The sequence below is a fragment of the Canis lupus genome, chromosome X, assembly GCF_003254725.2.
Source record: "Canis lupus dingo isolate Sandy chromosome X, ASM325472v2, whole genome shotgun sequence".
NCBI lineage: Eukaryota > Metazoa > Chordata > Mammalia > Carnivora > Canidae > Canis > Canis lupus.
In genome coordinates, this window is record NC_064281.1 from 41,427,530 (window position 1) to 41,499,618 (window position 72,089).

Genomic DNA, 72,089 nt, shown 5'->3' on the forward strand with positions numbered 1-72,089 from the left:
TTCTTTTATTACTTTGTAGGAGTTCTTTCTACATTCTTACTATGGGTGTTTTATATATATATTACAAATATTTTCTCTGTGTCTTGATTTTTCATTTTCTTAATGGCATCTTTTGATGAGCAGAAGTTTTAATTTTGGTAAAGTCCCATTTATCAAAATTTTCTTTTACATTTGTTTTTTGTCCTATGTCAAGAATTCCTTGCTTGACCCAGTGTTGCAAAGATATTCCCTTGTTTTCTTATAGGGCACTTTTAGTTTTAGGGTTTTTTTCCTTTTTTTGATTAAAATATTTCTAACGTAAAATGTCATCTTAGTTTCAGGTGTGCACCATCTTGATTCAACAATTCTATATATTAGCTCTCAGTACAATAAATGTAGTCACCATACGTTATTACAGTATCATGGACTATATTTCCTATTCTGTACTTTTCATCTCATGATTTATTTATTTTAAAACTGTAAATTTGTATCTCTTAATCCTCTTTATCTGTTTCACCTATCCCCTCTCACCTCCCCTCTGGTAGGGAACAAACACCAGTTTGTTCTCTGTATTTAAGAGCTTGTCTTTTCATTTCTTCGTTCATTTGTTTTGTTTTTTAGATTCCACATGTAAGTGAAATCATATGGTATTTGTCTTCTCTGACTTATTTTACATAGCATAATACCCTCTAGGTCCATCCATGTTGTCACAAATGGCAAGATCTCATTATTTATTATGGCTAAATAATATTTCATTTTATATATCCCACATCTTCTTTATCCATTTATCTATCAATGGACACTTGGATTGCTTCCATATCTTGGCTATTGTAAATAATGCTGCAATAAACATAGGGGTACATGTATCTTCAAATTAGTGTTTTCATTTTCTTTGGGTAAATACTCAATAGCGGAATTGCTGAATCATATGATATTTTATTTTTAAATTTTTGAGGAACCTCCACACTGTTTTCCACAGTGGCTACACCAATTTCCATTCCCACTAACAGTGTACAAGAGTTCCTATTTCTCCACATCCTCACCAACACTTATTATTTCTTTTTGATTCTAGCTATTCTGACAAGTATAAGGTGATATCTCACTGGTTTTGATTTGCATTTCCCTGTTTATCAGTGATGTTGAGCATCTTTTCATGTATATCTTTTTTGGAAAAATTTGTATTCGGGTGTTCTGCCTATTGTTAAATAAGATTATTTGGGGGTGTTCTTTTGGTGTTTAAGTTCTTCATATGTTTTGGATATTAACCCCTTATCAGATATATCATTTGCAAATATCTTCTCCCATTCACTAGGCTGCCTTTTTGTTTTGTTGATGGTTTTCTTTGCTGTGCAAAAGTGTATTTTGGTGTATTCCCAATAGTTTATCTTTGCTTTTGTTTCCCTTGCCTGAGGAGACATAACTACAAAAATGTTGCTAAGACTGATATCAAAGAGATTACTGCCTATGTTTTCTTCTAGGAGTTTTATGGTTTCAGGTCTCACATTTAAGTCTTTACTCCATTTTGAATTGATTTTTGTGTATGGTATAAGAAGGTGATCCAGTTTCATGTTTTGCATATAGTTGTTCACTCTTCCCAACACCATTTATTAAAGAGATTTTCAGGATGCATGGGTGACTCAGTGGTTGAGCCTCTGCCTTTGGCTCAGGTCGTGATCCCGGGGTCCTGGGATCGAGTTCCACATCAGGCTTCCCTCAGTGTCTGCTTTTCCCTCTGCCTGTGTCTCTGCCTCTCTCTCTTTCTGTGTCTCTCATGAATAAATAAATAAAACCTTTAAAAAAGGAGAGAGTTTCCTTTCTCCATTGTATATTTTTTGTCTCTTTTGTTGTAAATTAATTGACCATATGGGTCATTTTATTTCTGGGCTCTCTCTTCTGTTCTGTTGAGCTATGCATCTGTTTTTATCCTAATAACATACTGTTTTGATTATCATAGCTTTGTAATATAGTTTGAAATCTAGGTTATGATACCTCCAGCTTTGTTCTTTCTGAAGATTGCTTTGGCTACTTAGGGTCTTTTGTGATTCCTAAATGTTTTAGGTTTGTTCTGTTTCTATGAAAAATGCCATTGGAATTTTGATAGGGATTGCAGGGAGTCTGTGGTTTGGTTTTGGTAATATGGACATTTTAACAATATTAATTCTTCCTATCCATGAGCCAGAATATCTCTCTATTTTCTTGTCTTTCTTAGTTTTCTTCATCAATGCTTTATAATTTTCAATATATAGTTCTTTTATCTCCTTGGGTAATTTATTCCTAGGCATTTTATTCTTTTTTCTTTTTCTTTTTTTTAACCTAGGTATTTTTCTTAGTGCAATTATAAATGGAATTGTTTTCTTAATTTCTTTTTCTGGTACTTCATTATTAGTGTATAGAAATACAACAGGTTTTTATATATTGATTTTTATGTCCTACAACTTTATTGAATTCATTTTTTAGTTCTAACATGTTTTTTAGTGGAGTCTTTAGGGTTTTCTATATGTAATATGATGTCATCTGCACATAGTGACAGTTTTTCTTCCTTTTTGATTCAGATGCCTTTTATTTCTTTTTCTTGCCTAATTGCTCTGGCTAGGACTTTCAGTACTCTGTTGAATAAAAGTGGCAAGAGTGGACATCTTTGTCTTGTTTTTGATCTTAGAAAAGCTTTCAGTTTTCCACCATTGATTATGTTGTTAGCGGTGGGCTTGTCATATGTGGTTTTTACTGTGTTGAGATATCTTTTCTCTATACCTGCTTTATTGAGTTTTTATCATAAATGGATGTTGAACTTCATTAAATGTTTTTTCTACATCTATTGAGATGATCATACAATTTTTATCCTTTATTTTGTTAATGTAGTGTGTCACATTGATTGATTTGCAGATGTTGAACCATCCTTGTATCACTGGAATAAATCCCACTTGTTCATTTTGTATGGTTCTTTTAACGTATTGTTGAATTCATTTTGGTAATATTTTGTTGAGGATTTTTGCATCTGTATTCATCAGGGATATTGACCTGTAATTTTCTTTTCTTGTGGTATCCTTCTCTAATTTTGGTATCAGGATAATTTTGACCTCATTAGATGAATTTCGAAGTGTTTCCTACTCTTCTGTTTTTTGGAAGATTTTGAGAAGGATTTGTATTCTTCGAATGTTTGGTAGAATTCATTGGTGAAGCTGTTTGGTCCTGGACTTTTCTTTGTTGGGAGGTTTTTGATTACTGATTCAGTCTCCTTATTAGTATTTGGTCTGTTTAGATTTTCTATTTCTTCATGATTCAGGCTTGGTAGGTTGTGTGTTTCTAGGAATTTATCCATTTCTTCTAGGTTGTCCAATTTGTTCACACATAATTGTTTATAGAATTCTAATTGGTTATTTTTATAGTTCTTCTCAGTTGAACTATCCTATTATTCTTTCACTGTGAACATATTTTTCTTTATGTTCTTGAGCATACTTATAGATAACTGGTTTAAAATCCTTTACTGCTGATTCCAGCATTTGAATCAGTTCAGGGTCATTCTGATTGCTTTTCCTCTTGAGCCTCTTTTATTTCTCTTGATACCTTTCTCTCTCTTTCTATGTTGATTATTTTCAGTTGTATCTTGGTTATTGTGAATAATATATTGTAGACCTTTTGAATTCTGTTTTAGTTCCCCTGAGGATCGCTGAGTTTTTGTTTCATTTGGTTTAGCAAGCACTTAATTTGGCTGGACTCAAACTGGAAACTGTCTCCTCTGTGATGTGATAAATCAAATTTTAGTTAATCTGTGTAGTCAACCAGAGATTAGGAAGAGTTAACACACAGAATTTATGTACCTTTTTCTGTCTAAATTCTCCCTTGACTTTCTGATGGTCATGATGACTGCAAAACTCCCTGATTCTTCAAGTAGTAAGAGTGAAGTTTTTCTATTGGAATTTCAGTTAGCCTGCATAGCAGTGACTAGGTCTATTTACAAGTAAAAGGCTGTAAATTTGGTAATCACATCCAGTTCCATCTCTTCTTCTAATTATCAGTTCTCTTCCAGTAAATAGCTGATTTTTGTTGCTATTCAGCATCTCCAGATAGTTTTTTAAAAATACTTTGTTCAGAGTATAGTTATTATCTATATGAAAGTTGGCCTGATAAAATTAATCCAGTCATACTGGAACTTAATTATTGTTAATTTTTTATGTGGTGTAAAGTATTGGTCAAGGTTTGTTTGTTTTTTTTCCTCCAAAACTTCTGTCCATTGTTCCAGCATAATTTTTTGAAAAGACTTTCCTTTCCCCATTGAATTACTTTGGTGCCTTTGTCAAAAACAGTTGTCTATATGTGTGTGGTTCTGTTTCTGGACTCTACCCTGCTCCATTGATATATCTGTCCGTACTTAGGTCAATACAACACTGTCTGAAGTATTGTAGCTTTATAGTAAGACTTAACATTACATGTAAATCCTCCATACTATTCCTTGCTTTGGGTATTCTAGGTCCTTTGCATAGCCATGTAAACCTTAACATTTCCTTGCCTGTTTTTACCAAAAAGTTGACAAATAATTGAAGAAATAGAAGACAAATGAGTATGGTGATAGAAAATTTCAGCAACACTCAGCTGCTTTGATTTATATATTATAGAATACTACAGCCATCCACAGTTGAATATAGTTCTTTTCTAGGGACACATGAAACATTCTCCTAGATAGACCATATGTTAAAATCATACAGAGCATATTTTCTGACCACTATAGGATTAAATTAGAAATAAGCAATAAAAAAGCATCAAGAGAAAATGCCATATTTTTAAAGAATTAATTAAAGCAACAGTAGAGGGAGCTATGTAAAGTTAAAAGAAAAAAAGTATGCATGCTTCCTTCTAGAAGTTATAGAACACAGACAGATGGAGTCTTAGCTGCTGCCTTGGTCCTCCGCACCCCCGCCACTGCTGCCTACCACCAGCCAGCATGTTCTCTGCTCACTTCAACCAGGGCCCTGCCTATAGGTTGTCTGTTGAGGCCAAGAACAAGCTGGCCCCAGAAGTATGACCACCAGTGTGAGCAGGAGATTCGAGAGTGCATCGAGGAGGTGACAGGGCACTGCATCAGCAACAACTTGATGGACAGCCTCAAAGATGGCATCATTCTTTGCAAATGCATCAGTAAGCTCCAAGCCAGGCCCCATGAAGAAGGTCAGTGAGTCCACCCAAAATGGGCATCAGCTGGAAAACATCGGCAACTTCAAGGCATCACCAAGTATAGGGTGAAGCCCCATGACATTTTTGAGGCCAGTGACCTGTTTGAGAACACCAGCCACACCCAAGTGCAGTTCATCCTGACAGCCCTGGCTAGCATGGCCAAGATGAAAGGGAATAAGGTAAACATAGGGGTCAAGTATGCAGAGGAGCAGGAACTAAAATTTGAACTAGGGAAGCTAAGAGAAGGACAGAGCATCATTGGGCTACAGATGGGCACCAACAAGTTTGCTAGCCAGCAGGGAACGATGGCCTATGGCTCCCAGCACTACCTTTGTGACCCCAGGCTGGGCCAACACCAGCCTCTGGAGTAGGCCGCCATCACCAGCAAGGGAGCCAGCCAGGCCAGCCTGACTGTACTTGGGACCAAGTGACAATCTTCAAGTCAGGGTTAGGCATGGAGCATTGTGACATATTCAACACCAGTCTGCAGATGGGCAGCAACAAGGGGGCCTCGCAGCAGGGCATGACAGCGTATAGGCTGCTGTGCCAGGTCTATGACCCCTATGGCTGCCTGACACCTGAATACTTAGACCTGGGTGAGCCTGCCCACAACCACCACCCACCAACTACTACAATTCTGCCTGGGGCCCTGGGCCCTGGGCCCCCTATTCTGTCTTTCCTCCAGGGAGGCTGGCTGCTGCTCTCAGCAGGGCTGAGCAGGCCCCACCAACCCCCTCCCCCTGCATGGCATCCTCCAGCCCCCTGGCACCTGCCTACAGGGTTATCACTGGGAGGCCCCCTGGCACCTCCCTACAGGCTTAATACTAAGGGGCCCTCCTCCTTAGAATGCTTCAGAGTCCAACATCCAGCCAGGTATTCCCAGCAGCACCCAAAGGACTCACTGAGCAAAACTACCCCTAGCTGTCCCCTGACTCCCTCACAGGTGGGTACCCAGGACAGGAAGTTCCCCCTAAGCAAAACCCTCAGAACCCAGGCTCAGCCTGCCCCCACCCCATTCCTGCAGTGAAAGCAAACTGCATGCTCAGACACCCTACAGACACACATGGTTTGGTTTGCAATGACTGGCATTTGTGGATGTGACAGTGGCATTTCTAACACTAGCACTTTTTTTTCTCTTTCACTAGAGCACAATAAATGGCTGTAAAGTAAAAATAAAAATAAATGAAAGTTCTAGAATACAAACTTCCTATTTAAATGAACAACAAGGAGCACCTGGATTGCTCAATCAGTTAAGCATCTGCCTTTTGTTAGGGTCATGAACCCAGGGTCCTGGGATCGAGCCCTGCATCTGGCTCCCTGCCCGGGCAGAATACAGGCAGATGGAACCTGCTTCTCCTCCCTCCCTCTGCCTGCTGCTCCGCTGCTTCTGCACTCTTTCTCTGTCAAATAAATAAGATATTAAGAAAAAAAACTTAAAAAAATAAATAAAAATAAAATGAACAACAAAATAGGATCAAGGTCAAATCTTGTACAAAATTATTATTTTTAAAAAGAAAGACTGACTCAATGTATACAATGAATGGCAAAAATGTACGATGAGATATTTGTAGCTACACATTGCCTATACTAGGTATTTCATAGGCATACGGTATAAGCATGTTCTGGCAGAAAATCATTAAAACTAATTTCTTACTGATCCTCTCCCTATCCCCAGTGCTGACCATGTCACCCTGAACAGGATTGTATTGTTACAGCTCTCAGTGTCATTCGAGGATGTGACTGTGGACTTCAGCAGAGAGGAGTGGCAGCAACTGGACTCTACTCAGAGACGCCTGTACCAGGATGTGATGCTGGAGAACTACAGCCACCTGCTCTCAGTGGGTAAGCATAGCCCTCCTAAGAATCTACAAGGAGCACATTACAGGTAAAATTGTATCCTGCATGTAAAATAATGTTGGAAGTCCTAACCTCCAGTACCTCAGGATGTGATCTTTTTTGAATTAGGGTCTTTACAGAAGTAATCAAGCTTAAACGAGGTCTTTAGGGTGGGTCCTAACCCAGTATGACTGGTGTACTTAAAATAAGAGAAATCTAGACACAGAGACGGACATACACAGAGGAAAGACAATGTGAAGACACATAAGGAGAAGAAGATACCATGTCACTGGAGTGATGCATCTATAAGCCAAGAGATGCCTGGGGCCACCAGGAGGTCAGAGAGAAGCATGGGACAGTTCCTTCCTATTTTGAAGGTTCTGCTTCAAAAAGAGCATGGCCCACTGACACCTTGATTTTGGACTTCTGGCTTCCAGAACTGTGAGACAGTAAATTTCTGTTATTTCGAGCCATCTTGCTTGTGCTACTTTGTTATAGCAACCCTAGGAAACTAATACAGATTTTTGCACTTGGGAAGTGGGAAGCTGCCATAACAAATACTGAGAAAGAAATGGAGGTGGCTTTGGGATTGGATAATAGGTAGAGGCTAGAAAGGTTTTAGGTGCTTGATTGAAAAAGCCTAGAATGCCTTGAAAAAAAAATCACTGCTAGAAATAATGAACATTAAAGGGGCTTTTGGTGAGGTCTCAGATGGAGTGAAGAGCATGTTACTGGAAGCTGGAGGAAAGGAGATCCTTATTACAAAATGGGAGAGAACTTGACTGAATTGTGTCCTGTTGGGTGGAAAGTAGAAATTATAAGTGATAAGCTTGGATATTTATTTTTTAAAAGATTTTATTTTTTTATTCATGAGAGACAGAGAGACGTAGAGACATAGGGAAAAGCAGGCTCCCTTCGGGGAGCCCGATGCAGGACTCAATCCCAGGACCCCGCAATCAGGACCTAAGCCAAAGGCAGACACTCAACCACTGAGCCATCCGGGCATCACTAAACTTGGATATTTAGCTGCAGAAATTTCTCAGCAAAATGTTAAAGGCATGGCCTGTGCTTTCCTGTGCTGCTGACAGTAAAATGTAGGAGGAAAGAGGAACATTGGAGAGGAATTATTAGTAAAAAGAGAGAGAGAGAGAACCAGAACTTGAAGATTTGGAAAATGCTCAGCCTATCCATATTGCAAAAAATGAGATGGACTCTGAAAAGAACCCCAAAGATGTGGGCAACTAATTGCTAAAGAGATCAGATGTATGATTTGTGGATACCATCAACCATGTCATTAGAAATGCTGCCAGCTTAGACTGAAGAAGACAGGAAAAAATGAGGGGGCTGGAAGACATCTGGGATTCTACAGGTAGAAGATAGGCTGGGAAAAGTGTTTGGCTGTGCACACACATCAGCCTTCAAGAAGAGGGATGGGGATCCCTGGGTGGTGCAGCAGTTTAGCGCCTGCCTTTGGCCCAGGGCGTGATCCTGGAGGCCCAGGATCGAATCCCACGTCGGGCTCCCGGTGCATGGAGCCTGCTTCTCCCTCTGCCTATGTCTCTGCCTCTCTCTCTCTCTCTCTCTCTCTCTCTCTCTCTGTGTGTGTGTGTGACTATCATAAATAAATAGAAATTTTAAAAAAATTAAAAAAAAAATAAGAGGGATGAATGATTGACTCCAGGGAGGGTTCTGATCTTGATCTAGATCATGGATTACACTATACCTCACCCTTTGTACCCTGATGGGACTCGAGTCTAGTTCTAGGTCTAGAAGCAAATAAGGGTAGTAGGGGTAGGTCGTGAGAGAAATCACCAGTACCTTGCAAGGCAGGTACCTCAGAGAAGGCCACTGAGGGGTCCTTGGGCAAGGTAGGGGTTAATCTTCTCAGATGGGGGTAGGAGGGCTGCTTCTACTCATGAAGAAGGCTCATCAGAATTTAGAAATTCAGTGTCCTCATATGTGTCCATTCCAATTTTCTGGATCCCATTTCTTTTCAGTCAATTCCCTTACCTTAATAGCAGACACCTTGTAAGGTTGGGAATTCAACTTACGTTGTAATGTAGCCACCCACAGAATGAGACTCTAGATTTGCTTTTCAGCAGTATCAGTTCTGTAGCTACAGAAGCTAGGGGTTTCTTTCAGGACAGATGTAGAAATTTTCAGGTTGTTTATGCAGTGCTTGAGCTGGGAAATCATATCCTCTCACCACCCCAACCCCTTTGTCCAGCATGATTAAGAACAACCTGGCAAAAAAAGAACAACCTGGCAATCTTATTATGCTTGTAAGTTTGACAAAAATTTCTAAGGTGTCAAATACAAGGTCACCCAGAACCATGCCTCTCACAAGCATTTGATTAGGAGTATCAATGTGGTGATATTTTACACATCTCTTTTGCCACATCACTCCATGGACTATCTGGGCCCTCATTACTTATGGGAAATAGAGTCATTAGTGCCTTCAAATCTAATCAGAGTAGAGAGCCAATTCTAGAAACCCCATAACCCATTCAAAAAACTCAGTATTCTATTCCTCTAGTACTATTCTTCAAAATCTGTATTATGGTTCTCCAGAGAAATGGAACCCAGATATGGGTATATACATATACAGAGTGTATACACACATACACACACATATACATACACACATATGTAGAGAAAGACAGAGAGAGAGACAGAGAGGATGAATACAAATACAGAGTCCGAGGAAGAGATTTATTTTAAGGAACTGGCTCGCCTGATTGCAGGGACCAACAAGTCTGAGATTTATAGCGCAGGCCTGCAGGCTGGAAATTCAAGTGAGTTGATGTTGTAATCCTGAATGTGAAATCTGCAGGGCAGGCCAGTAGACTGCAAACTGAGACAAGGTGTCTGTGTTGCTGTCTTAAGGTAGAATTCCTTCTTTCACTAACCATTTCTTTTTTTTATTTTTTAATTTTTTTTTCTGTCTTCTCTTTTATTTTTTTATTTTTTTAATTTACTTTTTATTGGTGTTCAATTTACCAACATACAGAATAACCCCCAGTGCCCGTCACCCATTCACTCCCACCCCCCGCCCTCCTCCCCTTCTACCACCCCTAGTTCATTTCCCAGAGTTAGTCTTTATGTTCTGTCTCCCTTTCTGATATTTCCCACACATTTCTTCTCCCTTCCCTTATATTCCCTTTCACTATTATTTATATTCCCCAAATGAATGAGAACATATAATGTTTGTCCTTCTCCCATTGACTTATTTCACTCAGCATAATACCCCCCAGTTCCATCCACGTTGAAGCAAATGGTGGGTATTTGTCATTTCTAATAGCTGAGTAATATTCCATTGCATACATAAACCACATCTTCTTTATCCACTCATCTTTCGATGGACACCGAGGCTCCTTCCACAGCTTGGCTATTGTGGCCATTGCTGCTATAAACATCGGGGTGCAGGTGTCTCTGCGTTTCATTGCATCTGTATCTTTGGGGTAAATCCCCAACATCATTAACCATTTCTTTGTTCCCTTTGCCCACAGCAAACACCTCAAAAGACTGTGGTTCTTTACCTACTTCATTCTTTTTTTTTTAAGATTTTATTTTTTTATTTGAGAAAGAGAACACATGTGTGCATGCAAGAGGGCAGGAGGGGCAGAGGGAGATGAAGAAGCAGACTCCCCTCTGAACAGGGAGCCCGACACGGGGCTCGATCCCAGGACCCCGGGATCATGACCTGAGCCGAAAACAGATGCTTAACTGGCAAAGCTACCCAGGCACCCCCCAAAACTTCATTCTTAAAGGATCTGGGCCACTAGTAGTCCTGCTTGAATTGGATTGTTATAGATCCTATTGACTTTAATCACAGGGCACAAGTAGGGATTTCATGTATTCCAGACTTCCTTATTTCCATTGTGGGGTAGCAGTCTGATTTCCCCTGAGTCATCAGGATCACTCACCCCAGTAGTCAGCACAGTAACTCCTCTCTTTGCCTTTTTTTTCCCCATTAACAACATCCCCCACCAGAGGGTTACATTTATTGCAATTAACAAACTTACATTGATACATCATCATTTACTCAGTGTTGAACATTCTATGGATTTGGCTTTTGATTCAGAGACATGAGGAGCCCAAAGCATCCGGGTGGCAGACTTAACTTCCAGTTCAGTGGAATCACTACTGTATCTCCTGGCGGAAACATTCCTCCCTTTGGAACTAAGAGAACAGCAGAGTGTAAGGTCACAGGAACAGGAAGCAAATATTTTGCTAGTGGACCAGTAGAGGAGGTAGTGAATGGTGCCACTCCTGGCCCTGGGTCAATAGGGTGGGGGTCACCACTGGTAGGCTTTTGGAGGACAGAACATCAAGCCAATAAGAATTAGGAGAAGGGAGGGAAAAATAAAACAAGACAAAATCAGAGAGGAAGACAAACCATAAGAGATTCTTAATCACAGGAAACAAACTGAGGGTTGCTGGAGGGGAGGTGAGTAGGGGGGATGGGATAACTGGGTGATGGGCATTAAGGAAGGCACTTGATGTAAGGAGCACTGGGTGTTATATAAGACTGATGAATCACAGGGACACTTAGGTGGCTCAGTGGTTGAGCATCTGCCTTCGGCTCAGGGTGTGATCCTGCGGTCCTGGGATCGAGTCCTGCATCAGGCTTCCTTGCAGGGAGCCTTCTTCTTCTGCCTGTGTCTCTGCCTCTCCCTTTGTGTGTCTCCTATGAATAAGTAAATAAAGTCTGAAAAAAAAGACTGATAATTCACTGACCTCTACCTCTGAAACTAATAATACATTATATGTTAATTAATTTAATTTAATTTTTTTTTAAAGAATTACTCTCAAGCCTTAAAATTTTATGGAATTTACCTTGCTAGGTTTTGGACTTTCTTGGGATCTATGATCCTTTTTTTTTTTTTTGAAGGAAAATGTAGAGGTTTTTTTTTTTTTCATATAGCATAACAGCCAGTGCTCATCCCATCAAGTGCCCCCCTCAGTGCCCGTCACCCAATCACCCCCACCCCTCACCCACCTCCCTTTTCACCACCCCTTTTTCGTTTCCCAGAGTTAGGAGTCTCTCATGTCTCCTCTCTGATATTTCCCACTCATTTTTTCTCCTTTCCCCTTTATTCCCTTTCACTATTTTTTATATTCCCCAAATGAATGAGACCATATAATGTTTGTCTTTCTCTGACTTATTTCACTCAGCATAATACCCTCCAGTTCCATCCACGTCAAAGCAAATGGTGGGTATTCGTCGTGTCTGATGGCTGAGTGATATTCCATTGTATACATAGACTACATCTTCTTTATCCATTCATCTTTCGATGGACACCGAGGCTTCTTCCACAGTTTGGCTATTGTGGACATTGCTGCTATAAACATCTGGGTGCAGGTGTCCCGGCGTTTCACTGCATCTGTATCTTTGGGGTAAATCCCCAGCAGTGCAATTGCTGGGTCGTAGGGCAGATATGATCCCTTTTTTCATTCAATTTCTCCCTTTTGAAGTGGGAATGTCTAGTTTATGCCTCTTACCATTGTGTTTTGGAAGCAAATAACTTGTCTGCTTTCACAGGTTTGTGCAGAAAAAAGCTGCCCCAAGATGACTAACACTCACATCACACCCATAATGAATTTGGGTAATTTAGATGATAAGATTTGAGACTTTGAGTTGGTGTTTAGATAGATTTTGAACTTCAGACTTGATGCTAGAATGATGAAGACTTTGGGGGATATTGGGATGGGGTTAGTATAGTTTGCACGTGAGAAGGACATGAATTTGGTGGGGAGGATCAGAGGGCAGATTTTTTTCTAAGATTTTATTTATTTATTCATGAGAGACATAGAGAGGCAGAGACAGAGGCAGCAGGAGAAGCAGGTTCCCTGCAGGGAGCCTGTTGCAGGACTCAATCCCAGGATCCCGGGATCACCACCTGAGCTGAAGGCAGACCCTCAACCATTGAGCCACCCAGGTGGCTTAGAGGGCAGATTTTTATGGGTTGAGTTGTGTCCCCCTGGAAAAAATATATGGAAATCTGAACCCCCAGTACCCCCAGAATATGACCTTATTTGGATATAATGTCTTTATAGAGGTAATCAAGTTAAAATGAGTCTCTTGGGGTGGGCCCTAATCTAATATGACTGCTGTCCTTATAAAAAAAAGAAATTTGGGCATAGAAATAAACACATATAGAGGGAAGAGTATGTGGAGACACACAGGGATATGATGGCCATGTGACTGGAGTGATGCGTTTAGAAGCTAAAGAACATTAAAAATTTCCAGCAAACAAGCTAGAAGATTCAAGGGAGAGTCTCCCTTATATCCGCCAGAGAAATCATAGCCCTACTAACACTTTGATTTCAGACTTGAAAGGCTCCAGCTGGAGACTGACTTTCTGCTGTTTTGAGCCGCCCAGTTTTTGGCATTTTGTTACAGCCACCCTAGGAAACTAACACAGAGCCTCCATGAGAGTATTTCCATTCTGAGCTGCTGAGTAATCTGAGCCATCTGAAGGGTGTGCTGGTGGTGTCCTTTGATTAGCCTGAGATCCTTCAGTCCATTAACTTCTGTGATGACTACTCATTTTCCCAATGAAATGTGGTTACTTCTTCAAAAAAAAAAAAAAAAAAAAAACAAGTGGAAAGCAGTTAGCCAGTCCCAATTCTATCATGTCCTATTAACAGGGTATGAAGTTCCCAAACCAGAAGTCATCTTCAAGTTGGAACAAGGAGAGGAGCCGTGGATTTTGGAGAGGAAAACCCCACATCAGAGCTGTTCCGGTGAGTGAGTACAACCCAGACAGATGGGGGACATGGAGACACTTTTCTTTTCCTAAAAGGCCTATGCCTTTAAAATGCTATTATTGCTACCTTCTTGAAGGATTTCAACTTTGGAAACTGCTGAAGAAGAGTGAACATTGGCCTTTTAGGTACCCGACTGCTCTCTCCCTTTATTTCCTGTGATCAGCTGTCTTTTTTGGCTGGCTTTCCTCCTGGGGAATTGCTACAATTCCTGCACTCAGGATCATATGCCAGGCTTCCTCCCTATAGATCTTGTTTCTTTGAATGTTCTTTCCTTCCATCACATTTTTATGCTTCATTACCTAAACCCCACCCTCAGAGTCTTAGATTTTTACAATATATACTGTCAGGTTTTAATGGTTTTGCCTTCTCTGAAAACCAGTTGATTGCCCCATTCCTGTTCCTCCAAGGACCTTTTCACTTTCTTCCTCCTCATTTTCTTCTTAACTCTAAGATACCAGTAAACTCATCCACAACCAGCCTCACTTCCTCTTCTCTTTGAAGGTACTACTTTCAGATACCTTACTCCTCTCCACCTCCCCTATTGCCCTGCCTCTCTCCCATCTTCTGACTTTAGGATCACTGTCACTTAGCATTTTTGTCTTTTTTTTTTAAGATTTTATTTATGTGGGTGCCTGGGTGGCTCAGTTGTTTGGGTGTCTGCCTTCGGCTTGGGTCATGATCCCAGAGTCCTGGGGTTGAGTCCCACATTGGGCTCCCTGTTTAGCATAGAGTCTGCTTCCTCTGGCCCTACCCCTGCTCATAATTTCTCTCTTTCAAATAAATAAAAGCTTTAAAATTTTTTATTTATGTATTTGAGAGAGAGAGAGAGAGAGCAGAGCAAGCACAAGCAGGGAGAAAGGCAGATGGAAAGGGAGAAGCAGACTCCCTACTGAGCAGGGAGCCCAACTCAGGGCTCGATCCCAGGATCCTGGGATCATGACCTGAGCCAAAGGCAGATTCTTAACTGACTGAGCCACCTAGGTGCCTCAGCATTTTTGTCTTTTAAATAAATTAAGTGTATTGAGGTCTAGTTTATGTACAGTAAAATGTATCTATTTAAAGTATGCAGTTTGATGAAAGCACATACTGGTTTAACCACCACCCTAATCACAATATAGGGAATATTCTGTCTCATAAAAATGAACCTCTGTGTCCCTTGCAGTCAGTATGCACCACCACTTTGGCCCCAGGCAAACCATTAAATGCTTTCTGTCACTATAGGTTAGATTTGTCTTTATTAGGGTTTCATATGAGTGAAATCCTACTGTAATACCCATTCGGGTCTGGCTTCATTTGTTCAGCTTAATGATTTTGTGATTCATCCATGTTACTGAGTATATTGAGAGTTTATTCCTTGTAAATGCTGAACACTATTCCATGATATGAATAGATTGCAATTTGTTTCTCTCCATACCTGTTGATGACAGGTGGTTATTATTTGGTTATTATGAATGCAGCTGTAGTGGACATTCTGGTATGTCTTTGACCATATGCTTACATTTCTCTTGGGTAAATACCTAGGAGTGGCACTGATGGGTCATATAATTGTATGAATGTATGATTGTCTTCGTAAGAAATTGCCAAACTGGGGCACCTGCGTGGCTCAGTCAGTTAAGCATTTGCCTTCAGCTCAGGTCATGATCCCAGAGTCCTGGGATCAAGCCTCATATCTGGCTCCCTGCTCAATGGGGAGTCTGCTTCTCCCTCTCCCTCTGCCCCTCCCCCCAGCTGGTGCTCGCGCTCTCTCTCTCTCTCTGTCTCATATAAATAAAATCTTAAAAAAAGAAATTGCCAAACTACCTTCCAAAATGGCTGTATGATCTTACACTTTCAGCAGCAGCACACGAGAATTTCTGTCACTCCACATCCTTGCCAACACTCACTGCTATAGATCTGTTTAATTTTTGCTATTATAGTGGATGTGTAATGGTATTTCATTATTATTTTAAGTTGCATTCCTCTGATGAGTAACGATAAGTATCATTTCATGTGCTTATTGACCATTTGTTCATTTTTGTTTGAAGCATCTATTCTGATATCTTTCCCATTTTTTAATTGGGTTATTTTCTTAATGAGTTTTCAGAGTTGTTTATATTTGCTGGATGTAACTCCTATGCCAGATATATACATTGCCAATATTTTGTTACAATTTATGGCTTTCACTTTTCTTACTGGTGCCTAAACAAAAAGCAAACATTTTGATTTTGATGGAGTCTAATTTATCATCTTTTTTTAAAGGATTTTATTTATTCACGAGACAGAGAGAGAGAGAGAGAGAGAGAGAGAGAGAGGCAGAGACAGAAGCAGGCTCCATGCAGGGAGCCCGATGTGGGACTCGATCCCGGGACTCCAGGATCATGCCCTGGGCTGAAGGCGGCGCTAAACCGCTGAGCCACCAGGGCTGCCCTAATTTATCATCTTTTAAAATTTTCTAGTGCTTTCTGTGATCTGTTTAAGAAATCTTTGCCTCCCATAGAGTCACAAAGATTTTCTCATGTTCCATAAGTTTTAGCATTTTATCTTTCTCAGTTTAGACCTACAAATCCATTTTTATCAGTACAACATCCACTTGTTCCAGAACCATTTGCTGAAGAGATTTTTTTCCCATTGCATTTCCTCGTCGTGCTTTTCAAAATCAATTGACTTTATATATGTGAACCTATTTCTGGACTCTTTATTCTGCTCAATTGATCTGTATGTCTTTCTGTTTTAAAATGTAGGTTTTAGGGGCACCTGGGTGGCTCAGTCAGTTAAGCAGCTGCCTTTGGGCCAGGTCATGAGACTGGGGTCCTGGGATCAAGCCCCAAGTTGGGCTCCCTGTTCAGAGGGGAGTCTGTTTCTCCCTCTGCCCCTACCCCCCATGCTCACATGCTCTCACACACACTCTCTCTCTCTCTCTCTCAAATAAATAAATAAATAAATAAATAAATAAATAAAATCTTTCAAAAATGTAAGTTTTAATATTATTTGGGTCTGGTGAGACCAACAGATCCAGAGATGACTGCCATTGAAAAGATAATTTGTAATTCACAGTTCCCAAGAGGAGGAGACCTGCCACACCATGCAAGGCCACACCAGGAAACACTAGGGTCCATCAGGAGGCCAAAGTTTTAAGGGGAAAGCATGAACAAGAGCCTTTATTGTTATTTTCATGGGAAAGAATGGGTGAAGCAGAGTAAGCAGGCTGGGGAGGCTGAGTATTGACTAGTTTGAGTCATTTCAGTGGGGCACCAGAGATGTAGGGACTGTCTCTAGTTACCTGATACCTGATACTGAGGTGAGGGCAGGAGGATGGTAGCTCAACCTGTGAAAGCTTAACAAAGGAGGAGAGTTGGTGACTGTGGGCTCTGGATTAGTTTGCATATGAAAGATGTGCTGTAACGGAAGTCATTTGCTATCTCTAGGAATTAACTAGCACTGAGAAAGGCAGTTTCTTCAGGATGAACAAGGAAGGCACCAGATGGTAGAGCATCAAGAATACAGAAATTACATAAAGAAGATGTGATATATAGAAAACGGTATATTACTCAGCTATAAAAAGGAATGAAATCTTGCCATTTGCAAGAACATGGATGAAACTAAAGAGTATTATGCTAATGTTACAGAAAGACAAATACCATATGATTTCACTCATATGTGGAATTTTTTAAAAAGATTTTATTTATTCATGAGAGACACAGAGAGAGGCAGAGACATAGGCAGAGGGAGAAGCAGGCTCCCTGCAAGGAGCCTGACGCAGGACCAGATCCTAGGACTCCAGGATCATGCCCTGAGCCGAAGGCAGAAACTCAACAACTAAACCACCCAGGTGCCCCTCAAGGTGGAATTTAAGAAACAAAACAAATGAACAAAGGGGAAAAAAAGAAACAAACCAAGAAACAGACTCTTAACTATAGAGAACAAACTGATGATTCTCAGAGGGGAAGTGGGTGGGAATATGGGTAAAAGAAGTGATAGGAATTAAAAAATTCACTTATGATGAGCACTGAGTAATATATAGAATTGTTGAGTCACTATATTGTACACCTGAACCTAATATATAACACTGTATGTTAACGATGCCGGAATTCAAATTAAAAACTTTTAAAAAAAATACAGAAAACAGTTAATATACTGTCCTTTTGGCAAACCCATATATTCTTTATTACTATAGCTTTTATAATGAGTCTTGAAATCAGGCAGGATAAGTTCTCCAACTTTACATTTTTTTTAAAAAAATGACTTTGGCTTTTCTAGGTCATTTGCATTTCCATATAAATTTTATAATCAGTTTGCTTTTTTTTTTAAAGCCTGCTGAGGTTTTGTTTGGAGTTGACGCTATAGATTAGTTTTAGGAGAATTGATATTGTTGCAATATTGAGCCTTCTAATCCATAAGCATGGCATATTTTCTGCATTTATTTAGATGTTTGATTTCTTTCAGCAGTATTTTATTTTTATTTTTATTTTTTAGCAGTATTTTATAGTTTTCTTTTGTTGTTGTTGTTGTTGTTGTTGTTGTTTTATAGTTTTCAGTGTAGAAATCTTCTGCAGGAATGCCTAGGATGCTCAGTGGTTGAGCATCTGCCTTCGACTCAGGGCATGATCCCGCAGTCCCGGGATTGAGTCCCACATGGAGCCCAGCATGTCCCAGCATGGAGCCTGCTTCTCCCTCTGTCTGTGTCTCTGCCTCTCTTTCTGTGTGTCTCTCATGAATAAATAAATAAAATCTTTTAAAAAAATCTTCTGCATCCTTCATTGAATTTATCCCTACATAGTTTTTTTAAAATATTTTATTTACTTATTCATGAGAGACAGAGAGAGAGAGAGAGGCAGAGACACAGGCAGAGAGAGAAGCAAGCCTCCCACAAGGAGCCCGATGCAGGACTCTATCCTGAATCCTGGGATCAGGCACTGAGCCAAAGGCAGACGCTCAACCACTGAGCCACCCAGGTGTCCCTATTCCTACATCTTTGATGCTTTTTGACACTGTGGTAAAATGACATTGGTTTTTTTAGTTTATTTTGGATTGTTCATAACTAGTATAAATTGCTCATGATAGATTTTTGTACATTGACTTTGTATCCTGAGACATTCCTACATTCACCTATTAGTTTTCTTGTAGGTTCTTTGAGGTTTTTTATGTAAGTAATCATTATCACTTTAGAGACACTTTTACTTTTTCCTTTCCAATTTCATGCTTTTTATTTCTTTTCTTATTTCACTAACACCTTCAGTTTGATGTTAGATAGAAGTGGTGAGGGCATGCTTGCCTTATTCCCAATATTAGAGTTAAAAAAATCATTCCATTCTCTATTATGTTTTTTGAAGCTGCCCTTTATCAGATTATGTGAGTTCTTTTTTAATCCTAGCTTGTTGAAGAGCTTTTTTTTTTTTTTAAATCACGGTTACATGTTGAATTTTGTCAAATCCTTTTTCTTCATCTTATTAATCATATGAATTGTTGCTTTTATTTTGTTAATATGTGAGTTGATTTTCAAATGTTAAATTAACCTTGTATTTCTGAGATATTAGTTGATTATAATGTATAACCTTTATTTTGTATATTGTTGGATTATATCTACTGATATTTTGTTTTAAAGTATTTGCATTTTTATGAGTGATACTGGTTTAGTTTTTTTTTTTTTGCAGTGTGTTTGTCAGGTTTTGGTGTTAGGACTATGTTGGACACATAAATGGTTGTGAAGTGTTCCCTTTTCTGTTTTCTGTAATAGTTTGTGTAAGATTGTTATTTCTTCTTTTACTGTTTCATGGAATTCACCAGTGAAACCATCTGGGCCTGGAATTTTCTTGATGGGAAAGTTTTATTTTATTTATTTATTTATTTATTTATTTATTTATTTATTTATTTATTATTTTTTGGAAAGTTTTAATAATAAATTCAATTTCTGGAAATAAATAAATAAATAAATTCAATTTCTGGGATGCCTGGGTGGCTCAGTGGTTGAGCATCTGCCTTTGGCTCAGGGCATGATCCTGGGGTCCTGGGATCAAGTCCCACATCAGGCTCCCCGCAGGGAGCCTGCTTCTCCCCCTGCCTGTGTGTCTCTGCCTCTCTCTCTCTGTGTCTCTCATGAATAAATAAATAAAATCTTTTTTAAAAAATCCACAAATTCAATCTGTCATAGACATAGAGTTACACAGATTTTCTCTTTCATCTTTTGTCAGACATAGTTGTATTTTTCAAAGAATTTGTCTATTTACTTTATGTTGTCTAATTTAATTCTGTTGTAGTCTGAGAATACACTCTGTATGATTTCTGTGTATGGTCTATGTAGGGGGATGTTCTATGTGTCTCTGAAAAGAATGTGTGTTCAGCTGTTCAGTGTTGTATTCTATAGTGTATAAATCGAGTTGGTTGCATGTTGTTGAAATCTATTGCTTAATGAATTGTATTCTACTTGTTCAATCAATTATTTATAATTTTAGGGAATAAAAACTGACAGATTTTAAAGTTGTTATAAGAACTTTATAAGTTAAAGTTATAGGATAAGAAAAGGCCCTAGAATAGCCAACATAGTCTTTAAAAAGAAGTGTTAAAGGATCCCTGGGTGGCACAGCGGTTTGGCGCCTGCCTTTGGCCCAGGGCGCGATCCTGGAGACCCAGGATCGAATCCCACATCGGGCTCCCGGTGCATGGAGCCTGCTTCTCCCTCTGCCTGTGTCTCTGCCTCTCTCTCTCTCTCTGTGACTATCATAAATAAAAAAAATAAAAATAAAAATAAATTAAAAAAAAAAAGTAAAAAGAAGTGTTAAGATTTACTGTAAAGCTACAATGATCCAGGTAGTGTGGTTTTGATGTAAGGACAAACAGATACATAAATGGAATAGAAGAGAAAATCCAAAAATAGACCCACTACATATATGGACAACTGAGTTTTGTTAGAAGTACAAATACAATTCAGTGGGGGGAAAGGAATTTTGTTTTTGAACAAATTGAGCTAGAACAAATGGATATCAGTATTGGAGGAAAAATACCCTTGAACTCACACCATATAAAAAAATAACTTGAGTTTAATATGATTGAATCATTTCTATTAGACCCACCTATCTAAAAGATATAAATCCTGTTAACTATGAAAAACATACTTTAAAAACTACTGAAAGAAAGACAAATATCATATGATTTCACACGTGTGTAATTTAAGTAACAAAAGAGATGAACATATGGAAAGGGGCAAAAAAGAGAGAGAAGCAAACCATAAGAGACTCTAATGATAGAGAACAAACTGAGGGTTGATGGAGGGAGGTAAGTGAGGAATGATACCCATGGATGTTGGGTATCAAGGAGGGCACTTGTTATGATAAGAACTGGGTATTGTATGTAAGTGATTTCTCACTAAATTCTGCTCCTGAAACCAGTATTACACTATACCTTATCTAACTGGAATTTAAATAAAAATTTGAGGAAAAAAAAAACAACTGAAGACACTGGATAGTGACCAAACAAACATTTTTCTGGGTCATCTTATATTGAGTAATTTTGGATTGTTATCCCAAATATTATCAAGATTCTGCTATAATAACACCATTTTCTGTGATATTCTTCCGTGTTGTTGTCATAGTAGTCAGTTAACTCAAACTGGAGATGCTGCCTCACCTATGGTGGGTAGCAACTTAGATCTCTGTTCAGACTTCTTCTGACTTCTAACTCCTCTTCAAAATCCACTTGCTTTTGTTCACTCTACCATTACACGTTTTGTTTTGTTTTCCTAGAGAATACAGTTACTATCCATAGAGGACTTTTTTTAAGGAGCCTACTTCTCCATACTAGAGGTGGAAATTTTTTAATTGATTCTTGTACATTGATCCTGTATTCTGACACTTGCTGAATTCACTTATTAATTCTAGTGAATATTTTTGTAAATTCCTTACAAAGTTTTTGCATCAATTACCATGTCTTTTTATCATTTCCTTTTTAGTCTGCGTGCCCTTTATTTTTATTTTATCTTAAGGGCAAAAGCTTTCACTCTTTCAGCATTGAGTATATTAGCTGTGGTTTTCCTTAGATGTCCTTTATTAATTTGTGGCAATTTCTTTCTATTTCTAGCTTGGTGAAGGTCTTTAACATGAATGGATATTGGGTTTTCCAGATGCTTTTTTTTTTGCCTTTATTAAGATGAACACTTTATTCTGCTGATATGGTGAATTTCACAGATTTTCAGATGTTAAACTGACTGCCTTACTGGGATAAACATTACTTGATCATGATTATATTATCTATTTTATGTTTCTTGATCAATTTGCTAATATTTGGTAAGGATTCTTATCTCTCTGTTTAAATGAGGTATTAGTCTTTAGTTTTGGGGGATATTTTGCTTATAATATCTTTGACTTTTAGTATCATGTTAATGCTAGCCTCATAAAATGAGCTGTGAAATTTCATGCCTGCTCTATCTTCTGAAAGACTTTATGTAAAACCGCTATATTTGCTAGGATTTTTAAATCTTCACTCCTCTGTTTTTTTATTTTGTATAAGATTGCTTTAAATTTTATAATTTTGGGGCATCTGGGTGGCTCAGCAGTTGAGTGTCTGCCTTTGGCTCAGGGCGTGATCCCAGGTGCAGGGATTGAGTCCCACATCAGGCTCCCTGCAAGGAACCTATTTCTCCCTCTGCGTATGTCTCTGCCTCTCTCTGTCTGTCTCATGAATAAATAAATAAAATCTTTTAAAAAGATAAAAATAAATTTTATAATTTTTCTCTAAATATAAGATAAAAATACACCAGTGAACTCATATGGGTCTGAAGTTTTCTTTGTGGGATCACTTTTAATTTCAAATTCAGTTTTTTGGTTTTTTTTTAATTTATAATAGTCACACAGAGAGAGAGAGAGAGAGAGGCAGAGACACAGGCAGAGGGAGAAGCAGGCTCCACACACCGGGAGCCCGACGTGGGATTCGATCCCGGGTCTCCAGGATCGTGCCCTGGGCCAAAGGCAGGCGCCAAACCGCTGCGCCACCCAGGGATCCCCTCAAATTCAGTTTTTTAAAGATTTTATTTATTTATTCATGAGAGACACAGAGAGAGATAGGCAGAGAGAGAAGCAGGCTCCATGCAGGGAGCCCAACGTGGGACTCGATCCCAGGACTCCAGGACCAAGCCCTGGGCCGAAGGCAGATGCCTAACCACTGAACCATCAAGGGATCCCCAGATTTTATTTATTTATTGGGAGACAACCAGAGACAGGCAGAGAGACAGGCAGAGGGAGAAGCAGGCTCTCTGCTGGGAGCCCAATGCAGAACTCGATCCCAGGACCCTGGAATCACACCCTGAGTCAAAGGCAGATGCTCAACCACTGAGCCACCCAGGAGCCCCTCAAATTTCTTCAATAGATATAGAAATATTCAGATTTTCTAGTATTCTTCTTGTTTTGATTATTTGAGTTTGTACATTTTATCTATGTTACCAAATTTTTGGCATGTGGTTTTTTCATAATATTCCTCTATCATTGTTTTAATGTTTTTTGTATCTTCCACAATGTACTGTCTTTCTCTGAAATTGATAAAACTTCAGTTCAACAGGAATATATTAAAAATCTATATTTTTGTGCACTTAATAATGTAGCTTCAAAATATATAAAGTGAATATTGACAATGCTAAAAGGAGAGATAGACAAAATGCATAATTATAGTTGGAAAGTTTAACATACCTATCTCTATAACTAATTTTTGTCTATTTACAGACGAAAGAATCTTTAAGGATATAGAAGATTTGAGGGCCACCTCGGTGGTTCAGTCGGTTGAGTGTCTGACTCTTGATTTTGGCTCAGGTCATAGTCTCAGGGTCATGGGATCTAGCCCCACCTTGGGCTCTGCACTCAGTGGGGAGTCTGCATGAGATTCTCTCTCTCCCTGTCCCTCTGTCCCTCTCCCCCCATTCATACTTTATCTCTCTCTCTCTCAAATAAACTTTAAAAAAGATAGAAGATTTGAACTTGATAAACCAATATAACCTAATTGACATACCATAAGTCACTGCATCCCACAACTATAGAATATACATTTTTTCAAGTGCATGTGCATACTGAGCAAAATAGACTCAATTTTAGGGTATAAGACTTATTGCAACAGATTTGAAAGGATTGAAATCATATGCTAAATGTTCTCTAATTACTATTGAAATAAATTAAAACTGAACAGAAGACAACCAGAAAATATCCAAATGTTTGAAAAGTAAGCAATACACAAGCAAATATCCCGTAAGTCGAAGAAGAAACCACAATGGAATTAGAAAATGTTTTGAGCAGAATGATAATGAAAATATCAGGAGTATCTAGGTGGCTCAGTCAATTAAGTGTCTGAGTCTTGGTTTCTGCTTGGGTCATGATCTCGGGGTCAAGGGATCGAGCCACTGTCAGGCTCTGCACTCAGTGCAGAGTCTGTTTGAGCTCTCTTTTTCTCCCTCTGCCTCTCCTGACTCTCTGCCCCTCTCCTGACTCTCTCTCCCCCCCCCATAAATAAATAAAATCTTTAAAATAAATAAAATCCAAAAATAATAATAATAAATAAAATAAAATAAATAAAATCTTTCTACAAACAAGCTCCCAGCCCGCATGTCTTCATCAGTGAATTCTTCCTCTTATTTAAAGAAAGAATAATACCAATATTATTCAAGTTCTTTTGAAGACAAAAAGAGAGAGAGTGCACTTCCCATCTCATTTGATAGTAAGTGGAACTATATTAGATTGAAGAATTACACTTCTCCAAAAGATATTAAGAAAGTAAATATGAAACCACAAACTGGGAGAAGATAATTACAATACATAGATTTGATAAATGACTTATATTTAGAATATATAAAAAAACTCTTAGAAATCAAAAAGAGAAAGGCAGGGATCCCTGGGTGGCGCAGCGGTTTGGCGCCTGCCTTTGGCCCAGGGCGTGATCCTGGAGACCCGGGATCGAATCCCACGTCGGGCTCCCGGTGCATGGAGCCTGCTTCTCCCTCTGCCTGTGTCTCTGCCTCTCTCTCTCTCTCTGTGTGTGACTATCATAAATAAATAAAAATTAAAAAAAAGAGAGAAAGGCAGACAACCCAGTAGAAAAAGAAATGGATAAGAGATATGAACAGGTACTTTTATTTTTTTTAAGATTTTATTTATTTTTTCATGAGAGACACACAGAAAGAGGCAGAGACACAGGCAGAAGGAAAAAAAGGCAGCCTGTGGGGAGCCTGATGCAGGACTGTGGGACTCAATTCCAGGACCCCGGGATCATATGTTAAGCTGAAGGCCGATGCCTCAACCACTAAGCCACCCAAGTGTCCCGAACAGGTACTTTTAAAAGAAATATCCAAATAAATGGTCATTATATATGAAAAAGTGCTGGGGCAGCCCGGGTGGCCTAGCGGTTTAGCACCACCTTCAGCCCAGGGCCTGGTCCTGGAAACCCGGGATCGAGTCCCACGTCAGGCTCCCTGCATGGAGCCTGCTTCTCCCTCTGCCTGTGTCTCCGCTCTCTCTCTATCTGTGTGTGTGTGTGTGTGTGTGTGTGTGTGTGTGTGTGTGTGTGTCTCATGAATAAATAAATAAAATCTTTAAAAAAGAAAAAATGCTGTGCATCGCTGCTTATCAAGGAACTGAAAATTAAACCACAGTGGGACAACCCTACACAGATACATACATATAAAAGAATGGATAAAATTAGAAAGACTTAACAATATCAATACTTACTCGAGTATTTGGAGCCACTGGAATTTACATACATTGATGGTAGGAATGTAAATACCTTCAACCACTTTGGGAAACAGGCAGTATCTACTAATGCTAAATGTATGGCTTTCCTGTATCCCAGCAATGCCACTCCTAGGCATTTACTTAAATGAATATATATGTCCACTAAAAGAAATGTACAGAATGTTCATATTGGCATTGGCATAATTGCGAAAAAATGCGAAACACCCCAAGTGTCCATCAGCAGGAGAATGGGTTAATATTGTGCTATTTTCTTATAATATGATAATACATGGCAATGAAAAAGAAAGAGCTACTGACACACACAAGAACTTGGATGAATCTCAGAAAAGTGTATTGAACGGAAAAGCCAGGTATACAGATGAATACTATATATATATATATATATATATATATATATATATATATATATGTGAAGTTCAAGGACAAGCAAAACTAATCTATGGTGATAAATGATTAATGGCCTATGATCAGAGTGGTGATTATCTCTGAGAGTCAGTTATTGACTGGGAAAAGCTGCAAGGAACTTTGTGGGACAATTAAAATGTTTTATATTTTCATTTAGGTAGAGGTTACATGGATATATACATATTAAAAACTCATTGGTCTCTACAGTTAAGATCTGCATTTTACTATGTAGAAACTATACCTCAATTTAAAAAAAAAACAAAACAAAGAATTTTTTATACACATCTTACAAGCCATTGAGATTTTTCCTTGGGGATATTTATATAGAAATGGTACTACTCGATCATTGAGATATACATGAAGTACACAAATATGCCCATTTCGTTACATCTATGGCAACACTTGGAATTATCCAGATTTCTTATTTTGTGGCCAATCTAATGAATGTGAAGTAGTATTGTTTCTTGTTCTTTCTAATATTGGTTATCCATTTGGGTTTCCCCTTCTGTGAATTGCTTGTTCCGATTATTTTGTCTTTTCTAACTATATCATTTTTTTCTTCTTGATTTGCACCTAATTTGCTCATTTCCTTTTCCATGGAGGCTTTACCCCCATTGAGATACCCCTGGTTATGGGTGCTGTTTACTATCTTCTGGGTATTTGTTCCTATAGTAATTAACTCAAAGGAGTCTTCCATTCTGAACACTTAAGCTTTTTATTTGTATTCTGATGACTTCTATATTGACACCACTAGTTGGTATATTATAAGTGGGTTCTAGTATGACATTTACCTGCATATTAGACAATTCTCATAGAATATTCTACTTTATTCATCCTTACTAGTATGTGAAAAATTGGCATCATCATTGCCCAAACCAGGAACCCTCATGTTCTAAATTCTGTCAGATTCTGCTGTTTTCTTGTTTGTTCCCTCTTAGTTATCTTCTCTAATTACTCTGCAATTCCTATTTTTTTTTAAAGAATACTATTCAGATGTACTCTCATCTTAATTCCTATTAGCACCACCCAAAAACAGATGTATATTTTCTTATGCTTGGATTATTCTGTTCCTAATGAGATTTGCAGATTCTATTCTTGTATCTACTTCATCTTAAATCCTCCTGCTATATTTCATTACCTAAAACATTGCCATTATCTTTGGCATCAGCTTAATAAAGTAAACTTACAATTACTCTGTATTATATAACACATGACCAGTGTGGCCATGTATTTCCATTTAAAGTTGTATCTGTTTGTGATCCTGGGGTCCTGGGATCAAGTCCTGAATCGGGCTCCCCACAGGGAGCCTACTTCTCCCTCTGCCTGTGTCTCTGCCTCTCTCTGTGTGTCTCTTATGAAAAAATAAATAAAATCTTTAAAAAATAATAAAAATAAATAAATAAAATTGTATCTGTACAGTTCCTTAATTCATGCTTTCCTCAAATTTTCACCTTGCCTTTAATGCCTACCATATATGAAGTTTATCTCTGCATCTAGGATCTTTATCTTGTGTTCTGCCTAAAGTAATAGACGCTTTAATTTTGTTTCATTTAAAGTTATCATCTATCCCATGGAATGGCAAATTCATTGCTCTTCTCCATTTCTCTTCCTCTATCTCTCAGATACTTCTGCCCCTAGTAATTTTGAAAGTCCCTGAAAACAAGAGCCTCTATCTTATTTTCATTATTTGAACACTAAGCATGAAGGAAATACTTAGCACTATTAACTAATTGAGTTTGTGGGGGATAAGATCTTAAGAGTTTTTTGCTATATTTCAGAGTGTTTTTAAAAACTTGACTGAGAGGTTTCAATTGGACATAGATTATAATTGGAAAGTAAAAATAATGAAAAGTCATACAAATATTAAAAAAACAAATATTAAAAGTTTACTGCTTGTGTATTGTGTTTCTATTATAACAGAAATCTATTAAAATGATTGGCAAAATGAATAGCACAGAAGGTGTCTGCTTTTGAAATTTAGGGGAAAAAAGTCTCAGTAGCAATATGATCAGATTAATTTTCAAAGTAAAAGACTCAAAAATGCTTAATGAAGCATGAATACCTTTTAAGGGGCACAAAAAAGGCACAAAAGAAAATGCTAAGCAGGCTAAATGGAGGAAGAGGGCATGAATGTGTCTTTTGATTTAAGAATAAACGGGACTTTTGGAGTGGTAAATAGAATGCAAGCTTGCACACACAGCTGTTATCTAGACTGTTGACTCTCCATTTATATACTGTTCATTGAATCTGTGGGCTCAGGAAAGGTGTAGAGGAGCTTATTTTTGCAGGAGCAGATTTTTCTTTGGCTCCCCGCCCCCCCCCCCCCCCCCCCCCGCAGGAGCAGATTTTTTACAATGAAAATTGGTACTGGTGATCTAAACATTGTCTGATACATGAGGGGTTTAGAAGTTAACTTAATTATCCATAAGTTATACTTTCTCTATATATTTATAAGTTAAAGTGAAAAGCAGAACCACTTTTGAAGCCATGCCTAGGAATCCAGTTCTTAATATCTACAGAATAAATTAAAGCCAAGTGCATGAGAATAAAAATGCAACTTAAAAATAAGAGGATGAGATTTTGGATGGGATATGTATCTAGAATACAATATCAAAGTGACCAACAGGGGAAAACTGGATTTGATGACTCAGAACATTCTATCTCACATCTCTTGCTAATGAAATAATGTGTAATTTCTCCACTTTAAAATTATCGAGAATCTAATACACCTCATGCATTATGCTGGTAATGGAAATAATCTGTGATCCCCACTCTGGATGAAAATAGTATATTAATTAAAACTTATTTGCAGTAATAAGGAGATTATAAGATGGTGACTTAAATGCTAAAGAATTTTACTTCTCTCTTATATAAAGTTTCTAATATCACAGCCTTTGGAACACTTCGTTGCTCATGTTTATTCCAGATTCTGGGTTCCTTCCATTAACATAACCCCACCATCTCTTTGGGGTTGTGTGTGTGTGTGTGTGTGTGTGTGTGTGTGTGTGTGGCATCTGCATATTTGTATCTGTGTTACTGCCAAATCCAGCAAGAAGGTAGAAGAGGGTGTAGAGAAAACATGCCTGCTGTCTCCATGCTCTGGCTTGAAAATGGCACCCATCATTTTCTCTCACATTCTGTTGATGATAACATTGTCATGTGGCCATACCAGTTTTCAGAGGAGGCTGAGAGATGTTATATGACTAGGCAGCTATATGCCTGGCTACTACTCTGTTAATACAAAAGGATGGTGGAACAGATTCTAGTGGACAGCTTTTAGTCTACCACAGATACCTTGTTTTTTCTCTGATTTCATGCTACTTTATTAAATATAAATATTTTCAGGTCCAAGAAAACAATTGTACCTAGATGGAGAGTTGGAGTATAAATAGCTATTTATTGTTTGTATAGGTCAGGATGGCTATGACTACAGTATTTTCCTATAGACATGAATAAATTAGTTTTTTCTTGGTTTTATTGAGATATAATTGACATATATCACTGTATACGTTTAAGGTGTACTCATAGTGGCTTAACTTAAATACATTGTGAAATGATTACCACAAGAAGCTTAGTTACAGGGACACCTGGGTGGCTAAGCTGTTGAGCCTCTGCCTTTGGCTCAGGGCGTGATCCCAGGTAATGGGATCAAGTCCCACATCAGGCTCCCCATGGGGAGCCTGCTTCTCCTTCTGCCTATGTCTCTGCTTCTCTCTGTGTGTCTCTCGTGAATAAATGAATAAAATCTTTTAAAAAAGGAGAAGCTTAGTTATAGTCCATCTCATAAAGATACCAAAAAAAGAAAAAGTGTTTTTTTCTTTGTAATGAGAACTTTTAGAATCTACTCTGTTAGCAAATTAAATTGGTTGTTTGATCGCATTAATTTGGTATTGCTGCTAACAAGTAAAAAGGAACAAGATTAATGAGGATTTAGAATCAAAGGCTAATGAGAACTTAGACTGAATCATCCCCTCCAAACCTACTCTCTCCACAGATATTCTCCCTCAAAACCTTTGTCTTTTTAATCTTCAGTCTATGTTATATCCAAGCCTCCAACCAAAATAGAACTAGATTGCTTATGTTGAACTCCAGCCTTCAACACTTAATAACTATGTTTTAGGGCAAATTATATAAATAATTATTCTGAGCTTCACTTTCCTTATCTATAATAGGTGGATTAATAATAGAAAATACCTCAAAGGGTCTTTGAAAGGATTGAGTGTGTGTGTGTGTGTGTGTATTAGAGTAATACCTGGAACATCATAAATGTTATGCAGGAACTTGGCACACTGTATGTGCTATATGTGTTTTTCTTGTCATCACTGAGGTCATCATCATCATATTTACCAGTTTCCCTGTATTCAATTTTGATTAGCTTATGTGTACCTTTTATTTTTTTTTTAATTTTTATTTATTTATGATAGTCACAGAGAGAGAGAGAGAGGCAGAGACACAGGCAGAGGGAGAAGCAGGCTCCATGCACCGGGAGCCCGATGTGGGACTCGATCCTGGGTCTCCAGGATCACGCCCTGGGCCAAAGGCAGGCGCCAAACCGCTGCGCCACCCAGGGATCCCCTTATGTGTACCTTTTAATCCTCTGTTATCTATTCTTTGTGTCAATTTTACTTTTTCTTTCTCTTTTTAGATGGGAGGTTTGGGATTAAGACCCCACAAAAAAGAATTTCTGGAAAAGCTTCATTTCATAATGAAATGGACGGTGAAGATACAAGAGACGATTCATTGTATTCCATTTTAGAAGAACTGTGGCAAGATTCTGAACAGATAGAAAGATATCAGGAAAAACAGAGTAAACCTCTGAGTCATTCTGCTTTCATCAATAAGAAAGTATTGAATACAGAGTGGGATTTTGAAAATAAGGACCATGGAAAATTTATTCATCCAAGCCCAAATCGTATTCCTTCACAGAAAAGACCCCAGAAATGTGACTCATTTGGAAAGAGTTTTAGGCATAATTTAGACTTACATATTCCTAGTAAAAACAATGCAACAAAGAACTTTGATAAAAATATGGGGCATGGTCACGTTTTCACACAGGGCTCTTCTTATACTAACCATGAAAATACTCGTACAGGAGTACAATTCTGTGAAAGTGATCAGTGTGGAAAAGTCCTCAGTCTCAAACAAGCATTCAGTCACAATCTGAAATTTCCTGTTGGGGAGAAGGCAAATATGTGTACTGATTTTGGGAAGATCTTCACCCAGAAGTCACACCTCTTTGCACCTCAGAGAATCCATACTATGGAAAAACCTCATGAACTTAGCAAATGTGTAAATGTGTTTACACAGAAGCCACTACTCAGTATATATCTGAGAGTTCATAGAGATGAAAAACTATATATATGTCCTGAATGTGGGAAGGCTTTCATCCAGAATTCAGAATTAATCATGCATAAGAAAACTCATACTAGAGAAAAACCCTATAAATGCAATGAATGTGGAAAATCATTTTTCCAGGTGTCCTCTCTACTTAGACATCAGACAACTCACACTGGAGAAAAACTCTATGAATGCAGTGAATGTGGGAAAGGCTTCTCCCTGAACTCAGCCCTCAATGTACATCAGAAAATTCACACTGGAGAGAGACAACACAAATGTGGTGAGTGTGGGAAAGCCTTTACCCAAAAATCAACGCTCAGGATGCATCAGAGAATTCATACAGGAGAGAGATCTTACATATGTACTGAATGTGGGCAGGCCTTCATCCAAAAAGCACACTTGATTGCCCATCAAAGAATTCATACTGGAGAGAAGCCTTATGAATGCAGTGACTGTGGGAAATCTTTCCCTTCTAAGTCACAACTCCAGATGCATAAGCGAATTCACACAGGAGAAAAACCCTATATATGCACTGAATGTGGGAAGGCCTTTACCAACAGGTCAAATCTCAATACTCACCAGAAATCTCATACTGGAGAAAAGTCTTACATATGTGCCGAATGTGGAAAGGCCTTCACTGACAGGTCAAATTTCAATAAACACCAAACAATTCATACTGGAGAGAAACCCTATGTTTGTGGTGATTGTGGGAGGGCCTTCATCCAGAAGTCAGAGTTAATTACACATCAGAGAATTCATACTACAGAGAAGCCTTATAAATGTCCTGAGTGTGAGAAATCTTTCTCCAAGAAACCACATCTCAAAGTACATCAGCGAATTCACACAGGAGAGAAACCATACATGTGTGCAGAATGTGGGAAGGCGTTCACTGACAGGTCAAATTTCAATAAACACCAGACAATCCATACTGGAGATAAACCCTATAAATGCAGTGACTGTGGAAAGGGCTTCACTCAGAAATCAGTTCTGAGTATGCATCGCAATATCCATGCATGAAAGTACCCGTTTCTTAAAAATGAGAAAGCCTTATCCCAGAAGTCAGGTCTTAGTGTATATTATAAAGTCCATCCAAGACAGATCCTATATGAATACACTGCATGATAAAAAGCATTCATCAGGCTCTCTTACCTGACATGAGAAAAATTATTCAAAAGAGATCCTCTCAAAATGCACAGAATAAAAGGGACTTTTCATATTTACATGCCTCACAAAAGATAATAGAACTCATACTGGAAAAAATGCTGTCAGTTTGATGCATTAGGAAAACCTTTCCTGTAGAAAGTATTATAAGGCAAATTGTTATCAAATTCTTTATAAATGGAGTGAGCAAAAGTATATAAATGACAGTCCTGTGTACTGTGTTATATTAAGCAATTTAAAGTGGCAACAAAATGAAAGAACAGAAGAATGTATTTGATGTGTAGACCAACTCTCAGTTCTGTAGGGTGTTTGTGGCAGAAGACATTGCACCACAGGAGGGATAATTGAATTGAAATTATTGTTTTGAATTTAATATAATTGTGTCTGTCAAATATCTTTCCACAGTTTTAAAGCCATTATGGTTTCATATATACACACACATCTACAAATACAATCTTACTTTAATACATAACTCTAATCCTATTATTCATACTGGTTTCCACAACATTGTTTATCTTTTTTTCATTGTGCTACAATGCAAAAGAGCCACAGACCTCTCCCAACCTTTTATGCATACCCCTTTGAAATGTTACTTTTTTTTCTTTTATTAAGAGGTAGAGCTCTCTCTATTCCTTGACCCTGAGCTTGGCCATGTGATTTGCTTTGGCCAATGTACATTAGCAAAGAGATTCAAGAAGCTGGAGAGAAGTGTGTCTTGAGGCTTGTCTTCCCTTGCTGCTCTTTCTGAGATCTTCATGTGAAGAAACTCAAGAGTGCTCTGCTGGAGGATGAGAAACCACATGTAAAAGAGATAAGCCAGCACAGATGAGGCCTCTTAGATCAACTTCCAGACATGAGAGTGAGACCGTCCTCAACCTCCAGCCCCAACCAAACTGGCCCACACCAAAAGAGCCATACCAGTTACCCCAGCCAACCTGGAGAATCATGACTTAAATAAAATGATAATTGTTTTAAGCTACTGCTTTGGGTAGTTTGTTGCACAGAAAATGCTAAGTAATACCTAAAAGTGTATACTTGTGTGTGTGGGGGGGTATTATACAAAACATAAGACATGTGGCATTAGCTTTGGGCCTGGGTGGCAGATGGAAACTGGAAACAATGAGGAAAACTGTTAAGAAAGGCTGGAAAAGATGGCAGCTCATGTTTTTTACTAAGGAAAGAATAGCAAAATAGTCACCATGCTCTGTGAGAAGATAGAGAATATACCAAATGAACTTGTGGATCTGGCTAAGGATATCTCCAACAGAATGTTGGAAATACCAATTTGCTTCTAAAAAGCCGCATATGGCAAGGTACCAAAGGAGAGATGAACTACAGAAATAACTGTACCATTTACAAGCAGAGAATTAAAAAGAAATACAAAAAAGCCAGGACTTGCTGGGTTGGAAAATAACTATTCCTCACACCCTCCAGTCTCTCCATTCATCAGAATATTCTCAAGGTGAAAAATGGTCTCAGGTTAGAGATCAAATCATGGATGCGGCTCTAAGACCCTTTGTTAAAATGTGTGAAATATTTAAGTTGGTGTTTGGGAGACTCTCTCAGCTAAACCAAATGGTTTCTAAAAACTTCATGACACTGTCTGTCCAGCACCCTGATACATTGCTGATGTAGAGAGGGGCCTGTCTTAAAAAGAATTGTTAATGTGGCATTTGGGGCATGGAGTAAATACAAATGAGATTCACAAACACCTATAAAGTTTCTAATAGAGTTTTACTACCTCCAAGTTGGACTTAAAGGAATTGAAACAGTCCAAAATGAAAAGCAGCCTTGGACTACCTTCTCTAACGTCTATGAACATGAAGCAAGCAGAGAAAGTTACTCAGCTGCCGTTTCTTATGGGAAAAGACAGATGTCTCAAAGAGAAAACCCAAGAACAATATATTAAAATGGACTGGGAAGCTGTTCCCAGATAGAACTGTGACCCAATCCAGAAACATCTGCCCCTGGAGTGGGCAGGGGAAACCTGACAACATTAGCTCTGTGGGATTTCAGAATTGTTATGGAACAGTGATTAACATGTGCCTCTTATTCTTCCCTTCTTTTAAATGAGGGTATCTACTGCAGTTCACCAATCCTTATGTCACCATTGTGTGTGTGTGTGTGTGTGTGTGTTGAATGTGTGTGTGGGGGGGTGGTGATAGTCATATAACTTGTCATTTAGCTCACAGGTCTCTGGATCAAGAAACTGAGAAATTACACCCAATTTCTGCTTCAGCCACATCTGAACCTTGATGCAGGTTCAGACTCGAGGTCCTGGATTTGAGCCTGATGCCAATTTGGGATGAGAAGTTTGGAGGTCTTGGAATGAGGGTGAACATATTTTTGCATGGTGTGGTAATATAAATAATTAATGACCAGAAAATAGATTGTGTTAGATAGAAAAATGTTACAAATTTCTACCATCCCTCTATGTGTGTCCCTTTTCAATCTTTATTTTGCTTTGTGTTTCAGTTGGAATAATTTCTGTTAACCTATCTTCAGGTTCATGGATTTTGACCCCTACCCTGTTCAATCTGTTTAACCCCTACTTCTGTTAGGTCTACTGATGAACCCATTAAAGGCATTCTTCATCTCAGTTATGTTTTGTTTATTTCTAGTACTCCATTTGACTCTTCAGGTTTTCATTTTTCTGATGAAATTCGCCATCTGTTCATACCTGTTGTTCACATTTCCCACCATCCTCCCTAACATATTAATCATTGTTAATTTAAATTCCCTATTTGATAGTACTAACAACTGGGTCAGCTGAGTCTGGATTTTTTTTATTATTCTGTCTCTTTACAGTGGACTGTTTTTTCTTTCTGTTTTGCATCTAATAATTTTTGGCCAAATTTCAGATGTTGTATGTAGGAGAGTAGAAACTGAGGTAAATAATATTTATTCCTGGACATAGTTATGACGGCTCTTCTTATAAATCATTAAGGAGGGAGGGGGTGAGTTCATCTAGTCAGAATTTGGTCTGGGTTTAGGTTTTGTTGCTGCTATGGTATCTTCATTGTACCATAGATGTCAAATTTCTCAAGTATTACCTTGGGCTTAGAGCAGGCAATGGTTTTCAAGATAATTTTTCTCAATATTCTTATACCACACTTGCCTTTAGGCCTTTCCTGTGTGCCTGCAACTCAGGGAAGATCTCTCTCTATGCCCTTGTCTCTCTCTTAGTAGTAGACTGCTGTTATTACTTGGTTCTTGGTGACCAGATGAGTAGGGGGTCAGGAGTTGTCCTGGGCCAACCTCACTTTTAGACAGGCCTTATATCCCTAGGTCTTCAGGGTGGGGGTTTTTCAGTGATCTTGCTCCTCCCCATTGGTATAAGGTCTTTAATGGTTTCAACTCAGGATGATTAACTGCCCTTCCCCCATGAATGGAAGTTGTTTTTTTTTCCTTTTCCCTTTTCTCTAGCCACAATGGATCTGCACCTGTGTCCTGGAGGCAACTGGGTTTACATCACTTCCCCCAGTGGCTTAAGGCTTTTGCTCTGTAAGGCAGTAGGGTCCCACTGGGGCTTTGTGCCATTTCTTTATCTGCAGCTGTCCCCTTGCAGGCCTACATCACTGAGAGAGGCTTTCTCCTGTCTCTTTCCCTACCCCTATTATTTCTTGTAAGCATCCAGTGGAGGTATGTAGAAAAGAGCCTGCAAGTGAAGGCCAACTACTCTTAGGTTTCCAGCTCTCAGGTGTTCTCTATTTTCGTACTATCTCACACTCAGCCTTTAGAACTTCATTAAACTTCATGCTGAAATCTTAATGCTGGTATAGTGGACCCATCTTCCTTCTTGCTTTGCCACAAGTGACCCAGTGACAACTTCCTGTTGAGGATTGAAGCAGTTGTCTTATGTATCAAGCTAATTGGTTGCTTTGTGATCATAGTTCTCTGATAAGTTCAAAAATTATGATTTTGTAGATTACCCATTTTTTTTATTACAAGAATGGGACCTATGCTCTTTCCAGATATCTACATCCTGGGCAGAAGCCAGGAATCTAGATTGTCTCCTTTAGACCACTAACATCAGAATATATGCTCCCCTTTCAATGTGACTCTTCTACTTCATCCATCAAGAGATAGAGTCCACTTCTCTAACCCTTAAAACTAGGTTTGGCCAGGGGCACCTGGGTGGCTCTGTCTGGTTTTTGTTTTTTGTTCCCTCCTCCCTTTTTTTTAGCCCCCGCTCTGTTAAGTGGCTGCCTTCAGCTTGGGTAATGATCTCAGGGTCTTGAGATCAAGCCCCTCATTGGGCTCCCTGCTCAGTGGGGAGTCTGCTTCCACCTCTTCCTCTGCTGCCCCCTGCTTGTGCTCTCTTGCTCGCACTCTTTGTCTCCCTCAAGTAAATAAATAAAATCCTAAAAAAAATACTGGGTTTGGCCATTTCTTTGGCCAATGGAACATTAGCAAATATGATACAAGCAGATCTTTGAGAAGTGCTTGCACATTGAGGTTTGCCCACTTTTGCTCCTCTTTGGAATCCTAAGGACAAGTGTGAAAAGGCCTGGGCTGTGCTATTAGATAATGGCAGACTTCATGGAGCAGTGATGGAATAGAGATGAACCATCCCAATTGAGGTTCCCTACACCAACCAGATTTTCATCTGCCAGACATGCAAATGAAGCTATACTAGCCATCCAACCCTGTTAAAGCCCATTGTGGTCAGTAGCATCTGAGATGACCCTGCATGATCCCCATTTCTTGGTATCCACACCCTTTGTATAATCCTCTTCTCAAGCTTGAGCTGGATTTGGTGAATTTGGTTCTAATAAATAGAATGAATTAATGAGATGTCACTTCCAAGGTTAGGTTACAGAGAAACTGTGGCATCCCTTTTGGGTACTCTCTCAGATGCCTCACCCTAGGGGAGGCCAGCTGCCATCTCATGAGGCAGATCTATGGAGAGACCCAAGTGAATAAGTTTGGTTGCATATCCTCCCAGTCTAGCCTTTGTATGAGACCATAGCCCTAAATAACAGCTTGGCTGCAACCTTATGAAGACCTTCAACCAGATACACCCTTCTGAACCTCACCTGAATTCCTGACCCACAGGAACTGTGAGAGAATAAATATTTGTTGTTTTAAGCTGCTAAATTTTAGGCAACTTGTTACATAGTAATAGATTAGTAACACACTGGCCTGGGCTAGAAAAGCTCTGCCTTCCATCCCACCCATCCCAGACAACTGGTAGAATCATGAATTAAGTATTGTTTGTTTTAAGTGCTAAATTTTGGGTGGCTTGTAACCCAGAAAAAGCTAACTAATATATTTATTATTTATTGAATTTCCTCCTCCACTATTCATCTCCAACAGATAACCAGTACTAATCAACTACTATGAACACTTTAATGTTTTAATCTGTGGTCTTAATTATATATATAGACATATATGTTCCCATGTTATAATCAGATAGAAGCTATATATGGATTGTTTTCTTCCTTGATTTTCTTTTTTTAAAGATTTTATTGGGATCCCTGGGTGGCACAGCGGTTTGGTGCCTGCCTTTGGCCCAGGGCGCAATCCTGGAGACCCGGGATCGAATCCCACGTCGGGCTCCCGGTGCATGGAGCCTGCTTCTCCCTCTGCCTGTGTCTCTGCCTCTCTCTCTCTCTCTCTCTCTCTCTCTCTCTCTCTGTGACTATCATAAAATAAATAAAAATTTAAAAAAATTAAAAAAATAAAAATAAAAAAGATTTTATTTATTCGTGAGAGACACAGAAAGAGGCAGAGACATAGGGCGAAAGAGAGGCAGGCTCCATGCAGGAAGCCCGTTGTGGGACTTGATCCCAGGACTCCAGGATCACACCCTGGGCCGAAGGCAGATGCTCAACCGCTGAGCCACCCAGATGTTCCTCTTCCTTGATTTTCAAATACAGGATCATGTCATACAACTGTTTCTGCATCTTGCTTTATTACTCAACAAGAATTTTGTTGCATGATAGTTCATAGGGATGGATATACAATAATTTATTCAACCTTTTTCTTATTAAGATTTATATACACACCTTTTTATTTTTAAACTTTTTTGTCACAAGGAGCAATGTTGTTAAAAATATGAAAAGGTAGTTTTCATAGTGGTTAGGTAGATGGGCCCAGGAACCAGTCTGCTAAGGTTTTAATCCTGGCTCTACTAGTTACTGGCAATGTTTCCTTAGGCAGTTTAGTTAACCTTTTTGTCCTAATTTCTTCAGCTGTAAAGGATGTTCGCAGTAGTACCTACCTCACAGATTTGACATGAGAAGTATATTAGCTCAAAACAATAGAAATTGCTTGGTCTCACAGTTACGGAGGCCAGAAGTCTGAAATCAGGGTGTTACAGGGCCAGATTCCCTCTGAAAGCTCTAGGAAATGAACTGTTCCATGCCTCTCTTCCAAATTTCTGGTAGCTCCAAGGCATTCCTTGGCAAGTAGATGCATTATTCTAATCAAATGGCAGGATCTGAGAGCTCGTCTGTGGTATCTTAGTCTCATCTAGTTACCTGAAGAAAATTTATTCGGTAACTGGAAACACAGGCCTAGGACCAAGGTTTGTGCTACCAACATTTGAGGACCAGGTTAAGAGGGATTCATCTATAGAGGATAATGGGAAGAAGCAGCCAGAGAGGTAAAACTTACAGGTGAGCAAGAGGCTCAAAGAAGATAGTGTTGGAAACACTATGGAAGCAATGTCACAGTGGAAGAATTGTCCAGACTGGAGATCAATTCATATGAAGATGGAAAACTGATTCCTGGAATTTGTAACAAGGAGTTCACTGTTAACTTTGATGAATATTATTTTCAAAGTTAATTTAACTAAAGAAAAAAAACTGAGCAAATCTGAAGAAATTGCTGAACTTAGTATTGTTACTTCACTTCAAAACTTTTTCGATAGAAAAATACTAGATCATTTGGGCTGTATTACTCTGTTGTCTGGGCGCATATCAAAGAAATGCATTTTCAAGAATTCTATTTGACTCCAGGTTAGAGTTGGCCAGAAGTAGAGATTGCATGAGATTTGAGAGTTCAAAGTGAAGGAGCAATCATTATTCTACAAGTTTAATGTTAGATACAGTGAAGGACAGATGCAGAGGTACCCAGAAAGTTTTAATTTTTCCTTACTCGCTTCCATTCAGTATTCAGCCCTTCTTTGTATCTCCCAACACTGTTGACCACAGTGGTCAGGCCAACCACCAGATGCTTGGCTGAGGCCCACAAAGGCAACAGTTTTTCACAGACTTCTCTATAAGCTCTCCCTTGACAGTCTCACTTCAGCAGCTGGATGTGCCTGGCTTCTCAGATTTGCCTGCAAGCTGGGATTTACCTATCCATGCCAGCATTTCAAAAGGGCTGGATTAGTGACTTCTCTAATCTTCCATCTCCCCTTTCTATACCTTTACTTTCTTAGCTATTCCCACAATTGTGCATGGTCGAATTTATATAAAAATTACTTATTCCATAATAATTATAGTGAATCCACTTCCTTGATTGAACCCTGATTGATAAATTACTTCCTTTTCCTGAAAATTTGGTAAATATTGCTCTTTTAAAATTGAGTGATGCCATTGAGAAGTCTTAGACTAATCTCTCTTTTTTTCTTGTACCTTTCTGCCATATAATTTTTTATGCTCGAAGTTAAGGATCTTTAGAGACATATGCCTTGGTCTTGATTTTTGTGAATTAATTTTAGTTACAATGAGCTGTTGCAATCATGATTCAAGCTTTTCATTTCAGTGAAGTTTTATAAACTTTTTTTCTGATGCATTTTTTTTCTGATCCAGTTTTCTTCAAGGGCATCAATTATTGCATATATAATATGTCTTTGTCATCTCCATCCATTTCATACCAGTCGAATTTCATTTCATATCGTTATTCTTTATAGTTATGAGTGATTGTCTCTGGCCTTGTGTTCAAATATAGTTCTCCATGAATCTCTCATGTTTCTTATTGTCTGGACATCAACAGACAGTGTGCTCAGATTTATTTATATCCCTGGGCAATAAAGATAGAGAATGTTTTTTTCCCTGGAGAAATTCCCAGAAAAGATTTGCCTACATTCCAGTACAATAAATTTAATGTTTCTCTCTTTGAAGAGGAGGATGGGCAATAAAACAATATAGCAATATTATTTTTCCCAAATTTTAATTACACAAATTCCTAATCATGTAGAAATACTAAGAGAACAGTACAGTGAACACACATATAAGTTTTACCTTGATTCAACAATGTATATGTACATTTTTCCTAAAAAATTGATGGTAAGTTTATAGACATAGCATTATACTCATAAATACTTGAGCATCCATTTCATAAAAATAAGGACATTCTCCCATATAACTGGATTATCATTATCAACCTAATTCTATGATATTTTTTAGCCAACCTATTTTCAAATTTCTCCCATTGTCCTCAAATGTATTTTCCAGCTTTACTGAGGTATAATTAGCACACAGTAAATAGATTTTGATGAGTTATGTCATATATATGCACCTTTAAAACCATCATTACAAAAGAATAATGAACATTGTCATTACCCCCAGAAGTTTCATTATGCCCCTTGTCATCCAACTATCCCTCCCTACACCCTTCCCCTATCCACAGGCAACCATTGATCTGTTTTCAGTCATAGATTAGTTTCAATTTCTACAATTTTGTATAAATGGAATCATACAATAGGCACTCTTGTCTTCTTTCATTTAGCTAATTATTTTGTGATTTATTTGTGTTGCTATAGGTATCTATATTCATTTCCTTTTATTACTAAGTGGTATTTCATTGTATATATAATAACCAAATTTGTTTATCCATTCATGTGTTGATTAAAATGTATTGTTTCTATTACAAATAAAACTGATATGAACATTTATATGTAAGTCTTTGTGTGGACATAGCTTTCATTTATCTTGTATAAATATCTAGGAATGAATGATTTGGTCATATGGTGAGTGTATATTTAACTTTTTAAGAAACTGCTAAACTGTTTTCCAAAGTGGTGTACCAATTTTATATTCCCACCAGCAGTATGTAAGTGTTCCATTTGCTTCATATCTTTGCCCTCATTGGGTATGATTATTCCTATGAATTTTATCCATTTTAGTGGGAGTGAAGTGGTATCTCACTGTGGTTTTAAATGTACACTCTCCTAATAACTAATGCTGTTGAGAATCTTATGCTTTTCTGCCATCTATATATCATCTTGGTTGATGTTTCCCTTAAAATATTTTGCCCACTTTTAAATTGGGCTGTTTGTCTTGTTATTGAGTTGGAAAAGTCCTTTTTATATCCTAGAGATAAATCGTTTGTTAGATATATAATTTGCAGACATTTTCTTCCAGGTTTGCCATTTCATTCAAATAACAGAATAGCAAAAGTTTTTAATTTTAATAATTCCAATTCATTTATACTTTCTTTTATAGCTCATCCTTTTGAGTAATGATAAGAAATTTTTATAGAACTCAAGGTCACTAAGATTTTGTCTTATGCTTTCATATAGATATTTTATAATAATGACTCTTTTAGTTCTATCATCCATTTTGATTTAATTTTCTATATGGTCTTATTTAGGAAAAGATTTAAGTTAAATTCATTTTGTTTTGCATATGGCTGTTCAGTTGTTCAAGAACCATTTGTTGAAAAAGATTATTCTTTCTCCACTGAATTTCCTTCTCATCTCTGTAAAAGATCATTTGGCAGTATTTCTCAAAGTACTTCAGTTCTGTTTTTCTCTTTGTCTATCTTAATGCCAGTACCACTCCTGATATTGCATAGCTTCTGTATCACTATAGCATTACTGCATACTGTAGCTTCATAATAAGTCTGAAATCAGATAGTGTAACTCCTCCAACTTTATTCTTCTTGTCCACAGTTGTTTTGGCTATTCGAGCTCTTTTGAAATTCCATACGAATTTTAAAATCAGTTTATTGGTTACTGTAAAAAAGCCTGCTTGGGTTTTGATTGGAATTGAATTGAATCTATAGATCTATTTGGAAATAATTGACATTTTAACAATATTGAGCTTTCAGATCCATAAACAGGGTTTATTTAATTATAAATTTATATATATATATATATATATATATATATATATATATATATATATTCTCCACTCCATTTTTTTCCTTTTGATTAATTTTTAGTAAGTATGTCTTTTCCCATGATATATATTGTCTTTAGCCCTCCAGAGGCTGGCTAAGTTGATACCACGGCCCAAAACCCATACCATAAATTATATAGTTAGTATAAATTGTCCAGCATGGCTCAAGCCTTCAAGTAAACAGATTCTCTTATCAAACAAGACACTCCAAAGGCTTAGAGGTACTCCTAGGAGCCAGGGCAAATAGCCAAACCTTTCTTTGGGCAAGGTTAATCCTTTACTAAGCTTTTTCTATTCCAGGATCTAGTCTAGGATATCACATTCTTTTTATTTTTTTAAGATTTTATTTATTCATGAGAGACACAGAGAAAGAGAAGCAGAGAGAGAGAAAAAGAAGCAGGCTTTTATGTCCGGGAGCCTGATTCGGGACTCGATCCCAGGACTCTGGGATCAGGATCTGAGCCAAAGGCAGACACTCAACCACTGAGCCACCCAGGTACCTCTCACATTCCTTTAGGTGTCATGTTTCCTTAGTCTCCTCCAGTCTGTGACTTTCTTGGTCTTGGTCTTTCTTTGTCTTTCATGAGCTTGACACCTTTGAAGAGTAGTCATGTATCTTGTGTTTGACGTTTTATCATAAACAGATGAGATGAGATTATGGATTTGGGGGATGGATGAAATCACAGAGATCCTGTGATGATATCAGTATGATTTATTACTGGTGATATTCACCTTGGTTACTTTGTTATAGTGGTATCTCCTAAGTTTCTCTGTCATAAAGTTACTATTTTTCCTCTTTCCATACTACTCTTCATTAGAAATGAATCAAAATCCTCAATAGTAAAGGAGAAGGGGAATTAAGCTCCACATCTGGATGGAGGGGTATCAACGAGTTTATGGTCATATATTAAAACCACCACAAATTCAAAAAAATAAAAAATAAATAAAACCACCACAAAGGGGATGCCTGGGTGGTTCAGCGGTTGAGTTCAGCGGTGAGTTCAGCTCAGGGCATGATCCCAGAATCCAGGATCAAGTCCTGTGTAGGGCTCCCTGAGGAGGGGGGAGCCTGCTTCTCCCTCTGCCTATGTCTCTGCCTCTCTCTGTGTGTCTCTCATAAATAAATAAGATCTTAAAAAAATAAGAAAAAATAAAACTACCACAAGGAATTATTTTGAAGTTATGAAAATATCTTGTTTCTCCTTAAAGTTTTATTCAGTAATTTTAGCATTCATCAGTCGATCTTCCCTTCAGCAATACTCCTGTCTTGTTTTAATAGTGATTTTCTGTTTCTCTGATTGCTTCTACATTTATTAATAGGGATTCCTCTGTTATTTTTTTTGGCGGGGGGGATTCCTAGAAAGATTTGCCCCTGGGGCACCTGGGTGGCTAAGTGGTTGAACATCTGCCTTTGGCTCAGGTCGTAATCCCAGGGTCCTGGGATCGAGTTCACCATCGGGCTCCCTGCAGGGAGCCTGATAAATAGTCTTTAAAAAAAGATTTGCCGGGGATCCCTGGGTGGCTCAGCGGTTTAGCGCCTGCCTTTGGCCTGGGGTGTGATACTGGAGTCCCGGGATCCGGTCCCTTGTCGGGCTCCCTGCATGGAGCCTGCTTCTCCCTCTGCCTGTGTCTCTGCCTCTCTCTCTCTCTGTCTTTCATGAATAAATAAATAAATAAAATCTTTTAAAAAAAGATTTGCCCTTTCCATCCTCCATCTATTTATTTATTCATTCAATTATTTCTTTATATCAATATGAATGGACATTTTATTCTGTGTTATAATCCAATACTGCATTTTTTATTATGACTGTGTGGCACAAACAGGTTTGGCCATGTTAGGTCTTTGAGGTTGGCTCCTGCATCCCTCTGACATGCCTCCATCCTTCTACTGTAGAGGAGAGCACTTCCTTATTTACTAGAACAATAGGTTGGTCCAGGTTTATCTTGTATTTTCCCTATTCCAGATCTAGAATCAGCTATAAATTTCTCCAATGAGATCTGATTCCTTTCCTGGAAAGTAGCATTAGAAACCAAGTTCTTGGTATTAGATGCATTCATTGCTACTGGTATATCACTGCTAGTGATGTCAAACAGCAAGGAAATACATATATATATATATATATATATATATATATATATTTTATATATATATATATATTCTAACCCATGTATACTTACATATTTATTTTTACTTCTTTATCTATATATTTTTTAAATAAACATGAGTTTATACTGATATTTCTGACTCAAACCCAATACCACAGGTTTCCTTTGGCCCTTTGCCTTTCCTCGCTTATTTGTACTTTTTTCTCTGACAGGAAAGAAAAACAATTAACTCCATTTGTGTGGCCAATTTTAGGGTTCTCTATATTGTTCTCCATTCTCTATCCTGTTCCATCAATCTGTGTTTCTTGCAGTGTCAATACCACACTGTCTTGATAATTGAGGCTCTATAGTGAGTCTTGAAATTAAATAATGCAAATACTCCAACTTTGCTTTATTTTTCAGAATTGTTTTGGTTATTCTTACTCTTTTATTTTACTATATTAGTTTTAGAATTAGTGTATTGATATCTAAAAGGTTTTGGAAAAAAAAAGAAAAAAATAAAAATAAAAGGTTTTGGGACGTCTGTGTGGCTCAGCAGTTGAGCATCTGCCTTTGGCTCAGGGCATAATCCTGGAGTCCTGGGATTGAGTCCTGCATAGGGCTCCCCACAGGGAGCCTGCTTCTCCTCTCTCTTCCTCTGCCTCTGCCTCTTTCTCTGTGTCTGTCATGAATAAATAAATAAAATATTTTTTAAATTTTTAAAAATTAAATAAGGTTTAAAAAGGGTCTGTTGGGTATTAGACTGGAATTATTTAGTATCGATAGGTCAAATTGGGGACAATTGGCATCATAATTTTTTGAGTCTTACAATTTTTAAGCATGGTCTACCTTCCTATTTATTTATTTATTTATTTATTTATTTATTTAGAGAGGGAAAGAGGGGAGGGGCAGAGAGAGAGAGTGAGAGAATCTTATGTAGGTGCCACACCCAGCACAGAGTCTGACCTGGGGCTCAATCTCTCAACTCAGATCATGGACCTGAGCCAAAATCGAGTTGGAGGCTTAACTGACTGAACCACCAGGTGCGATCTCTTTTATTTAAATGAAGACCGGTTTCTTTCATTGATGCTTTTTACTTTTCAATATACAGATCTCATACATATTTTGTTAAATATCTACCTAAATAGTTCATTTTTGTGGTGATATTATATGTTATATTTTTAAATTTCAAATTCCTCTTGTTCATAACCGGTATATAGTATATAATTGACTTTCGTATACTGACAGTGTATCCTGAAACTTTACTAAACTCACTAGTTCTAGTTGTAGATTTTTAAATTATTCCTACATAGACAACAATGTGTCTGGAAATAGAGTCTTATTTCTCTCTAATATGAATGCCTCTTATTTCTTTTTCTTATCTAACAGCACTATTTAGGGCTTCCAGCAAAATTATTGAATAAGAGTAGTCAGAGAAGACATCCTTACCTTTTCTCTGATCTTAGGAAGAAAGCATGCAATTTCTCACCATTCAACATGATGTAACTTGTAGGTTTTGTGTAGATGCCATTTGTTAGGTTAAGGAATTTCCATTATATTCCTAGTTTGCTTTAAGCTTTTATAATAAATGGATATTTAATTTCATAAAATGCTTTCTCTGCATCTACTGAGGTGATTATATGGTTTGGCTTATTATTCTGTTAATATGGTAAATTAAAATGATTGATTTTCATATGTTGAAACAGCCTTGCACTCCTGGTATGAATCCTCATTGTTATGATGTATGAGATATATACATATGTGTGTGTCATCTTTTTATAAGTCTCCTGTATGTTTTTATATTTTTTAATAAATTTAAGTATATAAAATATATTTACATATATGTAGCTAATATTTTTTAAAGATTTATTTTTTAAGATTTATTTGTTTTTTTAATAATAAATTTATTTTTTATTGGTGTTCAATTTACCAACATACAGAATAACACCCAGTGCTCATCCCATCAAGTGCCCCCCTCAGTGCCCGTCACCCATTCACCCCCACCCCCGCCCTCCTCCCCTTCCACCACCCCTAGTTCGTTTCCCAGAGTTAGGAGTCGTTATGTTCTGTCTCACTTTCTGATATTTCCCACACATTTCTTCTCCCTTCCCTTATATTCCCTTTTACTATTATTTATATTCCCCAAATGAATGAGAACATACAATGTTTGTCCTTCTCCAATTGACTTACTTCACTCAGCATAATACCTTCCAGTTCCATCCACATTGAAGCAAATGGTGGGTATTTGTCGTTTCTAATGGCTGAGTAATATTCCATTGTATACATAAACCACATCTTCTTTATCCATTCATCTTTCGATGGACACCGAGGCTCCTTCCACAGTTTGGCTATTGTGGACATTGCTGCTAGAAACATCAGGGTGCAGGTGTCCCGGCCTTTCATTGCATCTGAATCTTTGGGGTAAATCCCCAGCAGTGCAATTGCTGGGTGGTAGGGCAGGTCTATTTTTAACTCTTTGAGGAACCTCCACACAGTTTTCCAGAGTGGCTGCACCAGTTCACATTCCCACCAACAGTGTAAGAGGGTTCCCCTTTCTCCACATCCTCTCCAACATTTGTGGTTTCCTGCCTTGTTAATTTTCCCCATTCTCACTGGTGTGAGGTGGTATCTCATTGTGGTTTTGATTTGTATTTCCCTGATGACAAGTGATGCAGAGCATTTTCTCATGTGCATGTTGGCCATGTCTATGTCTTTCTCTGTGAGATTTCTGTTCATGTCTTTTGCCCATTTCATGATTGGATTGTTTGTTTCTTTGCTGTTGAGTTTAATAAGTTCTTTATAGATCTTGGAAACTAGCCCTTTATCTGATATGTCATTTGCAAATATCTTCTCCCATTCTGTAGGTTGTCTTTTAGTTTTGTTGACTGTATCCTTTGCTGTGCAAAAGCTTCTTATCTTGATGAAGTCCCAATAGTTCATTTTTGCTTTTGTTTCTTTTGCCTTCGTGGATGTATCTTGCAAGAAGTTACTGTGGCTGAGTTCAAAAAGGGTGTTGCCTGTGTTCTCCTCTAGGATTTTGATGGAATCTTGTCTCACATTTAGATATTTCATCCATTTTGAGTTTATCTTTGTGTATGCTGCAAGAGAGTGGTCTAGTTTCATTCTTCTGCATGTGGATGTCCAATTTTCCCAGCACCATTTATTGAAGAGACTGTCTTTCTTCCAATGGATAGTCTTTCCTCCTTTATCGAATATTAGTTGACCATAAAGTTCAGGGTCCACTTCTGGGTTCTCTATTCTGTTCCATTGATCTATATGTCTGTTTATTTATTCATGAGAGATACACACAGAGAGAGGCAGAAACATAGGCAGAGGGAGAAGCAGGCTCCCTGCAGGGAACCCAATGTGTGACTCGATCTTGGATTCTGGGATCATGCCCAGAGCCAAAGGCCCAACCACTGAGCCACCCAGGTGTCCCAGATTTATTTATTTTGGAGAGAGGGTGGAGAAAGGGGCAATAGGGGAGTGAGTCTTAAGCAGACTCCTCACTGAGCACAGAGCCCAATGCAGGGCTCGATCCCACGACCTAAGATCATGACCTGAGGCAAAACTAAGTCAGACGGTTAACTGAACCAGCAGGCGCCCCTATATTATCAATATTTTAATGAAGACTTTTGTGTCATGTTTGTGAGAGGTAATGGTCTTCAGATTTCTTTTTCTGTCATATTTTTTTCTTATTTTAGTATTTGGTAATGCTGGCCTAATAAAATGAGTTGGGAAGTATTCCCTCCTTTTTTCTGAAAAAAATTATGTATTCTGAAATTTTGGCAAGGATATGGAGAAAATACATGCCTTGCTTATGGGAATGTAAAATTGAACCACCTCTGTGGAAAATAGTTTGGCAGTTCCTCAATAAGTTAAACATAGAATTACCATATGATCCAGCAATTCTACTTATAGGTATATACCCAAAATAGTTGAAAACATGTGTTTGAATAAAAACTCGTACACAGATATTCATAGAGGCACTATTCATAATAGCCAAAAGGTGGAAATAACCCAAGGGTCTATTAGCTGTTGAGTAGATAAACAAAATGTGGTATATTCACATGATGCAATATTATTCAGCCATAAAAAGGAATGAAGCATAGATGCGTGCCACAATATAAACTTTGAAAACATTATGCTATGTGAAAGAAGCCAGACACAAAAGGCCACATATTGTATGATTCCACTGAAAGGAAACGTCCAGAATAGGCAAATCTGTAGAGACAGAAAGTAGTAGTAGTAGACAGTCCCTGTTGTCAGGGACTGGTGAGAGTGTGGAATGAGGGGTGACTGCTTAATGGATAGGTTTCCTTGTGTGGTGATGAAAATATTCTGGAACTAGATAAAGGTAATGGTTGTTGAACATTGTGAATATACTAAATGCCACCATATTGTGCATTTTAAAATGGATAAAATGATGAATATTATGTATATTTTACCATAAAAAAAGTGGACCATAGACCTAACTGTGAAACATAAAAATAAAAAACTTCTAGAAGTAAACATGGAAGAAAACCTTGTGACCTTGGGTTAGCAAAGATTTCTTAGATATAACATGAAACCCGCAATCCAGTAAAAAAAAAAAATTTGATAAATTAGACTTCATCAAAGAAACTGTTCTTGAAAGGATAACAAGCCAAAGACTAGGAGAAAATAATTTCAAAACACGCATCTGACTTGTATCCCGAATGTGTAAAAAAAAAAAAATCAAAAGTTTATAATAAGACTTTATAACAAACCACCCATAAAAATGGGCAAAAGACTTGAGCAGACACTTCACCAAAATGGCAAATAAGCACATGAAAATATGTTCAACATTATTTGTCATTAGGAAAATGCAAATTAAAACCACAACGAAATACCTCTATATACCTATTAAAATGACTTTTAAAAAGGGCTGACAGGGATCCCTGGGTGGCGCAGCGGTTTGGCGCCTGCCTTTGGCCCAGGGCGCGATCCTGGAGACCCGGGATCGAATCCCACGTCGGGCTCCCGGTGCATGGAGCCTGCTTCTCCCTCTGCCTGTGTCTCTGCCTGCCTCTCTCTCTCTCTCTCTCTCTCTCTCTCTGTGACTATCATAAATAAAAATAAAAAATAAAAATAAATGGGCTGACAAGGGCAGCCCGGGTGGCTCAGCAGTTTAGCGCTGCCTTCAGCCCAGGGCCTGATCCTGGAGACCTGATCCAGTCCCACATCGAGCTCCCTGCATGGAGCCTGCTTCTCCCTCTGCCTGTGTCTCTGCCTCTCTCTCTCTCCCTCTCTCTCTCTCTCTCATGAATTAAATAAATAAAATATTAAACAAATAATAAAAATAAAAAGGGCTGATGATAACAACTGCTTTGAAAAATGTGGACCAACTAGAGCTTTCATACATTACATAGTTTCATATAAAATTAAACAGCAATCTCACTCTTAGGTATTCACCCAAGATAAACTTATGTTCACACTAAAACCTATATGTAAATTTCTAAGCAGCTTCCTTTATAATTGCCAAAAACTGGAAACAACTTATGTTCTTCAACTGGTGTATCATGAAAGTGGTAGTGCACAAGTGACTCTGCACTTGTCAAAACCCATAGAAAACCCATATACCACTGAATGTGAATTTTACAATACATAAATTTTTAAGTTGGATGTGGGGGAAACCAAAATGGATCACAAACTTTTAAATATGAACCTAATTACTTTACAAATTAATAAAATTACACTGCAGAGGATGGAGAAGAAAAGACATAACCTACATAAATTGGAAAACAACATTTTCACTGGATGTAAGTGAAAAGAACTGAGCATAAATACTATACTATAATAAATTTTTTTCTCCCAGGGGTATGTGTTGGCAATTTTGTTTTTTTTTTTGTTTTGTTTTTTTTTGTTGTTGTTGTTGTTGTTTTTATGTGTTGGCAATTTTGAAATTTCCTTATGTGAATACTATAGTTGAACAAACAGGTAAATATACTGTAGTTAATGAGAACCAGATTTCTCACTGTGAGTGAAAGAAATTATAATTAAGGAAAAGGTAAAGCTGGAATGAGCCCTGTGGTGTAGGTTTGGAATCAGAGCCTGGTAGGTAGGTAAGTACAGAAGTAGGTAGGTAAGTACAGAAGTAGGTAGGTAGATGGAAGACAGAGGGAGAAAGAAAGAAAGGAAAGAAAGTAGGAAAGAAGGAAGGGAGAGGAAAGAGAGAAAAAGACAGAAAGAAAGGAAGACGGAGATGCCTGGGTTTTCAGCGGTTGAGCCTTTGCCTTTGGCTCAAGTCATGATTCTGGAGTCCTGGGATTGAGTCCCAAATCAGGCTTCCTGCATGGAGCCTGCTTCTGTCTCTGCCTCTCTCTCATGAATAAATAAATAATTTTTTAAAAAGAAAGACAAAATGTGTATGGCATGGGTTAATAATACATTCATATAGGGACACCTGGGTGTCTCAGTCGATAAAGCCCTAAGGTTAGGAACAAGATCAGGATGTCCCTTCTCACCTCTTTTATTTAATATAGTCCTCAAAGTCCTAGACACAGCAATCAGAAAACAAAAAGAAATAAAAGGAATCCAAATCAGTAAGGAAGAAGTAAAACTGTCACGATTTGCAGATGACATGATACTATATGTAGAAAACCCCAAAGACTCCACTAAAAAATGCTAGAATTGATAAATGAATTCAGCAAAGTTGCAGGATACAAAATCAGTTTGCAGAAATAGATGTTTCATTTCTATACACTAATAATGAAGCAGGAGAAAGAGAAATTAAGAAAACAATCTGATATACAATTGAACCAAAAATAATAAGATACCTAGGAATAAACCTAACCAAAGAGCTAAAAGACCTCTACTATGAAGCTATAAAACAATGATGAAAGAAATTAAAGATGACACAAAGAAATGAAAAGAATTACCAACTCATGGATTGGGAGAACAAACATTGTTAAAATGTCTATACTACCCAAAGCAATCTACACATTTCATGCAACCTCTATGAAAATAACTACGGCATTTTTCACAAAACTAGAATTTTAAAAAGCCTAAAATTTATATGAAACCACAAAAGGCCCAAAATAGCCAAAGCAATCTTGATAAATAAAAGCAAAGCTAATGGCATTACAATGCTGGACTTCAAGTTATATTACAAAGCTGTAGTAATCTAAACAATATGGTACTCCACAAAAATAAAATCGAATAGAAAATCTAGAAATAAGCCAATAAGAGACATTTTTCCCAAGAAGACATCCAGATAACCAACAGACACATGAAAAGATGCTCAACATCACTGGTATCAGGGAAATACAAATCAAAAATACAATGAGATACCACCTCATACAGTCAGAATGGCTAAAATTAACAACACAGGAAACAATGGATGTTGGAGAGGATGTGGAGAAAGGGGAACCCTCTTACACTGTTGGTGGGAATGTGAACTGATGCAGCCACTTTGGAAAACAGTATGGAGGTTCCTCAAACAGTTAAAAACAGAGCTACCCTACAATCCAGCAATTGCACTACTAGGTTTATCTCAAAGGACACAAAAATACTAATTTGAAGCAATACATGCACCCTGATGTTCATAGCAGCATTATCAACAATAGCCAAACTATGGAGAGAGCCTAAATGTCCATTAGCTGATGAATGAATAAAGATGCGGTATAAAAAAGGTGGGGGCAGTGCCTGGGTGGCTCAGTTATTTAAGTGTCCGATTTTTGATCTCAGCTTAGGTCTTCATTTCAGGGTTGTGAGTTCAAGCTCTACTTTAAAAAAGATCAGGGGATCCCTGGGTGGCTCAGAAGTTTAGCGCCTGCCTTCAGCCCAGGCCATGATCCTGGAGACCCAGGATCGAGTCCTGCATCAGGTTCCCTGCATGGAGCCTGCTTCTCCCTCTGCCTGTGTCTGTGCCTCTCTCTCTCTCTCTCTCTCTCACATGAATAAATAAATAAAATCTTAAAAAAAGAAGATGAGATAACATATATAATATATATTATATATATATATATCATTCAGGCATAAAAAAGAATGAAATCTTCCCATTTGCAATGATGTGGTTGGAACTAGAGAGTACTAAGTTAAGTGAAATAAGTCAGTCAGAGAAAGACAAATGCCATATGATTTCACTCACGGAATTTAAGAAACAAAACAAATGAACATGGCGAGGAAAAGAGGGAAATCAAGATACAGACTCTTAGCTATAGAGAACAAACTGATACTTATCAGAGGGGAGGTGGGTGGAGGGATAGGTTAAATAGATGATGGGTATTAAGGAGGACACTTATTGTGATGAGCACTGGGTGTTGGATATAAGTGATTAATCACTAAATTGTATACCTGAAGCTAATATTACACTGTATATTAACTAACTGGAATTTAAATTTTTTAAAGGGGGCGGGGCAAGATGTCGGAGGACCAGGGTCCCCAAGTCACCTGTCCCCACCACCTTATCTAGATAACTTTCAAATCATCCTGAAAAGGTACGAATTCGGCCTGGGGTTTAAATTCTTTTTTTTTAATTTTTATTTATTTATGATAGCCACAGAGAGACAGAGAGAGAGAGAGGCAGAGACATAGGCAGAGGGAGAAGCAGGCTCCATGCACCGGGAGCCTGATGTGGGATTCGATCCCGGGTCTCCAGGATCGCGCCCTGGGCCAAAGGCAGGCGCCAAACCGCTGCGCCACCCAGGGATCCCCTCGGCCTGGGATTTAAAGAGAGACCAGCTGGAACACTACAGAGAGAAGAGTCCGCGCTTCTAACAAGGTAGAAGACGGGCAAACGGTTCAGAAGAATCCGGTGGGGGAGGGGCCCCGCGAGGAGCCGGGCTGAGGCGGGGCGGCGAGAGCCTCCGGGACAGGAGAGCCCAGCCCCAGAGAAGCAGGAACTTTAAAAATCCGCACCGGCTTCTTCCCAGACTGAAAGGCGCTTAGCAGCGAACTCGGGCAGGGTCGCGGGAGGGGCAGCGGGGCCTCCAGGTTCCCGGGGTCACTAACAGAGGAGGCGGCGCCCAGGGGAGAGCGCGCCACAGACTGGGGGCCGAGCTGGAGCTCGGGGAAGGGCTGGAGCGCGCCGGGCGGGGCCTGGGGGGAGGCAGGGCTGGCGGGCGGGGCTCGGGCCCGAGGGCGCTGCGCCCCGCTGCCTGCCTTCCCGAGCCGCGGCCCTGAGAGTGGGATTCCAGCAGCGCAGGCCCCGGATCCCAGGGCGCCGGGGGACGCAGCCCACGATCCTGTGTCCCCCCCGGGACAGGCGGTGGCAAGGAGGCCGGAGGACAGCGAGGGCTCTGCTGGCGCCTGGCACCTCGGAGCTGTGCAGGTCAGCGCCCCCCACCCCCGGAGCATCCAAGCCAGTGCGGACTGGGAGGCTGCGGTGGCTACTGCGGCAGCTGACTCAAGAGCTGGAGACCGGGCTGCTGCCAGTGTTGTTCCTCCTGGTGTCACCCTGTGCCTGGGGCCTGGGAAGGGCAGGGCTGCCAGGGAACAGGGGCCTCCTAGGATAAACAGCTCCCACTGAGCCCCGCACCTGGCAGGAGGCCGGGCGGCTCCCCCAGGTGCACACACCTGAGAATCAGCACAGCAGGCCCCTCCCCCAGAAGACCAGCTGGAAGGACAGGGGAAGAGCAAGTTCTTGACCAAGTAGCCCTGGAAAACTCCAAGGGAAGTCGAGGGATTTACAGTATAGAGAACCAGAGGGTACCCCTCCTTGTTTTTGTTTTTGTTTTTCTCTTTTTGTTTTTTCTTTTTTTCTTCCTTTTTCCAGTACAACTTGTTTTTAGCCACTCTGCACTGAGCAAAATGACTAGAAAGAAGAACTCACCACAAAAGAAACAATCAGAAACAGTAGTCTCTGCCACAGAGTTATAGAATTTGGATTACAATACAGTGTCAGAAAACCAATTAAGCATAATTATACAGCTACCAGTGGCTCTGGAAAAAAGCATAAAGGATTCAAGAGACTTCATGACTGCAGGATTTAGATCTAATCAGGCCGAAATTAAAAATCAATTAAATGAGATGCAATCCAAACTAGACGTTCTAACGATGATGGTTAATGACGTAGAGGAACGAGTGAGTGACATAGAAGACAAGTTGATGGCAAAGAGGGAAACTGAGGAAAAAAGAGAAAAACAAAAGTTCATGAGGAAAGGTTAAGGGAAATAAATGACAGCCTCAGAAGGAAAAATCTATGTTTAATTGGGGTTCCCGAGGGCGCCGAAAGGGACAGAGATCCAGAATATGTATTTGAACAAATCATAGCTCAGAACTTCCCTAATCTGGGAAGGGAAACAGGCATTCAGATCCAGGAAATAAATCCCCCCCTAAAATCAATAAAAACCGCTCAACACCTCGACATTTAATAGTGAAACTTGCAAATTCCAAAGATAAAGAGAAGATCCTTAAAGCAGCCAGAGACAAGAAATCTCTAACTTTTAAGGGGCGAAATATTAGATTAACAGCACACCTCTCCACAGAGACCTGGCAGGCCGGAAAGGGCTGGCAGGATATATTCAGGGTCCTAAATAAGAACCTGCAGCCAAGAATACTTTATCCAGCAAGGCTCTCATTCACAATAGAAGGAGAGATAAAGAGCTTCCAAGATAGGCAGAAACTGAAAGAATATGTGACCACCAAACCAGATCTCCAAGAAATATTAAGGGGGACTCTGTAAAAGAAAGAGGAAATCCAAGGGAACAATTCACAAAAACAGGGACTGAATAGGTATCATGATGACATTAAATTCGTATCTTTCAATAGTAACTCTGAACGTGAATGGGCTAAATGACACCATCAAAAGGTGCACGGTTTCAGACTGGATATAAAAGCAAGACCCATTATTTGCGGTCTACAAGAGACTCATTTTAGACATAAGGACACCTACAGTCTGAAAATAAAAGGTTGGAGAACCATTTACCTTTCAAATGGCCTTCAAAGAAAGCAGGGGTAGCCATCCTTATATCAGATAAACTAAAGTTTATCCCGAAGACTGTAGTAAGAGATGAGGAGGGACACTATATCATACATAAAGGATCTATCCAACAAGAGGACTTAACAATCATCAATATTTATACCCCGAATGTGGGAGCTTCCAAGTATATCCATCAATTTATAACCAAAGTTAAGACATACTTAGATAATACACTTATACTTGGTGACTTGAATGTAACACTTTCAACAATCGACAGGTCTTATAAGCACAACATCTCCAAAGAAACAAGAACTTTAAATGATACACTGGACCAGATGGATTTCACAGATATTTACAGAACTTTACATCCAAATGCAACTGAATACACATTCTTCTCAAGTGCACATGGAACTTTCTCCAGAATAGACCACATACTGGGTCACAAATCAGGTCTGAACCGATACCAAAAGATTGGGATCATCCCCTGCATATTTTCAGACCATAATGCTTTGAAATTAGAACTAAATCACAAGAAGAAGTTTGGAAGGATTTCAAGCACGTGGAGGTTAAGGACCATCCTGCTAAAAGATGAAAGGGTCAACCAGGAAATTAGAGAAGAATTTAAAAAATTCATGGAAACTAATGAGAATGAAGATACAACTGTTCAAAATCTTTGGGATACAGCAAAAGCAGTCCTGAGGGGGAAATACGTCGCAATACAAGCATCCATCCAAAAACTGGAAAGAACTCAAATACAAAAGCTAATCTTGCACCTAAAGGAGCTGGAGAAAAAACAGCAAATAGATCCTACACCCAGCAGAAGAAGAGAGTTAATAGAGTCGAGCAGAACTCCATTAAACAGAGACCAGAAGAACTGTGGAACAGATTAACAAAACCAGGAGTTGGTTTTTGAAAGAATTAATAAGATAGATAAACCATTAGCCAGCCTTATTAAAAAGAAGAGAGAAAAGACTCAAATTAATAAAATCATGAGTGAGAAAGGAGAGATCACCACCAAACAAACACCAAGGAAATACTAACGATTTTAAAAACATATTATGAGCAGCTATACACCAATAAATTAGGCAACCTAGAAGAAATGGACGCATTTCTAGAAAACCACAAGCTACCAAAACTGGAACAGGAAGAAATAGAAAACCTGAACAGGCCAATAACCAGGGAGGAAATTGAAGCAGTCATCAGAAACCTCCCAAGACACAAAAATCCAGGGCCAGATGGCTTCCCAGGGGAATTCTATCAAAAGTTTAAAGAAGAAACCATACCTATTCTACTAAAGCTGTTCTGAAAGATAGAAAGGGATGGAATACTTCCAAACTCGTTCTGTGAGGCCAGCATTACCTTAATTCCAAAACCAGACAAAAACCCCACCAAAAAGGAGAATTATAGACCAATATCCCTGATGAACATGGATGCAAAAATTCTCAACAAGATACTACTCAATAGGATCCAACAGTACATTAAGAAGATTATTCACCATTACCAAGTGGGATTTATCCCCGGGACACAAGGCTGGTTCAACACTCGTAAAACAATCAATGTGATTCATCATATCAGCAAGAGAAAAACCAAGAATCATATGATCCTCTCATTAGATGCAGAGAAAGCATTTGACAAAATACAGCATCCATTCCTGATCAAAACTCTTCACAGTGTAGGGATAGAGGGAACATTCCTCAGCATCTTAAAAGCCATCTATGAAAAGCCCACAGCAAATATCATTCTCAATGGGAAAAAACTGGGAGCCTTTCCCCTAAAATCAGGAACACGACAGGGATGTCCACTCACAGCACTGCTACTCAACATAGTACTAGAAGTCCTAGCCTCAGCAATCAGGCAACAAAAAGAAATAAAAGGCATTCAAATTGGCAAAGAAGAAGTCAAACTCTCCCTCTTTGCAGATGATATGAAACCTTACATAGAAAACCCAAAAGACTCCACCGCAAGACTGCTAGAACTCCTACAGCAATTTGGCAGTGTGGCAGGATACAAAATCAATGCCCAGAAATCAGTGGCATTTCTATACACTAACAATGAGACTGAAGAAATAGAAATTAATGAGTCAATCCCATTGACAATTGCATCCAGAAGCATAAGATACCTAGGAATAAACCTAACCAAAGAGGTAAAAGATCTATACCCTAGAAACTACAGAACACTTCTGAAAGAAATGGAGGAAGACACAAAGAGATAGAAAAATATTCCATGCTCCTGGACTGGAAGAATTAATATTGTGAAAAGGGCAACGGTACCCAGGGCAACTTACACGTTTAATGGAATCCCTATCAAAATACCATGGACTTTCTTCAGAGAGTTGGAACAAATCATCTTAACATTTGTGTGGAATCAGAAAAGACCCTGAATAGCCAGGGGAATATTGAAAAAGAAAACCAGAGCCGGGGCATCACAATGCCAGATTTCAGGTTGTACTATAAAGCTGTGATCATCAAGACAGTGTAGTACTGGCACAAAAAAAGACACATAGATCAATGCAACAGAATAGAGAATCCAGAAATGGGCCCTCAACTCTATGGTCAACTAATAGTCGACAAAGCAGGAAAGACCATCCACTGGAAAAAGGACAGTCTTCAATAAATGGTGCTGGGAAAATTGGACATCCACATGCAGAAGAATGAAACTAGACCATTCTCTTACCCCATACACAAAGATAAACTCAAAATGCATGAAAGATCTAAATGTGAGACAAGAATCCATCAAAATCCTAGAGGAAAACACAGGCAACACCCTTTTTGAACTTGGCCACAGCAACTTCTTGCAAGATACATCTAGGAAGGCAAGGGAAACAAAAGCAAAAATGAACCATTGGGACTTAATCAAGATAAGAAGCTTCTGCACAGCAAATGAAACAGTCAACAAAACTAAGAACAACCTACAGAATGGGAGAAGATATTTGCAAATGACCTATCAGATAAAGGGCTAGTTTCCAAGATCTATAAAGAACTTATTAAACTCAACAGCAAAGAAACAAACAATCCAATCATGAAATGGGCAAAAGACATGAACAGAAATTTCAGAGGGAGACATAGACATGGCCAACAAGCACATGGGAAAATGCTCCGCATCACTTGCCATCAGGGAAATACAAATCAAAACCACAATGAGATACCACCTCACACCAGTGAGAATGGGGAAAATTAACAGGACAGGAAACCACAAATCTTGGAGAGAATGTGGAGAAAGGGGAACCCTCTTGCACTGTTGGTGGGGATGTGAACTGGTACGGCCTCTCTGGAAAACTGTGTGGAGGTTCCTCAAAGAGTTAGGAATAGAACTACCCTACGACCCAGCAATTGCACTGTTGGGGATTTACCCCAAAGATACATATGCAGTGAAACGCCGGGACACCTGCACCCCAATGTTTATAGCAGCAATGTCCACAATAGCCAAACTGTGGAAGGAGCCTCGGTGTCATCGACATGAATGGATAAAGAAGATTTGGTCTGTGTGTACAATGAAATATTACTCAACCATTAGAAATGACAAATACCCACCATTTGCTTCAGCGTGGTTGGAACTGGAGGGTATTATGCTGAGTCAAGAAAGTCAATCAGAGAAGGACAAACATTATATGGTTTCATTCATTTAGGGAATATAAAAAAATAGTGAAAGAGAATAAAGGGGAAAGGAGAGAAAATGAGTGAAAATATCAGTGAGGGTGACAAAACATGCGAGACACCTAACTCTGGGAAATGAACAAGGGGTAATGGAAGGGGAGGTGGGCGGGGGGTTGGGGTGACTGCATGATGGGCACTGAGGGGGGCATTTGATACGATGAGCACTGGGTGTTATGCTCTATTTTGGCAAATTGAACTCCAATAAAAATATACAAAAATACATAAATAAAATATCCTCCAGTACCCCCCAAAATAAAATGAAATAAAATTCATTTTAAGTAAAATAAGAGAGAGAAAAAGAAAAGACCTTGTTTGGATTCTGACATTATCTAACAAACTAAATAAAGATTTTTTTAAATAAATAAATAAATTTAAAGAAAGAAGTTAGAGAAAAGTCATAAAAGGAAAAATAAACTATTAAGACTGTATCAAAAAAAAAAAAGACTGTATCAAAATAAGAAGCTTCTGCACAGTGAAGGAAATAATCAGCAGAACTAAAATGCAGCCTACAGAAGGGGAGAAGATATTTGCAAATGACATCCAATAAAGGGTTAGTATCCAAAATATATAAAGAACTTATAAAACTCAACACCAAAAAAAAAATAATAATCCAATTTTTAAATGGCAGAAGACATGAAGAGACATTTTTCCAATGAAGACACACATGAACAGGTACTCATCATCACTTATCAGGGAAATGCAAATCAAAAGTACAATGAGATATCATGTCACACCAGTCAGAATGGCTAAAATCAATGACACAAGAAACAACGGGTGTTTGTGAGGATATGGAGAAAAAGGAACACTAGTGCACTGTGGATGGGACTGCAAACTGGTACAGCTACTGTGGAAAACAGTATGGAGGTTCCTCAAAAAGTTAAAAATAGAACTGTCAAATGATCCAGCGATTGTACACTGGGTATTTACTCAAAGAATACAAGAACACTAAATCAAAGGGATACATGCACCCCTCTGTTTATAGCAGAATTATTTACAATAGCCAACATATGGAAGGAACCCAGGTGCCCATGGATAGCTGAATGGATACAGAAGATGTGATATATCACACACACACATATAATATAATATATAGTAATCCATTATAGAATAATATTCCATTTATGAATATATATTATTCCATATATATATGGAATATTGGAATGGAATATTATTCAGCCATTAAAAAGAATGAAATCTTGCCATTTACAATGACATGGATGGAGCTACAGAGTATGATGCTAAGCAAAATAAGCCAGTCAGATAAAGACAAATACCATATGATTTCATTCATGTGTGGAATTTAAGAAATAAAACAAACAAGCAAAAAGATAAAAAATGAGGGAGAGACAAATCAAGAAACAGACTCTTAATTATAGAGAACAAACTGATGGGGGGATCCCTGCGTGGCTCAGCAGTTTGGCACCTGCCTTTGACCCAGGGCGTGATCCTGGACTCCCAGGATCGAGTCCCACATTGGGCTCCCTGCATGGAGCCTGCTTCTCCCTCTTCCTGTGTCTCTGCCTCTCTCTGTGTGTCTCTCATGAATAAGTAAATAAAATCTTTTTTAAAAGGGCAAACTGATGGTTACCAGAGAGGAGGAGCTGGGATGGGCTCAATTGGTGATGGGGATTAAGTACACTCACTGTGATGAGCACCAGACATATAGAAGTGTTGAATTAGTATATTGTACACTGGAAACTAATAATACACTGTATGTTAACTAACTGGAAGTTAAATAAAAACTTTTAAAAAAGAAATATACCAGGGTCCCTGGGTGGCTCAGTCAATTAAGCATTCTTCTCATGATTTCAGCTCAGGTCATGATCTCATGGGTTATGAGATCAAGCCCCATGTCAGGCTCCATGTTCAGTGGGGAGTCTGCTTGAGATTCTCTGTCTTCCCTCTCCCTCTGCCTTTCCCCCTACTCACACTCACACTCTCTCTCAAAATAAAAAATAAAAAAAGAAATGGACCATCTCCATCTGAATTGACCTATAACAAGCAAAATAATGGAATTCATAATTTGAAAACTTCCAGCAAAGGAAACCCCAGGCCCAGAAGGCCTCCTTGGTGAATTCTGCCAAATGTTTAAAGAATTATTATCAAACTTCAAAAGCTCATCCAAAAAATAGAAGAGGAGGAACACTTCCCAACTCATTGTGTAAAGGTAGTATTACTCTAGTATCAAAACTAAACAAAAATATCACAGGAAAATAAAACTATGGACCAATAATTTTTATGAGTATTCTCAAAAAAAATCTTAACAAAATACTAGCTAAACAAATCCAGCAACATAAAAAAAGTATTATACAACATGACCAGGAGAGATTTTATTCCAGAAATTCAAGTTTGGTTTAACATGTGAAGATCAATTAACGTAATAAATAAAACATAATAATAATAGAATAAAATATTAAAAACCATTTGATCAAAGAGACTGTTTTTTTTCCATTAGATATTCTTTCCTGCTTTGTCGAAGATTAGTTGATCAGAGTTGAGGGTCTATTTCTGGATTCTCTATTCTGTTGCATTGATCTGTCTCTGTTTTTGTGCCAGTACCATGCTGTCTTGATCATAGCTTTGTAATATAGCTTGAAGCCTGATGAACTATTGAAAACTATGTCTGAAACTAATTGAATTTAAATATAAAAAACCTTATGATCATCTCAACAGATAGAGAAAAAGCATTTGACAAAATCCAACACCCTTTCAGGATAAAAACACTCCAAAACTAAGATGAGAAGAGAACTTTCTCTGCATGATCCAATCGTCTACAAAAAACCCACAGTTAACATCACATTTAATGGTGAAAAACAGTGACACCTGGGTGGCTCAGTGGTTGACTGTCTGCCTTTGGCTCAGGGTGTGATCCCAGTCCTGGGATCGAGTCCCACATCGGGCTCCCTGTGAGGAGGCTTCTTCTCCCAATGCCTGTGTCTCTACCTCTCTCTGTGGATCTCTCATGAATAAAGAAATAAAATTTTTTAAAATTGGTGAAAGACAGCTCTCTCACTAAGATCAGGAACAAGACAAGGATGTCCGTGCTCACCACTTACGTTCAATGTTGTACTGGAAGTTATAGCCAGGGAAATTAGGCAAAAAAAAAAAGAAATAAAATGCAGCCAGACTGGAAAGGAATGAGTAAAAATCTTTACTTTCATATGACATGATTTTTAATATAAAATCCAAAGGGATTCACACACACAAAAAAACCTATTAGAACTAATACACTTTCTCAGCAATGTGGCAGGATATAACCTTCTCATATTATTGCTGGTTCCCTGTGGTCTCCCTCTTCTGCCTAAGGAAAAACAACTCTCCTGTGTACTTTTTCTTGAAAATTGCTATTGTGCTCACTTGAATCAATTGCTAGATCTGTCATCTTCCCCTCAATTCTGTTAACAAAAATCAATAGCTTTTCCTTTGAAAACTTCAGAGGGTCATATTCCTCCTACAAGTCCTTTCTGGTACTTAAGGTTCATATTATTAATATAAACCTCCAGGCTTGTAAGAATTTTATCCTAACCCCAAGTCAACAGAATGTTGCCACTTAGGTCACTACAAATATTGGCAAATTCCAGTCCACTCATAGTTGGCCACATTGAGATTAGGCCAGATATGATAGCCAAACTGTTATCAAAGGCATTCTAGCCTGCTTTGTAGAAACTGTTTAATACAACTGACTTTGTCTACCATAAGGGACACAAAATTGGTTTATTCCTGTTGTGACAAATGATACTTACCCCTCTGCTACAATCAATGCCCCAGTAGGGTACCACTTCTAACACAAACATGAGGCCTCTACTTGCCTACCACATACAAAGTAGTCTCAACTCTCTGGCATGACAGGATGGAGGATCTCACTGCCCTGAACTCCTTAATGGCCACCTCAAGGCAGGCTGTATGCAGTTGCCAACACCTCTTGCTGAACTTGGATTTATGACATATATAGGTTGCTTGGCTCCAGACTAGGAGTCTGGCTGTGGTCCATCCTCCAGTGGGTCTGATTATTCTACTGGGAGCCACAATCATGATCACTCCCATCTGATGTCACCTAAGACAAACAGAAAGGACTTCATTGCAGCTATCAATACACTAATGGGGGCAATTGGTGGGGTGGCTTATGCTTCTAAAAACATTCTTAGTTGGGGATCCCTGGGTGGCTCAGCGGTTTGGCATCTGCCTTCAGCCCAGGGCGTGATCCTGGAGGCCTGGGATCGAGTCCCGCATTGGGCTCCCTGCATGGTGCCTGCTTCTCCCTCTGCCTGTGTCTCTGCCTCTCTCTCCTTCTCTCCCTCTCTCTATCTCTCTGTGTGTGTCTCTCATGAATAAATGAAATCTTTAAAAAAAATTCTTAGTTGGATACATGAAAGGTCAGGCAGTGACACCCCCACATAGGCCACACAGGCAAATGCTAGGCTGAAGCTTGACATGAATTTTGGCAGAACGTCCTACAGTTTTACCTGGAACATAGCCAGACAAGCAGCCTCATGAAGAGCTGCTGTGAAGCAGTTTCCCATCTGCCTCTCTACCTTGTGGGAGACTACAACATCATTTTTCCTCCATCCTCCTAGTTTCAGATGAGCACAGGATTTTGTTGCAGCCTTCTGCATAAGTCTATAAAAATTTTTGGTTGTAGTTTAGAGTTGGGACTTCAATGGAAAAATGTTTTAAATGTATCCAAGATTTGTTTTAATCACACAGGCACAGAGATGACTGTCATGAGGGAAGAAGCTTTTTATATTCGCAGATCCCTAGGAACAAGAGAGAGGTTCTATCATGCAAGGCCACATGAGGAAGCACCAGGGTCAGCCAGGAGGCAGGAGTGAGAAAACATGGGCAAAAGACTTTGTTGTGGTTTCCAAGGGAAGTAACAGGCAAGACAAGGTAAGCAGGCTTGGGATTGGCTAGCTTGAACAGTGGACCCTAGGGCATAAAAGCTGTCTCTAGGTGTCTTGTACCTGGCCTTGGGAAGATCAGGGCAGGTAGAGAGAGCCGGGAGTGTGAGGACCCAATAAAGATGGTCCTTGGGGGTATGGGCTTTGGATTGGTTGATTTGCATATGAAAGGTACACTTGTAGGTCAGGTTTTTTTGGGTTTTTGTTTTTTTGTTTTTTGTTTTTTGTTTTTTGTTTTTTTGCTTTCTCCAGGAATTAGCTAACCCTGGGAAGGGCAGTCCCCTCAGGGTCAGCAAAGCCTCAGGTGTCAAACAAATACTGAAACTAAAAAATGTGGTTATTACACAGAGCAACCCATGCTGCCTGTCATCTGGCTCCTCCTCCCATTTGGTAACATTCTGTGAGACAAGAAATGTGGAGAGCTGACACCAAGCTGATCTTGTTCTTGCTGTGTCTGTGAATAATAAATTGTCTGAATGCATTTGGGTTGGCTGTCTACTTATTGGCTTAATATGGAAGTATGATTAGCCAACCTAACAGCTGTGGTAGTGATTCCTGAGGCCCTGTTAGCCACTGCACTGCTGTTAGGGACTTATTAATTCACAGAAGATCCCCAACAAATGAACCAGCTCATCACCTGATGGTACCGACTGATTGACAAGCCATAGAGTCTCCAATAAACTTTATACTGCATCAACATGCAAGGACTACCAGACATTTGAGAGAGGCCTCCAACACGAAAGACAGAGAACAAATAGACATTTTAAAAGGAACTCAGAGGGCAGCCCCGGTCGCGGTGGCGCAGCAGCCGTTTAGCAGTGCCTGCAGCTGCAGCCCAGGGTGTGATCCTGGAGACCAGGGATGGAGTCCCGCGTCCGGCCCCTTCTGTGGGGCCTGCTTCTCTCTCTGCCTGTGTGTGTGTGTGTGTGTGTGTGTGTGTGTGTCTCTCTATGAATACATTAAAAAATTTTTTAAAAATAAAAAAATAAACGGAACTCAGAGAAAATAGAGTCAATATAAAGACCAGAAACAGGAATAAGAAACTATGAACACAAAATAAAGAACAAAAAAATTTGGGAATTAAGTATATGCAAAAGCAAATGTAAAATTAGTCAATAGGATTGAAAGAGTCCATGATTGAATGGCTGAAAGATTGAGAATGTAGAGCAAAATTTCAAAGAAAGAGACAATTAAAAAAAAAAGAAATTAGAAGACCCATCCATAAGTTCAATATCTGAATTTCCAGAAAGAGGAAACAAAAAATGAATGGGGGGTTCATAATAAAATAAAATAAATTTTAAAAAAAATTTCCAGAACTGAGGAACATAGTTTCTAGGGAATGCATGTAAAACAAAACCATACAGAGTGAAATTTCAGAATGAGGCTAAATCCCAAGTCTGGTGGTGGCTTTGGCTGATACTTGAGGCCTTCAAAGTTATTTTCTAGGGCTTATACTCTTTGATCTTTCCCGTAAACAGATCTCCTCAATAAGAGACTAATGCCAATCTTAAATGCAACATAATGATTTGAAGTTATGAGATACTAGCTATGTACTGATAGTTACAGATACTAAAGATAATTTTAAAAGAGCCTGGGAACATGTTAAAATATAAAACATACTTAGTTCATGGGTTTGTCTACAGACTGGCGGAACCCATGTACAGCTGTGCATGTTGCACACTGCAGAATTCAGTGAGTTCCATTTATCTAGACTATAATGTGAATGGTTCCCCTGGAGTTGTACAATGAGGTGGCCCTTCTCACTCAAGTCCAATGTCTTGACTAACTCAACTTATTTTTTATTCACTCAGGCTTCAACAATTGATCTGCAAAAGATGGGTTTTGGTCTAGATAATGTGACACCCATTCCAGCTTTCTCTGTCATTCTCTGTCAAATTTAATTCTACTAGAAGAGTAGCATTGGAACTCATGCCCAGAAGTCCTCTGCCTAGAGCAGTTGATTTGGTCTCCCACAGTGACCTTGGGACTCACAGACCATATGGTATTTCAGGTTTTACTCAAAGGAGGCTCTCCTCACGGTACATGGACTCTCTGTGGATTTTTAACAAGCACAATGAGTTAAGCCAATTAATATTTTCTCCAAATACATCTCCACTTCTGATTTCAAATGAATCCATACGGAAGAATTAGACATGGTCTTCATTGATCATTTCTAAGATTGTCCAGGTGCTCATTTTTTGCTCAATCATCTATAAAAATCATTTCTAAGTTTCTCTTTGAGAGGTGGCTAAAAAGCAAAGGCTGTTGTCATCCACTTGTCATCAGTATAAAGGACAGTTTTTCATATACTAGCTAAAAGAAGGTCTAGGCTGTAAAATATAAGATTCATGCCTTCTTAGATTGTCCTTAAACTCAAGCTCAAGTCTTCTTGGTCTACATATTTCCACTGAGCTTCTGAGAGCCCAGTTATCTAAAGGTAGTATCCTAACTAGCAGAGAGTCAGAGACTCTCACCTTTCTGGACTCTGGTAACCAGGCCTCTTACAACTGGATTTGGTACATCAAGATGGTCTATAGACCAGCAGCATGGGTATCACCTGAGATACTCTTAGAAATGCAGAATCTCAGGCAGCCCAGGTGGCTCAGTGGTTTAGTGCCACCTTTGGCCCAGGGCCTGATCCTGGGGACCCGGGATCGAGTCCCGTGTCAGGCTCCCTGCATGGAGCCTGCTTCTCCCTCTGCCTGTGTCTCTGCTTCTCTCTCTTTCTGTGTCTCTCATGAATAAATAAATAAAATCTTTAAAAAATGCAGAATCTCAGGCCCATCCCAGACCAATTTCAAATTTGAATCATTTGTTTTGGATGTGTTATAATTGTCCATTGAAGCATTTTTATGATGACTGCTTTAAAGTTTTTGTCATATAATTCCAACATCTGTGTCATTTCAGTGTTGGCATTGCTTGATTGTCTTTTTTCTTTCAGGTTGAAAATTTTCTGGTTCTTGCTAAGACAAGTGATTTTTATTATATCCTGGAGATCAGTGTTATTATGTTATGAGACTCTTGATCTTAATTCAAATCTCCTGTTCTAGTAGGACTCCCCTGACAGTGCTCTGGTTGGCAAAGAGGATTGCATTATTGCCAGATAGGGTTGGAAGTCTAGGTTCTCCACCTTGCCTCAGTTGACAACAAGGGGTGGAGATGGGGAGTGGTGTGAGAGAACTGTTATTGGATATTTAAAATTGATGTAAGAGTAGGTGGGCAATTTCCTTGGCACATCTGAAGAAGCTACAAGAGACAGTGTCCAGACATGCCCCAAACCCCATTCTAGCTCCATTATACCCATGGTCCCCATTGCTTCAAGGGACAGTATCCTGTGTACTCTGGAGGAGGAATGGGCCTGCAAAAGCTGTGTCCATGGCCATGTGCTTCACCATAGCTCATAGCTGTGGTGAGAGATCAGGAAGTGGTTTTTTTTTATTCCAAGGAAGAATTTATCCCTTCTTTTAAAATTGAAGAATAGGGGGACACCTGGGTGGCTCAGCGGTTGAGTGTCTGCTTTCAGCTCAGGTCATGATCCTGGGGTCCCAGGATCGAGTCTCACATCGGGCTCCCTGTGAGGAGCCTGCTTCTCCCTCTGCCTGTCTCTGCCTCCCTCTCTGTGTCTCTCATGAACACATAAATAAAATCTTAAAAAAATTCTATACATTAAGCTCCGTTCACCACAGTAAGTGTAGTTACCATCTATCACCATAAAATATTATTACAGTATTATTGACTATATTCCCAATGCTGTACCTTTCATCCCCATTACTTATTTATTTTGTAATTGGAAATTTGTGCCTCTTAATCCCCTTCACCTATTTTGCCTATTCCCCCACCTTCCTTCCCTCTGGCAACCACCAATTTGTTCTCTTTATTTATGTGTCTTTTCTGTTTTTTTTTATTTGTATGTTTGGTAGATTCCACACATAAGCAAGATTGTATGGTATTTGTCTTTCCCTGTCTGACTATTTTCACTCAGCATAATACCCTCTAGGTTTACCCAGTTTATGTGTCTATCCTGTCTATTTTTTTAAGATTTATTTATTTATTTATTTATTTATTTATTTATTTATTTATGAGAGACACACAGAAAGAGAGAGAGAGAGAGAGGCAGAGACACAGGAAGAGGGAGAAACAGGCCCCATGCCAGGAGCCCGACGTGGGACTCGATTTGGGACTCCAGGATTGCGCCCTGGGCCAAAAGCAGGCGCTAAACCGCTGAGCCACCCAGGGATCTCCCTCTATCCTGTCTATTGATCTGTGTGTCTATTATTCGTGCCAGTACCATACTGTTTTGATTACTGCAGCTTTGCACTATATCCTGAAGTTATAAAATTTTTTTTTTTTTTATGATAGTCACAGAGAGAGAGAGAGAGGCGCAGAGACACAGGCAGAGGGAGAAGCAGGCTCCATGCACTGGGAGCCCGATGTGGGATTCGATCCCGGGTCTCCAGGATCACACCCTGGGCCAAAGGCAGGCGCCAAACCGCTGCGCCACCCAGGGATCCCTATCCTGAAGTTATAGATTGTGATACCTCCAGCTTTGTTCTTTCTTAAGGATGCTTTGACTATTTGGGGTTTCTTTGTGGTTCCAAACAAATTTTAGGATTCTTTATTGTAATTCCGTGAAAAATACTATTATTTTTTGTAGTGATTGCATTGAAACTGTAGATTGCTATGGGTAGTATGAACATTTTGACAGTATTAATTCTTCCAATACATGGGCATGGTATAGCTCTCCATTTGTTTATGTCATTTTATTTTCTTTAAAGATGTGTTTGTTTTAGAGAGAGAGAACAAGCAGGAAAGGGGCAGAGGGAGAGAAAGAATTCTCAAGTAGACTCCTTGCTGAGTGTAGAACCTGATATGGGGCTCAATCCCAGGAAACTGAGATCCTGACCTGAGCCTAAGGCAGATGCTTAACCAACTGAGTCACCCAGGCACCCCTCTTAAGTCATTTTCAATTTCTTTCATCAATGTTTTATAGTTTTCAGAGTACAAGTCTTTCACCTCCTTGGTTAAATTTATTCCTAGGTATTTTATTCTTTTTGATGCAATTATAAATGGGATTGTTTTCTTAATTTCTCTTCCTGCTACTTTGTTATTAGCATATAGAAATGCAACAGATTTCTGTATTATGAATTTTGCATCTTGCAACTTTACTGAATTCATTTATTACTTCTAATAGTTTTCTGATGAAGTCTTTAGGACTTTCTATATATAGTATCATGTCATTTGCAGATCATGACAGTTTTACTTCTTGAAGTTGTCACTTTTTATTACATGACAATATGATGTGTAAGCTTTGTGTTATTGAATTTTTAAGTTCTGTGAAAATTCTCTGAAATGGACAATTTTCTAGGAAAATACCAGTGGACCAAAATTTACCCAAGAAGAAAGAAAATTTATTTTTTTTTATTTTTTTATTTTTTGAAGAAAGAAAATTTAAATCACTAAGTCATGAAAGACAAAAAACATTTTTTAAAGATTTTATGTATTTATTCATGAGAGACATAAAGAGAGAGTCAAAGACACAGGCAGAGGGAGAAGCAGGCTCCCTGTGGTGAGCCTGATGCGAGACTCAATCCTAGCACCATAGAATCATGACCTGAGCCAAAGGTAGACACACTCAACCACTGAGCCACCCAGTTGTCCCAAGACAAAAAAAAATTATTAAAGTATTCCTTCCTCAAAAGACACCTAAATAGTTTTATTGTCACATTCTCTCAATTTTTTTTGTATTTTTTAATTGGAGTTCAATTTGCCAACATATAGTATAACACCCACTGCTCATCCTGTCAAGTGCCCCCCTCAGTGCCCATCACCCAGTCACCCATTCCCCCACCCACCTCCCTTTCCATCACCCCTTGTGCGTTTCCCAGAGTTAGGAGTCTCTCAGGTTCTGTCACCCTCACTGATATTTCCCACTCATTTTCTCTCCTTTTCCCGTTAATCCTTTTCACTATTTTTTATATTCCCCAAATGAATGAAACCATATAATGTATGTCCTTCTCCGATTGACTTTCTTCACTCAGCATAATACACTCCAGTTCCATCCACGTTGAAGCAAATGGTGGGTATTTGTCGTTTCTAATGGCTGCGGAATATTCCATTGTATACATAGACCACAGCTTCTTTATCCATTCATCTTTCAATGAACACTGAGGCTCCTTACACAGTTTGGCTATTGTGGACATTGCTGCTAGAAACATCAGGGTGCAGATGTCCTGCTGTTTCATTGCCTCTGTATCTTTGGGGTAAATCCCCAGCAGTGCAATTGCTGGGTCGTAGGGTAGTTCTGTTTTTAACTCTTTGAGGAACCTCTACACAGTTTTCCAGAGTGGCTGCACCAGTTCACATTCCCACCAACAGTGCAGGAGGGTTCCCCTTTCTCCACATCCTCTCCAAGATTTGTGGTTTCCTGTCCTGTTAATTTCCCCCATTCTCACTGGTGTGAGGTGGTATCTCATTGTGGTTTTGATTTGTATTTCCCTGATGGCAAGTGATGCGGAGCATTTTCCCATGTGCTTGTTGGCCATGTCTATGTCTCCCTCTGAAATTTCTGTTCATGTCTTTTGCCCATTTCATGATTGGATTGTTTGTTTCTTTGCTGTTGAGTTTAATAAGTTCTTTATAGATCTTGGAAACTAGCCCTTTATCTGATAGGTCATTTGCAAATATCCTCTCCCATTCTGTAGGTTGTTCTTAGTTTTGTTGACTGTTTCATTTGCTGTGCAGAAGCTTCTTATCTTGATTAAGTCCCAATGGTTCATTTTTGCTTTTGTTTCCCTTGCCTTCCTAGATGTATCTTGCAAGAAGTTGCTGTGGCCAAGTTCAAAAAGGGTGTTGCCTGTGTTCTCCTCTAGGATTTTGATGGATTCTTGTCTCACATTTAGATCTTTCATGCATTTTGAGTTTATCTTTGTGTATGGGGTAAGAGAATGGTCTAGTTTCATTCTTCTGCATGTGGATGTCCAATTTTCCCAGCACCATTTATTGAAGAGACTGTCCTTTTTCCAGTGGATGGTCTTTCCTGCTTTGTCGACTATTAGTTGACCATAGAGTTGAGGGCCCATTTCTGGATTCTCTATTCTGTTGCATTGATCTATGTGTCTTTTTTTGTGCCAGTACCACACTGTCTTGATGACCACAGCTTTGTAGTACAACCTGAAATCTGGCATTGTGATGCCCTGGCTCTGGTTTTCTTTTTGAATATTCCCCTGGCTATTCAGGGTCTTTTCTGATTCCACACAAATCTTAAGATGATTTGTTCCAACTCTCTGAAGAAAGTCCATGGTATTTTGATAGGGATTCCATTAAATGTGTAAATTGACATTTTCACAATATTAATTCTTTCAATCCAGGAGCATGAAATATTTTTCCATCTCTTTGTGTCTTCCTCCATTTCTTTCAGAAGTGTTCTGTAGTTTTTAGGATATAGATCCTTTACCTCTTTGGTTAGGTTTATTCCTCGGTATCTTATGCTACCAGGTGCAATTGTCAATGGGATTGACCCCTTAATTTCTCTTTGTTCAGTCTCATTGTTAGTGTATAGAAATGCCACTGATTTCTTGGTATTGATTTTGTATCCTGCCACACTGCCGAATTGCTGTATGAGTTCTAGCAATCTCGGGGTGGAGTCTTTTGGGTTTTCTATGTACAGTATCATGTCATCTGCAAAGAGGGAGAGTTTGACTTCTTCTTTGCCAATTTGAATGCCTTTTATTTCTTTTTATTGTCTGATTGCCATTCTCTCAAATTTTCAAGGCATTGATTATTCCCATTCTAAATTGTTTTAAATCTTTGAAAAAGATGGGATTCTTCCAAATTCACTTTACAAAGGTAGCAATCATGATAGCAAAAACTGACAGAGAACCTCCAATTGGAAAACCAGTATCAATCTCATTTTCAATATAAATACAAAAATGATAAGTTATAAGCTAAATATACTAAAATAATAAACTGTAAGAATAATAAACTAAGACCAAATAGTGTTTGCATCAGAAATGTGAGAATGGCTTAAAACTGGGGGGAGGGAAATTTTATATATAAAATTTTGTGAAGTATAGTTGACATATAATTTTATTAGTTATATTAGTTTCAGGCATACCACATAGTTATCTGGCAATTAATAT

The 72,089-nt window shown here is 38.8% G+C and overlaps 1 protein-coding gene across 1 annotated transcript; it reads left to right on the forward strand.

Moving 5' to 3' along the window:
- Window positions 1-4,918: 4,918 nt before the first annotated feature.
- Window positions 4,919-41,212, forward strand: ZNF81 (zinc finger protein 81). The gene is given in 7 exon segments (XM_035711767.2): window positions 4,919-4,987; window positions 4,989-5,123; window positions 5,125-5,191; window positions 5,194-5,327; window positions 6,864-6,990; window positions 13,639-13,734; window positions 30,505-41,212. Coding segments are annotated over 7 exon segments (2,337 nt in total). The 3' UTR covers window positions 32,214-41,212.
- Window positions 41,213-72,089: the final 30,877 nt, after the last annotated feature.